This window comes from Callospermophilus lateralis, chromosome 11 (assembly GCF_048772815.1).
Source record: "Callospermophilus lateralis isolate mCalLat2 chromosome 11, mCalLat2.hap1, whole genome shotgun sequence".
In the NCBI taxonomy this organism is placed as follows: Eukaryota; Metazoa; Chordata; class Mammalia; order Rodentia; family Sciuridae; genus Callospermophilus; species Callospermophilus lateralis.
The window spans coordinates 73,073,287-73,145,375 of record NC_135315.1 but is presented as its reverse complement, the minus strand read 5'-3'; the positions used below and the strand labels follow the sequence as shown (position 1 = coordinate 73,145,375).

Genomic DNA, 72,089 nt, shown 5'->3' with positions numbered 1-72,089 from the left:
TATAGTGCTCAGCTAAAATTGAAATTATCTGTGTAAATTCATGAAATTGGAGAATATGTTTCTTAGCTCTATCTGCTAAAAAGACGTGGAGGCAATGGCAGCCCAATGGCCATGCTCAACCCGACTGCTCTGCCCACAGCTTACTCTAGATACTATCCCCTACAAAAAAACAGGGCTCCTTACAGAATCCACTGATTGTAATCTGGGATGGAGAAAAAAAGAGGTCCCATCTAAAACCCTCTGTGGCCACAGGCAGAAATGCAGTTGCTGTGCAGATGGCAACCACACTTCTCGGCAGCTCGCCTGAGCCACGGCTGCTTCTGTGGCTACAGCAGCTCCAGCCTTGCTGCACTGCCCTGGCCTCCTCCCACCCAGCGCCCAATAAAACAAACCCTCCATTTCCTCAACCTACCCCCAGTATCTCCCAACACACGTGAAATCCTTACAGTCAGGCTACAGGCCACTTGTTAACAGCATCACCCTACCACCCGCCTTGGTGTGTGGTCTCCCTTGCTGCACTGTCGAAAGCCCAAATGTGGTGGGCTGCAGGCTGTGCCACGCCTCCCCTCCCAGCCCTGGGAGACAGGGCATGTGGTGTGTGTACGTGCAGAAACACGTTCTGCTGATGATTGTGCTGAGACATGTTTCTAGACCCTTTTAGAATTACACCTCAGACGGTTATTTCAGAACCTCTGTGCCTCCCCACCCTGCTGCTGTTCCTAGAAACTGCCACTCTCAGATCTTTCAGGCTCACGCTGGGACTCCTTGATTCGCCTATTTATCTATTTTTGCTTGCCTTTCTTCAGCATATTATCTCCTTTGCATGAAAGAAAGAAAAATTTATTCAAATTCAGAGGAAGGCAAAAATGATGATTGCTTGATTGTTTTGAAACAAAACCATTTTCTCCCAAACTGTCTGGCCCTCATCTGACACTCAGGGAACACAACTTTACTTTGTTCACAAAATATCTGATTAACAATCTGCAGTGGCTGAAGGTATTTTCTTTGACACCAATCCGTATTCCCTCCTTCCTCTCCTCATCCTCCCAATACATGGGGGACACTGACATTCCAGGGTCAAAAGAAAATGTCAGTGTCTGAATGATTGTAGAAGTTATCATATAGCCTAAAGAGGAAACCTGAGTTCCTTGGGGAAGGAGCTGTTCAGATCTATGAGGCCATGAGACACTGGGCATGACAGAGGCAGAGGGTAGTGGGGAGGAGCCGTCAGGAATGAGACAAGTGTTCACAGGGACCCTGGGGCCTCCCCCAGGGAGGTAATAAATGAAGTCAGAAGCCCTAATATGGCACCTTGGGGAAAGTCCACAGAGAAACAAGAGCTGAAGAATACTGACAATAAAACTAAACCCCAAATAATACAAGCCAAACCTTAAACCTCAAGTTTCTAAAGCATCCTTGACAGTTCAGAAGTCAGACCTTATGGTAGGAACCAATTCTCAGAATTGACAAAGAGGCCACAGTTGTATGAAGTAAAAGTGAAACACCAGACGTGTCAGAAAGGTTTTCAGTTTAGCTATAATTCACACCAAGGAAGAATATTGCCCACTGTAGACAAGAGTGCCAACAAGTTATACTAAATAGGTTATGGAGGCTAAATGAAACCAAGTTAGCCATTCTAAAATGCTAGACTATTAGGGTTCCTTAAGACAGTCTCTCTCTCTCTCTCTCTCTCTCTCTCTCTCTCTCTCTCTCTCTCTCTCTCACACACACACACACACACACACACACTAAATTCAAATATATGAAACATGTTGCCTAATAAATCAAACCAAGGGGGAAAAAATTAGTGACTGTTGTCAGAGTACTTGGAAATTACAATTCCCCAAGTATGAAATAGAAATAGACTTGCAGGCATTTCTTATTAATTTAATAACTATATTAACTTGATCTATGCTCTTATCAGCTGGAAACAGGAGGGAGACAGACCTTTAAATTTCATGACACTGTAGAACAAGGAGACTGAACACAATTCAGATTTTCCAGTAAACGAGGTTAGTGATGAAATGTTTGGCATGCAACTGTCAATCAGCTTGAGCATCTCCTCACAATAAGAAACGCTCTACTTGGGAAGCCAGTGGATATCCACACTAGGGAGGAGCAGGGCATGGTAGAGCAAGGTGATGAGGTCCAAGTGAGGAAATCTGTAGGGGATATAGCCCTGCACATGACACGGGAGCCCCAGTCGGGTGTGGAGAGTTTCTGCAGAAAGGCAGAGGCAGCCAGCCCTGCGCAAGAGCCCAAGCCATGATGGAGCCTGTAAGAAACTGTTCATGTTACTGTGGGTCAACGTCTCTGTCCCTGGGTGTCTTCCCAAACCCTAACAACACACACCACCACCCATGGCTCTTTGTGTGCAACAAAAGCAAAAAGAGACAAGTGAGATTACATCCAGCTGGTAAGCTTCTGAACATGAAAGGAAATAATCAACAGAGGGAAAAGCAGCCAACAGAATGAGAGAAAGTATTTGTAAACCATGCATCTACTAGACACTTAATATCCAAAAGATAAAAAGTACTCTTACAACACAAAAGCAAAAAAAGAAACACCCCAATTAAAAAAGTGGCCAATGGCCTTAAATAGTTTTTTTTTTCTTCAAAAAGACATACAAATAACCAGCAGGAATAGGTACTCAATAGCACTAATCATCAAGGTAATTCAAATAAGAACCAATATGACCTCACATTTGTCAGGTGGCCAAAATCAAACAAGAGCAAGTGCTGGCAAAGATGAGGAAAAATGGAAACACCTGCGACCTGTTGAAATAAACATAAAATGATATGTTCACTATGGAAAACAGGATAGCTCTTCAAGAAATTGAAATAGAGCAACCATATGATCTAGCAATCCTAGTTTTGTGTATTTATCTAAATTCACTGAAATCAGAATCTCTAAGACATATTTGTACTCCCGTGTTCATTGAAGTATTATTTAGAATAGCTAAGATGTGGTAACAACCTGATTGTCCATTTACAGATAAATAGAGAAATTGTAGTACATACGTACAATGCAGTATTACTCAGCCTTAAAAAAAGAAGGCAACTTTGCAATACAAAACCACATGAATAGGTTGAGTTTTGTGGCACATGCCTGTAACCCCAGGGGCTTGGGAGGCTGAAGCAGGAGGATCCCAAATTCAAAGCCAGCCTCTGAAACTTAGTAAGGCCCTATGCAACTCAGTAAGACCCTGTCTCTAAATAAAATACAAAAAAGGGCTGGGGATGTGGCTCAGTTGTTAAGTGGCCTTAGTTCAATCCTTGGTACCAAACCAAACAAAACCAAACCATATAGATGAACCCGGAAGACATTATACCAAGTTAAATATGCTATTCACAGTAGGACTGATGCTGCAGATTCTACCTACATGAGGTGTATAAAGCAATCGGATGCATGAGAGTAGAAAGCAGAATGGTGGTAGCCATGGTCTAGGGAAGAGAGAAATGAAAATTGCTATTCAATGGGTATAATGTTTACTTATATAAAATGAAACAATTCTGGAGATCTTCTGTACAACATTATAATTAATGACACTATACTATACACTTAAAATTTAAAAGCATATAGATCTCAAATTATTTTTAACAAAATAAAAATATACTAAATCCACTAATACTATTGGATATTGTTATTGCTCATTCATTTTGACTGCTGCCTAATAATCTCCTGGGAAACTTAAATTGATCCTCCTAAGGACAGGTGTACGCCCAGGTTTTTATTATTTAAAGAGCTCTGCAGTTAGTCCTTTCTGCATGTCTCTGGATACCCATATTCAAGAGTATCCCAGAGGTACTCATGCAGGGGCAACCCTGCTAGGCATAGTGTATGCTAAGGTTCAACTCTAAGAATAAACACCAAATTTTGTAAACAAAGTAGTTGCAACTAGTCACATTCCCAACAGCAATGTGTAAAAGCTCCTACAGATTTACATTCTCTCCATTTGTTCCCATTAGATTTGTTACTTTTGGCCAATTGAATGAGTAACATGAAACTCAACTAGCATTGAACTCAAATGTCATGAAAATGACATTGGAGATCTTTTTATAATGTTTATTGCCCATTTCCTTACTTTGAAGTATCTGCTCATGATTCTAGCCTATTTTTCCAGTACATTATGTCCCATTTATTGATTCACAGAAGTTACCTATATAGTATACTATTGATATTAATCCATTATCAGTAACATACTATAAATATCTTCTACCAGTTTATAACTCATCCTTTCAATTTATTTATGTATTTAATTGTTACATATTGAAATGTGTTGATATTTTCTATTTTAATCAATTCTTTTTAAAAAAATCTTTCAAAAGAAATTTTTCCTAGCCTTAGGTTTAAAATACAGTAATATTTTCTACCAAGAATGCTAACGTTTTATTTTTGTCAAAAAAGTCCTTAAATAATTGGAATTGATTTTTGCATATGTTAAGAAGAAATCCAAATTCATCTTTTCCCACATGTATTTTTTTTTCTTTTTTGACCTTTAATTTTTTATTGGCTTATTACAATTATACATAATGGTGGGACTCATTGTGACATATTTATACATTCACATAACATAGTGTGGTCAATTTAATTCCCCAAAACCTCCCTTTCCCTCTCCTCCTCTCTCCCCCTGGTCTAATTTTCATAAGACTCCTTCTAGTTCCCCCCTTTTTTTCTAACTTCCATATATAAGAGAAAACATATGATCCTTGACTTTCTGAGTCTGGCTTATTTTGCTTCACAGGATACACTCCAGTTCCACCCACACACTTTCTCTTATTCTATCAATCAAGTGATCCCTCTCTATTCACCAGTCATGTTGCTGTGGTCATATGTCAGACTTCCATAACTAGTTTTGCTTATCCCTGAACCAACATCAGACTTCTGAAATCACCATATGTGGAATAAGTTCTGATGCTACTCCTTTAAAAAAAATCTCCTGTTTCCAAGTATTTATTCTATTAATTTCAGAACATAAAATCCTACATATTCATGTGGCATCTTTTTTACACTTTTGTTTTTTAAAATGTCTTCATGGGCTAGGGGTATAGGTCAGTGATAGAGTGTGCTTGCCTAGCATGCACAAAGCCTTGGGTTTTTCCCCTAACACAGAAAAAAGTAAATGAAATATGTCTTAATAAACACCAATAATTTCCTAGGTAGAGATCATCCATGTTTTTAGTTAGACTTATCATTTGGTACATCATATATCACCATTTGTCAATAATGTCTTCTCTTTAAATGATATCTCCTCTTTAAATAAATTTTCAAATTGCTTATAAAGAAATGTAACTGATTTGAATTTAGCCACCTACTAAACTCTGATTTTTAAAATAATTTATTTTATTAAATTATTTGAACTTTTTGTGTAAGTGATTATGTAATCTACAAATAATACTTTCATTTCTTCTAACTTCAAGGCTTCCAGTTGTATTTTCTTACTTACTGCATTGCCTAGGACTTCCAGTAAACTCTGAATAGACATAGTGATAGTGGGCCTCCTTGTGGTCATACTTCAAAGTGAATATTTCCGCTGCTTCCTGACTTAGAATGATACTGCTGAGATTTTATGCATATTCCCTATGAGTTAAAAATTCCTATAATTTTATCACTAACAATGACAGAGTACATCAAATACTTTTCCACATCTACTAAGATAAGCATGTGCTTTGGTAGTCTTTAATGCACTGTTCACTGAGGATTTTTGCCTTTTCATTCATGAGAAAAATAGAGCAGCACTTCTCCATCCCCATATGGTCTTGGTTTGCTTTTACAGTCAGTCTTCCACTGGCCTCCTAGAGTGGATTGGCATTATTTCCTCTTCTTACAATCACAAAGAGTTTGAATAAAACTGAGATAATCTGTTCTTTGAATGTTTATCAGAATTTGCTATAAAACTATCTGTCTTATATTTTCTTTGTGGAAAGATTATAACCACTGCTTCAATTTTTTTAATAGCTACAGGACTACTGAAGTTTATTATTTTTGAGGAAATTCCTAGTAAATTATATTTTCCTAAGGATTTGTGAGTACAAAAGTGTCAATAACATTCTGGTAGTATCTTTATTGTTTCTACTTTATCTATTTATATCCACCTTTATATTCCATGTATCTTGTGTCTTTTATCAGCTAAGCTTATCTTTTTTAAGGATAATTAATCTCTTTATTAATATTTTAAGTTCCATATTGCAAAGTCTTCCCTGATTTCTTTTTTTTAATTTTTTAAATTTATATATGACAGTGGAATGCATTACTATTCTTATTACACATAGAGTGCACAATTTTTCATATCTCCGGTTGTATACGAAGTATATTTACACCAGTTTGTGTCTTCATATATGTACATTGGATGATAACGTCCAACACATTCTACCATCATTTCTAATCCCATGCCCCCTCCCTTCCCCTCCCAGCCCTCTGCCCTATCTAGAGTTCGTCTATTCCTCCCATGTTCCCCCTTCCTACCACACTATGAATCAGCCTCCTTATATCAGAGAAAACATTTGGCATTTGTTTTTTTGGGATTGGATAACTTCACTTAGCATTATCTTCTCTAATGCCATCCATTTACCTGCAAATGCCATGATTTTATTCTCTTTTATTGCTGAGTAATATTCCACATTTTTATATTGTGCATATATGCCACATTTTTTATCCATTCATCTATTGAAGGGCACATAGGTTATTTCCACTTGCTCTTGGATAGGCAGAATTAATATTAACAAAATGACCATACTACCAAAAGCACTATACAGATTTAATGCAATTCCAACCAAAATCCCAATGACATTCCTCATAGAAATAGAAAAAGAAGTCATGAAGTCATCTGGAAAAATAAGAGACCCAGAATAGCTAAAGGCATCCTTAGCAGGAAGAGTGAAGCAGGTGGCATCACTATACCAGACCTTAAACTGTACTACAGAGTAGTAGTAACAAAAACAGCATGGTATTGGCATCAAAACAGACTGGTAGACCAATGGTACAGAATAGAGGACAGAGAGACTAACCCACAAAATTACAATTAGATAAATGTGCTAAAAACATGCATTGGAGCAAAAATAGCTTCTTCAACAAATGGTGCTGGGAAAATTGGAAATCCATATGCAACAAAATGAAATTAAACCACTCTCTCTTACCATGAACAAAACTCAAAATGGATCAAGGACCTAGGAATAAAACCAGAGACCCTGCGTCTAATAGAAGAAAAAGTAGGCCCTAATCTCCATCATGTGGGATTAGGCCCCAACTTCCTTAATAAGACTAATTTGGTGCAAGAATTAAAATCAAGCATCAATAAATGGGATGAACTCAAAACTAAAAAGTTTTTTCTCAGTAAAAGAAACAATCTGTGAGATAGAGAGCTAACATCTTGGGAGCAAATCTTTACCCCTTACACATCAGATAGAGCACTATTCTCTAAGGTATATAAAGAACTCAAAAAGGTAAGCAATAAAAAAAATAACCCAATCAATAAATGGGCCAAGAACCTGAAGAGACACTTCTCAGAAGATGATATACAATCAATCAACAAATATATGAAAAAATGTTCAACATCTCTAGAAATTAGAGAAATGCAAATCAAACTACTCCAAGATTTCATCTCACACCAGTCAAAATGGCAGCTGTTATGAAGACAAAAAACAATAAGTGTTGGTGAGGATGTGGAGAAAAAGGTACACTCATACATTGCTGGTGGGACTACAAACTGGTGCAGCCAATATGGAAAGCAGTATGGAGATTTCTTGGAAAATTATGAATGAAACCACCATTTGACCCAGCTATCCCTCTCCTCAGTCTATACCCAAAGGACTTAAAAACAGCATCCTACAGAGACACAGTCACATCAATGTTTATAGCAGCACCATTCATAATAGCTAAACTGATCTTTTTTTTAACAGAAAAATTTATCTACTGTTATTTATTCTCAGAATTACTTTTTTTTTGCTATGTTGGTTTTCTATATTATACCTTTCACTTTATTGGCTTATGTTCATTTTTTTCATGATCTCTTTTCAACTTCATTTGGGTTTATTATGTCATTATTTTAAAACAAACATTTCCATCACTGATTTTCAGGTTCTCTCTCTCTCTCTCTCTCTCTCTCTATATATATATATATATATATATATATATATATATAAAGCTAAAAATTTCTCTGGGAAATAAAGTGAGAGAACTTTCATTTCTGCTGCATCCCACAGGCCTTTTAAGAATACCATTTCCATTATCATTCAGTAAATTTCCATTGTGGTTTCAGATGTAATTTGGGGGTTATATAGAAGTGTCTTTCAATTTCTAAATGTATGAACATACTTTACTTATCTTTTGTTATTAATCTTTCTCTGGCAGCCTTTAAAATTCTATCCTTATTCTGTATGTTAGGTAATAATGTGCCTTAGTGTAGTTCTGTTGTAATTTTGATATTTGGGGTCCTATAACCCTCTTGTATTTGATTTTCCATTCCATTCTTTAGGTTTGGGAAATTTTCTCATATTATTTCATTGCAAAGATTGTGCATTCTGTTGGTTTGTATTTCAAAGCCTTCATTTATTCCAATAAATCTTAAATTTGGTCTTTTCAGGTTATCCCATATTTCTTGGAAGTTCTTCACGGTCTCTTAACATCTTTTCTCCATGGTCAATTTTACTTTTAAGATTACATATTTTGTCTTCATTGCCTGAAAATCTGTCTATCAAGTGATCTAGTCTGTTGATGATGCTTTCCACTGGATTTTTAATTTGGTTTATTGATTCCAACCTCCTAAGTTCCTGATCTGCTTTTGAGTGTCCAGTATAGTCATCCTCCTTTTTTTGTTCACCCACCTTGCTGAGAAGTTGCCTATTTGTTTTCTTGGTTTCAAGCCACAGAGCAGCAGGAAAGTGACTTCGCTAATCTACCATCTTGAAACTCTTGTTATGAATTTTTAAAAAATATTTTTAGATGTTGATAGATCTTTATTTTGTTCATTTATTTGTATGCAGTGCTGAGAATTGAATCCAGTGCCTCACACATGCTAGGCAAGTGTTCTAACACTGAGCCACAACCCCAGCCCCTTGTTACTAATTTTTGACTTAATCATGGAGTAGTAAGAGTTCTTGTTCTACATGCCCCTATTCTTTGAAACTTACTGAGGGTTTCTTTGATGCCTAATGCGTGACCAACTGCAAATGCTTTGTGTGGACTGAGAAGTGTGCTCTGCCTATTCTGGTAGCAGAACTCTATGCATCCATCAGGTCAAGGCACCCATGTATGTTTTTGGCTGCTTGACCTGTCAATGATCAAGAGTGTGCACTGAAACCTGCTCCTGCTGTGGCAAATTTGTCATTTTATTCTTGTAGTTCTATCACTTTTAGCTTCACTGATTTTGAGGTTATTTTATTAGAAATATGCGTTTTTAAAAACTGGCAGACTTTGAGTTGAATCTTTCATCATTATAGTGATCTTTTTCGTCTCTTAATTTTTTTGTCTTACAATTTTATTCTATATTTTTTAAGAGAGAGAGAGAAAGAGAGAGAGAGAGAGAGAGAGAGAGAGAGAGAGAGAGAGAGAGAGAGAGAGAGAATTTTTAAAAATATATTTTAGTTTTCGGTGGACAGAACATCTTTGTTTTGTATGTGGTGCTGAGGATTGAACCCTGTCCACACGCATGCCAGGCGATGGCACTACCGCTTGAGCCACGTTCACAGCCCTTTTATTCTGTATTAACATCAGTTAACAAGAACAACACTCTTAGCTGGCATGGTGGTGCATGTCTGTAACCTCAGCAGCTTGGGAGGCTGAGGGAGGAGTATTTTGAATTCAAAGCCAGACTCAGCAACTTAGCAAGGCCCTAAGCAACTCAGTGAGACTCTGTTTCTAATAAAATATAAAAAATGGCCATGGATGTGACTCAGTGATTAAGAGGCCCTGGGTTCAAACTCCAGTACCAAAATAAGAACAAAAACAAAAACCATCACTTTTATTTTTATTATATTTGTTTTCCTTTTATTATAGTCTTATAAACAAACAATATAAATTCATATTTTTAAATTTAGCCATTCAAATTTATCTTTCACTTAGAGATTTAGTCCATTTACTTTTGTGTTTAGTCGGTGGGGCGGGGGATTGAATCCAGGGCCTTCCACATTCTACACCAGTGCTCTACCAGTGAGCTACATCCCCAGGACAGCTAGCTAGCTATTTGTTTCTTTTTAACACAGGGCCTTGCTAAGTTTCCCAGGCTGGCCTGGAACTTGTGATCCTCCTGTTTCAGCCTCCTGAGTAGCTGAGATCACAGGTGTGTACCACTACCCTGGCCAGTCCATTTACTTTAAATATTCTGATATATTTTTGTTGTCTTTATTTTTTAATTTGCCTCTCTTTTTATTCTTCAGACTATCTTACTAAAAAAAACTTGTATCTACATCCCTCACTCTAATAACAATGCAGCATCTTCTCACGTCCTTTATTCTCTCCTGACTCACAGACATCATTTTGATGTTATTTAGAGTTAACTTTCTTTATGACTTATTAAATTAGAATATACGTGTAAATACATGTTCAATTTTAAGGCTTTTTTCTTATGTATACACCTGTTACCAGAACCTGGAACAAATTGTAGACTATTATAGATCAAAAGAGGACCCTGCTGTCACTGTGTCCTTTCTTGTGAACATCCCACCAATAATATATCATTATTATAACCTCTTTTTTTTACCAGGGATTACTTTTGCCCTTTATTGAAGTTGTAAAAGAGGAATCATCAGTATAAACTCTTTTTGGCCAGTCCTCTTTTGCTAAATGAATGTTTTTGGTATTTGCCCATGATATACCTACCAATACTTTGTTGTTTTCTATTATTGAGCAATATCTCATTGCTTGAACATACCACAGTTTATTCATCAATTCCTTTACTGACAGGCATTTTTTTATGCAGTACATGCTTAATTCTCAGAAGTTTCCTCCATCTTGTTTTCTAATTCACAAATTCATAACTTAGCTGTATCATCCTGCTCTTTGTTCCACCTATTGCAGACTTTCAACCTTTATATTTGTTGCACATGGTGTTGTTTTATTTATTTTTTGTTTGGGGTTTATATTTTTCATTTATTTCCTCATCTCTTTCAGTGACTGAGTTTAAGCTCTTGCTTCATCTATTCTAACATATCTATTTCTTTTGGAATATGCATCCCAGCATGTTGCTTTCCCCTTGAAATGCACTCCTCAGATGTCTTGTTATTTTGGCCAATGAGCTCATTGATCCTGAAGTATCCAGCAAATACTCTTGGCCTAGCTCACAGAAGCTACAGACAGACCAAGCAGCAGGAACTGGTGGTGAACAAGCCTACACTGACAGTTTATACACCAATCAATCAGCCAGGCACTTCCCATTTCAGAAGCATTGCCTTTCCCAGCCAGGCCTTAGTCTTAGCTCCCTTGGTGGGAAGCACTTGAAGTTGGGAACTGCAGAACCTGGACCTGGGACCCTTGGGAACTTTGCAGCCTGGGACCAGCGGTCTACATGCCAAGAGCAGAGGAGCCGGTAGAGACCAACGAGACTGTCCATGTTCTCAGCTCTTCACAAGCACAGGGCTCTGTGTTGGTGCAGAAGTCTGCTCCTGAGCATCCCTGGAACAGATCACAATTGCCAGTGGAAGGCACTGTTCTCCTGGGGCACTGGTGGAGAGAAGCAAGAGTAGACCCCTACCTGTCTTCCCTCACAGGGCCTTGCCTGGCTGTCTTGTGCTCCTGAACTTTGGAGGTCCTGGGATGGGAGTGAGTGTATCTCACATGCAAGAGAGATGGCAATCATACACCCCACATCCGCAACACACCAATTCCAACAGCTCCCCTGTGACTCGGGTGGTCTGTCACCATTCTCTCTTTCCATCTGTGGAAATATTAAACTCAAACAGATAAAGGCAAATTGAGGTAGCTAGGTGGCGAGGTCATGAGAGACCAGGCTTTAGTTACAACTACCTGCAAATAAGCTCCTGATCTCTGCAGCTGTATGTGGTGTTTCTAACACATACTAAAGCCCCTCCAGGGCAAAACTTGCTACATGCCATAGTTTACATGCTGAGACCTACAGTCTTCATTATGATGGAACCTTCCAATCCTATAGATAGCCACCAAGTAACCCCCTACCCCCTCAGCTCTCTTCCTTTCCCAAGAATTTGTGTGCTTTTATCTCTTCTCCCTCCCTTTCTGAGAACAGATTTATGTATATTCCTTAAGTTACCCAATGCTCTTCTTATAAACAGTGTGCTATTATGCCCGCACCCAAATAAATTCTTGACAAATGAATGATGTAACCCCCCCTCCCCACCACAGGCTTTAGCCTTTAAACTCGTTTGGAATCTATAAGGCCCTGAAGCACATGTTCAGCTTGCCTAAACTTTGTCTCCCAAGCTGCAACTCTGATCAGCCCCAATAAGCTCTCTTTGCTTCTTAATCAATTTCTACCTGAGTTTCTCTAAAGGACTGACACATTCTAGAAGTGAATTTTAGGAGAAGGATCAGCAGACCTGTTAGTTCCGTGTCTTGGTCGGTACTAGCCTGTTAGTATTCAATCACTGTGGCAAAATATCTGAGAAAATCGACTAAAGGAGGAAAGACTTATTTTAGTCCACAGTTTCAGAGTTTTGGTCTATGGCCATTTGGCCCCATTGCTCTGTGCCTCAGACAAGGCAGAACATCATGGCCCAGAGGGCACGGTGGAGCAGAGATGCTTAGATGCTTACCTCATGGCAGCCAGGAAGCAGGGGGCGGAGAGGAAGGGTGAGGAAAGAAGGGGCCAGAGACAAGGCATGTCCCCAGTGACCTACTACCTCCAAGCAGGCTTCGCCCTCCTAAAAAGTCTCCAGTGTCTTCCAACAAGCACTATCAGGTAGGAACCAAGCTTTCAGCACACAAGCCTCTGGGAAACATCCCAGAACCAAATGTAACCCAGCCCCAGACACTTAGGCACTTCACATCCTAAAATCATACACAGCTAATGCAGTGCAGGTGTGGATGTACTACCTGTGAACTAGCCTATGTACATTCAGAGAGCTTCCCCATTTGGGTCAAAAACTTGCCAAAAAGGAGAGAGAGAATCTTCCAGGTGGAGTTGTGTGTTATCAGTGTGTGCTAAGAAAGAAGAATGAAAAATTCGAAGTGATACAATTATAGACGTCATTCCCCCTACGAGGTACCAACAGAGTTTCACTAGTTTTCATTAAGTTGCACTATTAAGTTTTCTTTCAGTCTTGACCACTGCTTCCTTCTCTCTGTGCAAAGAAAACAGCCACATTTACTTATTCAAATTCATGTTCCTTGGGAGTCTCACTGCCAAGTGTGCACATTAAGAAGCAGGAGGCAGGAGACGACAACAGGTTCTATTCACTTTTGCTTTCCACTTAATTGGGTTACGCAAACTGGCTAATGCTTTTTCACTCTGCTGTAGTAGTAGCTAACACATTTTTCAGAATTCGCCATTCAAGCTTTAAAAGCACATACCAACACTCTTCTTCAAAAAGCTTAGATTGGCATATCAGCTTCTTGTTGGTGCTGATTATAAATCATAGCTAAAATATCAAGCTTTATTGTTCTCTTTCTCTAGAGAATAACAACTTAAAAAAACATTAAAATTCAAGTGATTTTATTAAACAGGACTCCCCCTTTTAGAATGTAACAAAAAATCTATTCCAAATCTACAAAAGAAACAATTATGGTTCTGTATATTTTGACAAATTCAATAAAGTTTTGAGTCTAACTTACATTATGAAATTGTATAGCTTTTACTAATAAAGTATTTTTCACATTCATTCAAATCAACATATGAGCATGTGCTCTGTGCAGGGCCTGAGAGGCAGGAAGCTCCAAACTCTATCTAATGTCACACCTTTAGGAGATGTGGGAAGAGTGACTGTATCCAGATCAACATGACACAGGAGAAAAAGGCTAAGTGACATGAGAGTTAAAAACAAAGCAGCCAATAACCGAAAGAGCAAAGACAGCAAAAAAGAGCCTCCTTGCTGGGAAATCCCAAGTAGCTTCCTGGACGAGGTCACCTTTCACGGGCCTTTTACAATAGGCAGAAATGAAAATGTGGAGGAGGGTGGGGAAATAAGGTGAATGAAGTCAAGAGGTCTGAGGAGAAGAGGCCTGGATAAGCAGGCTGAAGAACTTGAGAGGGCATTAGCATAAAAGGTGAATTCAGAATAACCTCTGGCAGGCACACATTTTCTCAGACAATCTTTGTTCTAATCAGAGAGAGCCTGGCAGGGAAAACCACAGAAAGAAGCAAAAGACAGGACACTCAAGAAAACTTGAAAGCTCATACAGCAAGCAGTGTAGCCTCTCCTGACTGATGACTGTCATAGGATGGATTTGTTAGGACTAGACAATTCTTTGCCTTCTCTGTTAGAAAATATAATGGCCAATGCCAGAGCACATGGACGTGGGAACGTGGAGAGCTGGATTCAGGGACCACCGGCCTTCTGCTAGGTGAGCTTCATGTCTACCAAGCCTTGGCTGAACGTGCTCCTTAATCACTTATACTACTTAGACCTGCTACTGCAATGACAGACTGGTTAAATATTAATGACAGCGTGAGATGAAAAGTAATGGTTTCTGTAAGAATAAAGTTGAATGTTTGGCAAAGAATGGGTAATAAGGTGTCACTTACAAATAAATGGGATTTGGTGTAGAGAGGTAATTACCAAAAAAAAAAAAAAAAGATAAAAAATGGCAGAGATCTGGGAGATTTTCTAGAGAAAATGGTGAGGAAAAAAAAGAAAATCTGGAAGATTTTACTTTGGATTGCTTAGTAAGTGCATTGGTTTTGCTCTACCAGAAACTGAAACTGGAAAAAATCATTTAGTGTGATTTATGACACTTCCCCACAAAATGAAATGCATTCAAGAAGGCCTCAGCCCTTAATCAAGAGATTGGAGAATGACTACACATTTACATATTTAAAAGAAAATACTAGATATGCATATTTCTAAAATTTTGAAGCAATTTTGTTTTTAATCAATCAATTTTAAATTTCTATCTTTGAGAATGCTGGGAGTTTTTTCAGACTGACTACTCTTGTCTGCTCAGCCTCATTTCTTCATGACGTAAGTAGACCCCTACCGCTGGTGCTTCCACTTCACAGGGATAAACCTCACATAGGGTATTGGGGAAAAGTCATTGAAAAGTCACCTTGCTGGACAATCTCATAGTAACTAACATCAATCTCATACTAACATTTGTTGCTCTGGAACTGGAAGTAATCACAAAGTCTAAATACAGGTTGGATAGACTGAATAAATGTCTAACCTTTCTTATTTTTTCTTTAGGAGGATGACACCTTTGCCCCTAATAACATCATGTCTTTCTTTCAAACTAAATCAGAGCATTCACCTGCATGGCTGAATCTGGTGGGTGCTTAACCAAACCCCAGCACACCTTCTCTACTAGCAGAGACCTGTGCTACTGGATGCGACAGTGTGCCTAGGTAAGTGACTACAATTCTTAGCCTTGCAACAGTCAATGACCATGTGCTACGTTCTGTCCAACAAAATGTGTGTGCAAGCTGTTGAGATGGTCTTTTGGGAAGGCTCCTTAAAAAGATAACACACAGCCAGGGGATCCTTTCTGCTTCCTAATTCTCATGAGGTACCTTACTGAAGGAAGTGTATAAATATGAGAAAGTAGATAGATAGATAGATAGGCAGGCACTGGGGTCCCTGAGGACACTTAGCTATGGACAAACCACCTATGAGTTTCCAGGATGTAGAAAACCACCATTGCTACCACAACCATCCAAAAAGCAAAGCAAAACAAAAACAAAAAAGGAAATCCTCTCCTACTGAAAGTATTATTATTTTGGACTCTCAACTCCATGAAATCATGGCTTTTTCTAACAGACATCAAAGGCAGCTTTAAACCAGGTATCACGACCATCAATTAGTTCTTCCCAATGGATTTTTTAAGATTGTGACCAAAAAATAGTAATAAGTCTCCATTTTACAATCTTTCTGTAGTAAGCCAAAGGAAGAATGTTCTAATAAAGAATTTAAATAAATAATGTATTCAAAATCTACACCAAATTGCAAGCAATCTGCTGCCAGAATGCTGAGGCTCACTGCCCAGATGAATCTAAATGGGACTCACACTCCAAAATCATGCCCACTGGCAGAGAGAAATCAGGTAAAGGAGTTATTGAAAAAGAAGAAATGCACGAAAATTCTTGACCTTGGACTTATGTTACACACTTCCCCCCGACCTTCCCAAATTTTTTTTTCACTTGGCTTTCAAGCAAAATTAAAAAGAAATTCACTGAATGTTACCATAAGGATGTTTTGTGAACACTGTTCTAAAACAGCAGATTTTCTTTTTTCAGAAACAGATTTTCAGTTGCAGAAGGAGCAAATGAAACGCAAAGATAAATGTTGTTGGGGACATTTAAAACAGGATCACACTGAGCTGCTTGCAAATGTGGCTGCCAAACCTCAGAATTCCTGGGGTGTTGGCAGAGTCTTCTGTACATCCTGAGCCTCAAGGCTCAGCACACTCACTCAGTCCCACATGATTTATCACTTCAATTGTAAGAGAAATTTCCTAGGAGAGATAACTTTTAGGAAGAACAAACTGAATTCCTCTATACCAAGTTTCATTAATTCACAGAAACACTAGTAGCTTATGACTGAATCCCCATACTCTTTGGATCACAGTACAATAGGTGGAAAGAAGAAAGTGGCTTCTCTAAGATTTTTCTCTTGAATGTTCCATTTTTATAAATCAAATGAAGAAAGCAATATTTCATCAACTGAAATACAATCAAAACAACCCGACAAACAGAATGAAACACATCAAATCACCGAAGCATATTTAATGCATGGAAGCAAAGCCTTGTAAGATGCAGGTTCTCAATGACTTGCTGTGTGGCTACAGAACCATGTACCTCCAATAGAAACTATCAATCTCTGGAAGGTTGGAAAGTAGTTTGACAGCATGAGTTACTTCTCAGCATACTCGGCTCCTCAAAAGGAGAGAAAGTTTGCAAGGAATGAACATTTAATTCTTTAAGATACATAATTGTTTGAAAATTTTATAATAATTAATCACTGGTAACATCTAAGGGATAATCAACCACATACTAGGCACTGTACTAAGCACTCTGTCTTCTTCACCAACTTTACAGGTTAAGTATCCTTTTCTGAAAAAACACTCAAGCATACTCAACCCCAGAGGTTGCAGTGGTGGGGCCAGAGATAATCATAGCTCCACACAACTCCAGAGCCCTCTGCTGTTAACCATTCTCTCAAGCTGTCTCACTTATTGATAAAACTACAAGAAGAGATGGCCATAGCCAGGGATGGTAATCATTACTTAACCATTATTCTGCCAAATCTGAAGAATATATCATCATGGGTCAAGAAGCAGATTTGAAAAAATAAAATACCTAGGAATAAATCTAACCAAGAAGGTAAAAGACCTCTACAATAAAAATTACAGAACACTGAAAAAAAATTGAAAATGACAGAAGATGGAAAGATTACTATGTTCATGGATAGGCAGAATTAATAATATGGTTACCATATTATTAAATACCCCATCAAAATACCAATGACATTCCTCACAGAACCAGAAAAAGCAGTCCTAAAAATCATATGGAAAAATTAAAAAGTCAAATAGCCAATTCTAAAAATAAAATTCTAAGAAAACAAAACAAAACCAGTGTTGGAGGCATCACAATACCTACCTTCAAAATATGCTACAGCATCAAAAACTGCATGGCACTGGTATAAAAACAGACACATTGACCAATGAGACACAAAAGAAGACACAGACAAATCCATGTAGATACAGCCATCTGATCTTATCAATGGTGCCAAAAACATATTGGAGAAAAGATAGTCATTTTAACAAATGGTGCTATGTGTCATATATGTAAAAGATTGAAACTATGCAAATCAAAACTACACTGAGATTTCATTTCCAGTTAGAATGGCAGCCACCAAAAATACAAATAATAAAAAATGATAGAGATTGGTGTAACTGTAAATCTGAACCACCACTATGAAACAGTATGGAGGTTCCTCAAAAGACTAGGAATGGAACTACTATGTGACATAGTTAAACCACTCCTCAGTGTTTATCCTAAAGAATTAAAATCAGTATACTACAATAATATGTGTATAGCCCATTTTTGTAGCAGCACAATTCACAATAGCCAAACTATGGGACCAGTCTAGGTATCCATTGACTGATGTAAGGATAAAGAAAATGTGGCACTGGGAGGTCATAATCCACTTGAATCAAATGTATGAAATATGATATGTCAAGAGCTTTGTAATGTTTTGAACAACAATAAAAAAATAACAAAAAATAAATAAAAAATTAAAAAAGAAAGAAAATGTGGCATAGACATACAATAGTTTTACTCAGATATAAAGAATAAAATGATGTCATTTGCAGGAAAAGAATAGTACTTGAGAGCATTATGTTAAGTTAAATAAATCAGACTCAAAAAGTCAAGGGTCATATGCTTTCTCTCATATGTGGAAGCCAGAGAGAAAAAAGTAAAAAACAGGGGGGCAGATTCATGAAAAGAGAAGAGAAGCCAGTAGATTAGAGCAATAAGACCAGTGAAAGGGAGGAGGGAAAAGAAAGGGGTGATACTGAGGAATGAAACTGACCAAATTATATTGTTTTATTGTATGCATGTGCAAGTAAGTAATAATGAATCCCATTATTGTGTATATTATGCACCTATGAAAATTAAAATTAAAAAAAACCAGAATAATAAAGAAGCAGCTTTGGGACTTGAGCAACTTCAGGAATTGGGCTGTTTTATTAATGGTCTACCCAAAGAGTATTAAAAAATACAATTCCATAATGGATATCGTTAACTATAATCCTAGATGAAAGCCATTACTTTTTTAAAAATATATTGTCTCCCCTAAAGCATAAACTTTAATGTAACCCAATTATTTGTTTTCTTCAGAAATTCATGGGCATAGCTAGAAAGGAAACAAAACTGCTCCCCTTATTTTAAAAAGAATCAGACTATATAAAAACACAGATTAATAGCCCACAGACTACTACAGTACAGGAAAGACATAGCTCGGTTGTTCTGAAATGTGTTCAGAGGATAAAACTGGTGTCACTTAAAATGAGTAACGTGCTTTGAAAAGAAAACTCTCTCCTAACATGCAGATCACAGGGCAACATGGATACGGGGTCAATGAAATCTATTCTCAAAAGATTGCAATTCAAATTGGTGATCTTAAATCAAAGCTTCCTGTTCAAGGTCAGTTCTAATTAGGCCCAGTTCTTATCACCTAAGAGCACACTTCAGCCCAGCAGCAGCCACTGGCAAAGAAAATTAGTACCAGGAAAAAACTGACTTGGAGAAAGATCACAGACACATTTTAAGAAATTATTATATCTTAAACCTTCATCTATTAGGATGTTTTACTATTTTAAAAAATGTTACAATGAAAGTCTAACTAAATATTGACACATATAATGCTTTTGACAAAAAATAGCTCTGCAAAATTTAGTAATGGTGTAGAAAACTATTGTTTTACTATGGCTTGTCTAAATATTTCAGTATCCTGACAACTAATTTAGTGGTTTCCAAGTTTAACTATAAAACTTACCTTTCTTTGCTAAGGAATATGCTTCATCTACTTTTCTTTTTATCGATGGGTTTTTCAAAGTTGTTTTGGCCTGGAGATAATATAGACCAACCCATGAATTAGACTTATTCCCATATGTCAAGAATTAGGATAATACAATACTAATTCTGTCCACTGCTAACTACAGTGTTAAACAGGTACCATAAAATACAATAAGGTAACTACAGAATTATACAGTTAGTGTTTCCTACTGTGGTAATCCCCCGACACCTTCGTCCTCCTCCTACCTCACCTAACCATTATCTGCTGTCCAATTACTCTTTTTACCTTCTCCTTTTGTCCTTCTCCCCTAATCTCAATTTGTTTTTTTAAACCAGTTAACCTTTAGTTTCAGTATTCATATTCCCTCAAATATCAGATTTTAGATGGAAGTAGTTCAAAAAAACATTTACTGGTGGTTACAAAGTGTCAAATCCTGTGTGCAGCCCAGGGGACAACAGGTGGGAGGGAGAGCAAGGTCAGGGGACCTTGGTGAGGGGGGGTGCTGGAGGCAGGGTGGAACACGGCACAGTCGGGGACACTGGGCTGAGAGAACACCATTCTGGGAAGGCTGTCTAAAGGCACAGAGTTGTCTGGCTACTATTTTACCACTAGATACTCACAGGTATTTTAGGAGTGAGATGTCTGCAATAAAAGAGAAGACCAAATGCCAGAGAATGGGAAGCTAGAGGGCCTACTGTGCTGTGCATCTCTCTGGGCAGGCCTTCTACTGGCCTTTTAAGAATTGAACTAATTTTTAAAATTCAGCAATGATAAATACAATAAACAACTGAATCATATATTTGGATAAAACTTATTTGGTCTCGTATCAATGCATTTTTCCTTGACACATCTTTTTGAAGAAATAATCTATATTAAAATTATAACACAATGGCAAATCAATTTAAATTAATAGGGAAATTCACTTAAAAGATACTCTTCTGAATTGGGGCCTCCTGATGATTAAATGATATAGATTTCAACTGATGGATTACTAACTGAATGAGTGAACAAAGAAAAGATGGGTCTTTGCCTTCATTTCTTTTTCTTTTTTCTTTTCTAATACTCCTCTGATATCCTTGGATGCACCCTCACAGGCCTGGCTGTTTGCCCCCAATTCATAAGATGATTTTTAAAACTGACCTTCTGGTAATTATATGTCAAAGCCCAAAGTGCAGCTGCTGCAATCCTCTGAGCATTTTGATTCTTACTTTCCAGACAGGCAGCTAGTATGGTAATGACTTTTTCTAAAAACAAACACATTTAAAAAATAAAGTTTAGTCTCAGATATTAAATGCACTCTTATTTTGGATTAATCAGATACCCCTTTCTCCAAGTTGGTATCACAGCACTGTGGCAACTTTTGCTCTATGGAAAAAAAAAAAAAAACTCAAAAACAGTTATTTTCATGATAGGCACAAATCTCTTGGCCCAAGCTCAACAGAGGCACATTCACTTAAGGACAACAGTAGTGCAAATAAGTACATAATGAATTATATTAATGAGTTATTCAATGATAGCTAATATTTGAGTATGCAGGAAAATAGATTTGTCATCATCAAAATTTATAAAGACCAATACACAACACATCATATCATGGGTTAAAGGTAAAATAGTTGAGAAATACTACACTGATTACAATTTTCAAAAAAAAACTAAACATTTTAAAGGAATTTTATGTGTGTATATCAGAGGAAAAATTGATTTAACCTGCATACTAATACACAAGATATGTCCACTTTACAAAGCCAGCTTGAGCAAAAATGGAGCCTTACTAATTATGTACCAGTCTATTCATTTCAAATGATGATTCAGAAGTCCCCTTCTAAGGTAATTGTCAAGGTATTTCAGAACAATATTTGAACTTACTTTATTATTTATTTTTATATATCACCAAACTGTATCACATTATTTACCATCTAAATTGTATGATTTTAGCATGTTGCATTTTTAAGGCCAAGGTACTTGCTACTGGAAATTCTCTACATTATGTGAATATTAACCAATCCCTGCCCACCAGGAATGTAACTAATTAAAATAACCCTGTTCAATGGTAAGGTTTGTGTCTGCTCATTGACATGTACTCCAACCACATGTACTAGTGCCTTACAGAGGCTACCTGAATAAAATATTTCATAATTAAACAAAAATTTTAAGTGCTTCTACTTGATTTTTTTTTTAATTTTAAGAAATTTTAAATCTTTCACAGGTAAAAAGGAAAGAGGGAGGGAAGGAGTGGGGGAGGGAGCAAGGGAAGGAAGGAAGGAAGGAAGGAAGGAAGGAAGGAAGGAAAGAAGGAAGGAGCAAGAGAGCTACCTGTTCCATCCAGGACTCAAATTGTATAGGGAGAAGGTGATGTGGGAGGTACATGTGGAACAGCAATTTCCTGCCACACTGACCCCTACTGCCTGCATACCTCATCTGTAATATCTAGCTCCCTTTAGTTTTCCTGTATCATGGCCTATTCATACCTAGTCACATAAACAATTATCAGGCATAACTTATCATGTGAAGCTATGGCTGATATTTCTTACTCAGCAAGGACAATGTCAGATGGGAGGGTGATTTTCTTGTGTTCTAGATGAGTAGCAGCAATCAATATTTTTACATATTAAACCAAACATTCAGAACACAGACCCCTGTTATCTAACTTTATATCATAACTCCTTCAACTAGTTACTGTCTCTTAAAATGTCTGAAGTACATACATAGGTCAATTAATGTGGTAAATTAATATGGCCCTTTCTGATAGTAGGTCAGCTTTTTTTAAAACCACATTTTAAAGCACATATATATAGGCTGAGGTTGTGGCTCAGTGGTAGAGTGCTTGCCTAGCACATGTGAGGCACTGGGTTCAATCCTCAGTACCACATACAAATAAATAAATAAAGAGATTGTGTCCATCTACAACTAAAAATATTAAAAATAAATAAATAAAACATGTATAAGAAAAAAGCTCATAATACATTTTTAAGTTTAATAAATCAGTATAAATTCCCTTTTTTCCTCCCTTTCCCATTTAAATATATAAATAACCTCTGGAGTATAATACTCAAATATGAGTTAATTGTGAAATGATGAGTTTTAAATACTTATTACTTTTCTTCATAAATTGACTTCATGATTCTAAGTTTAGAGTTGTCATGTTGGTAGCCTCAAATCAGTGACAGTGAGATATTTATACCATGAAAGTCAACAAATGCTATAATCAAGAGTGAATTACTGGTAAAACTAATTGGTTTCAGTTTTATGAGTATATTCTGCACAGGGGTAATAAGTAATTATAGCAGTATATTATTAGCAGATTAAATGATACTAAATTTATGGGGAAAAGAGCAAATTAGGAGGCAGTTTTATTTGTTAAATCATGACAATGTTTACCTTAAATCGGCCATGGATACAAAAGTTCAGGAAAAAACAATGAAAGTATTCTGTGAGAATCAACTGGTCATACAGAATTCACTATAAGGAGTATTACCTTTTTAGTTATTCTCTGGGTATGCTATCTATCCTTTTTGCCAGTCAAATTTATACACTTATACATGTTTAATAAAATTATATATATTCAATATATATTGACACCTTTCACCCTCCAAGAGCTAAAATATTTACCAGAATATCTGTGCCCTTGTCAGATTATGCCAACAAGGTTATGGGAACTTCACAAAATTAACAATTATTTCCTCTTTTTCTACTCTGAAAGAGACTGCATATGTTTGGAATTATTTTTACTTTGATCTTCAGGAGAACTTACTAGTGAAGCTAGCTGCATCTAGAATTTTTTTTTCTTTTTCAGTACCAGAGATCAGTGAACTATGTCCCCAGCCTTTGTATATTTTTATTTTGAGACAGGATTTCACTAAGTTGCCTATGCTGACCTTGAACTTGGGATCCTCCCCAGTAGTTTCAATCACAGGAGTTTGATGCCATGCTTAGTTAGATCTAGGATTCTCTATAATTAGATTTGGATTTTATATGGTTAGATTTTTTTACCAATTCAATATCTCTTACCATTATTGGACTTTCTGGTTTTCTAGAATAAATTTTTCTAAAGTTACTTTTTTCAAAGAAAATATCAATTTCACCATTTTTGGTTTTTTGCACATTGGCTCTGATGTGTCTAGGAAAAAATTATTTTTACTCATCTGCTTGGATATATCTGGATCTCTTGAATCTGTTTTGTAGTGTCTTAGAATAGTTTTTAATTTTTATCATTACCTCTAGGTATTTCCTTCTCCCATCTTTTTGCTACCCCTAGGACTTCAATAAACATGTAGTTAAGACTTTCATGTAATTGTCACTTACCTTTTATTCTTTTAATGCTTTCTCACCTTCTCAGATTTCCACTGCTACATTCTAGATACTATTTTTCTGATATACTTTCTAATTCCTAAATTTTCTTCTCTGCTATATCTAACTTGTATATATTATCAATACCAGATGTGCATATTAATTTTAAAATTTTGGCTATTAAAATTCTAGAATAATGCTGTCTGACACAACTTCCTACAATATTTATAACAATCAGTGCTGCTTAATAAGATAGTTACTAGCCCTGTAGCTACTGTGACTGACAACCCTAATATTTAATTTTGATTTATTTAAGTTTAAATTTGAAGTAGCTACATGTGGCTCACAGGTTATCATACTGTTCAGTGAAGGTCTAGAAATTCTACTTAGTTCTTGTTTCAAATCTCTTATTTTTCAGTTTCCCAGTCCCTGAAGGCATTTTCAAGCTTGTCATTTACTTATCTAAATATGGTATTATTAAAGTTATTTTTTTAAAACTATATTTTATACTCCTAGTATCTGAAGTCAGGCAGAGAAGTTGGCACGTTTTCCTCTGTTGGTTCTAGCTCCTGTTGCCAAGTTTCCTAATGTACCTGATTAACTTTGTACTGGTTCATGCTTTGAAAAATTATTTGTAGAAGTTTCTTGAGGTCTAGTATAAACTTGTTCTGCTATTCCTAAGCACTCAGGGACCACCTTAAAACAAGTTCTCAGCCCACTCACACCAAGAATTCCTGGGTACAGAGCTGTGGGAGGGAATTTGTGTTGCTCAGGCTGACATTCATTTTATTTTTTTTTCACCTTTCTTTACTGTCATCTGGATGAGAATTAGAGGAGGAAATCAATTCTAATTTTCTCTTCTCCTAAGAGAATGGTTCTCCTGAGTTCTAGCTTCATTCAGGAGAGTGCCACCTTAGAGGGTCTTGACATCTGTTCTATCATTTCTTAGCAATTGTCCTTGGGCAAAAGAATTTCTATACACTTCTTACTTCTCTGGGTATTAGATTTTGATCAAAATTGGCCTGAAGTTTCCCACTATCTCTTCAGCTATTTTTTTGTGGTTAATTTTAATAAAGCTTATCTAGCATGTTTTTATTATTTTTAAAGGACGCTTAGCCTGACATTACCAGAAACAAAAAATGCCATGAATCTATCTTTAACAGCAAGCCCAAGCCCCAATGCACATTTCACTCCTAACCATCTACACCAGATGTCTGAGTTCTACTGATCAGAGGCATGTCTGCTTTCCTGGTAGATTTTTAAGTTAGATGATCCTGCTAAGACCTCCACCCTGGATCCCCATGAGGAAAAAGGGGGCAAAGCCTGTGATACGCCTTAAACAGTTCCACACAGAACCTGCACAGCTATTGTCTCCCATGTTAACATTGCCTTGAAAGCCCAGTGAGATCAAGTCTTTGGGATATGGGGAGGCTCCTTTTAACTAAAAGTGTATTCATCTGCTTTAACCTAATGAAGGATGGAAAGCACTGCTGACTCCAAGAAAATACTGACAATAAATCCAGAGACATGGAGAAGTAGAAAATGCAGACTTCTCCTTCAGCTCCCTAAAGCCTTTCCTTTTCCCTACTCTCTTAATAATAAAGTGTAATAAGTAGTTACCAAAGACAAAATTCCTTATGAGAAAGGTGAATAAAGAATAAGATCCAAAAGAATGGGATCCTAATTAAGAGTAAATTATACTCCATGTATGTGTAATATGTCCAAATACACTCTACTCTTATGTATATGTAAAAAGAACAAATAAAACAAATAATAAAATCCCCCAAAAGAATAAGAGATGCTGCTGAGTAGCTCCAGTGGCTCAAGAATGGCCACAGATGTTTCCTGGGTCATCTCGTTGCTCAGAGGTAGGGCTGGTTATCCTCATTTTACAAACATGAGGACTGAAGCAGGTACGGCAGAACAGAATGAAAACAACCTCCGATGTACACTCCCCATCGACGAAGAGCACAGTGTCAGTGGAGAAGCAATGAGAATCAAGAGTAGTTAATGAGGGGAGTTAAAAGCTGACTGAACTTTAAAAATGCTTCTATACATTTCCTGAAATTTAATAATTATTATCAGGAAAACAGAATCATTACTGTACACACAGCAGAGCATAGGCAGAATTATTTCCATTCACTTGGAAAAATGTGTGTCATGGAAAAAAAGCCTTTGATAAAAGATTACATGAAACACATGGAAGGAAAAAAAGACTAGACTCTACAAGATGCAGGTTCTGGGGGTCGGGGGGAGTCCAGGAATAAACAGATATACATTGAAATGCAGAGTGTATCCTAGTGTTGATGCAATGGAGAAATAAAACAAAGGGAAAGGGGAAGAGAGTGGTGGGGAGGGAACAGGGGGCAGGGAGGGTCCAACTTTAACTGATGGGTCTGCAAAGTCTTCCCTGACACAGCTGTATTTGCTCAAAGACAGAGAGGCGATTGCAGGGGACTTGCAGCAAGAACAAGGAGAGCCAAGGTCAGCAAGCACCCCTACACACAGTTTGTCCTCCTGTATCCAGTTTGTCCATGGGGATAACATGATTTATTAACATCCAGAGACTCCAGGCAGCTCAAAGAAGGCAAAGCCTTGCCTGACTCATTCCCCCAGCCCCTGCAACATAAATACCTGGCAAATTATAAAATTATTTTGTGTTTTAACAGCCTATGAATTACCACATATATAAAAGCACGTTTGTGTGTGTGGTATATAATATGAATACTTACCATTAGCCAGAATCTTGGGCTTATTTGCAGGACTGAAGCACATATTATGAAAAATAAGAAGTGGTATGTAAGGGCTGCTCTTATGCTTGTATTTGCTTATCTCAGTAAGTAAGTCTAAACAGCCATCAAGCCTCAGGATCATTTGCTGCCCATCTTCTCCAAAAGATATATTCAAGAGTAACTTCAACCAAAGAATGGTCAGATTACTGAGATGTTTATTTCCTCCTTTTGGCAATGTTAGAGACAGAAAGTTCTGTAAGAAGTTACTCTGTGGGTAAATAGAGAGAATATTATTTTCTTTTTGGGTCTTTGTCATTATTTCCCTAGTCCCTTTGTGACCAATTAGCTAGCATTATGGTATCCTCTTTTCTAACCTAAATTTCTCTTTCCTCCCAATACTGTCTAAATACTTCATCTATATCATTCCCAAGTATTAGTGAAAAGGGTAAGAGGAACAAAATAGTGCTCAAATTTTAATTTCAGCTCATTTTTTTTCTCCTGATGATGGAATTCAGTAAGCTATAGTCAACTCAATTATTCAGGATTGATAATCCAGTTTGGGGATTACTTTAGGCCTCTTGAATTTTCTCTTTCTGTCTGCCTTCTGGCAATTTTGCTACTCATTAAAAAATTTCCTATGGAGAGGAAAAAGAAACAAAACCCCAGTCAGGAAAACTAGTTAACAACTCTGGTAATAGTGGGGTATTTTGCAACAACTCTGGTAATAGGGGGGTATTTTGCAACAACTCTGGTAATAGAGGGGTATTTTGCAACAACTCTGGTAACAAGGGGGGTATTTTGCAACAACTCTGGTAATAGGGGGGTATTTTGCAACAACTCTGGTAATAGGGGGGTATTTTGCAACAACTCTGGTAATAGGGGGGTATTTTGCAACAACTCTGGTAATAGGGGGGTATTTTGTAACAACTCTGGTAATAGGGGGGTATTTTGCAACAACTCTGGTAATAGGGGGGTATTTTGCAACAACTCTGGTAATAGGGGGGTATTTTGCAACAACTCTGGTAATAGGGGGTATTTTGCAACAACTCTGGTAATAGGGGGTATTTTGCAACAACTCTGGTAATAGGGGGTATTTTGTAACAACTCTGGTAATAGGGGGTATTTTGTAACAACTCTGGTAATAGGGGAGTATTTTGCAACAACTCTGGTAATAGGGGGGTATTTTGCAACAACTCTGGTAATAGGGGGTATTTTGTAACAACTCTGGTAATAGGGGGGTATTTTGCAACAACTCTGGTAATAGGGGGGTATTTTGCAACAACTCTGGTAATAGGGGGTATTTTGCAACAACTCTGGTAATAGGGGGGTATTTTGTACCATAATAGCTACAAGTGTTTGTTTTTTTTTCTTTCAGTCTATACTTCCATTCTATATTCCCTTTATCCCACTTGCTTATCATTATAGAAATTAATTTCTCATGGCTATGTGTCATTCTATTAAACTTACAGATGAGAAAGATCTATTACTTGAACTATAAGAGTTATATCAACCTTCAAATAAAGTTCCTTCCACAAAACCCTACCAAGCTCTGAACTATTTGAAAGATAACATATTATTGTCTAAAGTCAGCTATATGCAAACAAAATATAAAAATTACTATATCAAACTGAAATCCACGATGGCAATATGGAAACCAGAAGTGGTTGGACATTTTAGAAGTGAAATGCACTCATTCAACTTTTATAACTGCACAGAGTAACTCATCTCTCCCTGTTTAATCTACTCCAGCTTGTCTCTTGGGTTCTCCTATTCCTAAATCAAGACATTAGCTTTAATTTATAAAATTAATCTTAAGACTTTTACAAAAAGAATCCTGATTATACACATAAAATGGGCTGCAAAAATATTAGCAATATTTTCCAAGCAACAAATACACTATAAAATGACATGCCCATTTTAAATAACATTTGCCATCACTCATGCCTATTTCTCATTTCTCAGCCCAGAATGATGCTCTTAGATTTACACCCTATCTTTCCTATTCAGCTAGATTCTATCATGATATCGGAGATTAAAGGATGACCACAGCAATAAAATATATGTCAGTGCTTTAAAATGCACACATCCTATGGACATCCCTCCTCTTTGTTAGATCTAAAGATAATTTTAAACGATTTTATGCACCAGTTAGAAAGTGCAGAAACCTCATGGCAGAAAGAGCAGACATTTTACAACTGAATTGAATAACAGCTCTGGCTGCATTTTCTAATCCCTACTGATGAATAACGGAAAGGTGGAACACTAGCATCCTCATGTCCACTGATGAGTGACAGAGAGGAGGAACTCGGGTGTTCAGGCTCATTATTGCTATTAAGTCATTGGAATTTCCTCACTGGAACTGAAGAAAGTGACTTGACCATTATGCTCTGAATGTGATTACAGTTGATCACAATGTTCTTCAGTATAGCACCAGAATCACAGAGTGAAAGGTGAAGATACCTTAGAGATCATTTTGTTTAACCTAATTATTATAAAAATAATTTTTTAAAAAAAATGAGGCATAAAGAGAGTCACTCAGAGTCACACAGTGAGTCACACAGTGAGAACAGTGAGACTTGGCTCTGAGGTTCCCCCAGAGGTCTGCTCTGCTTTCTGTTAGCATGTTCTCTAAGCCTAGTTCTGTGTTCCCAGCTCTGTTCTCACTACATGCTTTCTCATTCTGCAGGATGGTAATCACACACATTTAGTTCAAGAAGACTTCTCCTGTGACAAGTGACATATACAAATATTTGAATACATATATGAAATTTATTCACATACACCAACACAACTTATAATCTCTCTCTCTCATACACACACACACACACACACACACACACACACACATAAATGACATGCATGTAACATACATATGAAGAAGCCACCCAGGCATATGCTGGTAAATAATAAACTGGTTCCATTCCCTGAATGTTTTTGCCGAATTATAAAGTGTGAATAATCCCACCATGGCTGATTTCAAGATCACATGATATTGACAAGCTTGAACTTTTCTGAAACTCCCAAGAGCCAGTGGGAGGTCACTTCAGCACACCTCTGAAAACATTTTCATTGTAAGAATGACAATTCCATTTCCTAGTAAGACAGATATTTTTTTCTATTTGTTTGGTGATTACCTCAAATTATCATTTGGGGCTTCAAAGAGATGAAACAGTAGAGGAAAAGGAGACTCAGTTCTTCACAGATACTATCAACCTTTGCAATTTATCTTGTTCTTCAAGCAAAACAAACAGTAGCAATCAAATTACTATTTCATGTTAACAATAGTAATAGATAATCTGATTACATTCAAGTTTTAAGGAATTTATCCAACTAGGAACTTTATTTACATACATTAAAACACAGATCTTGACTGCACATGTATATGAGAATTTGTTTAACTAGTTCCCTCCCTTTTAAAGTACCCAAAGTTAAATCAGTGTTAAGAGTAAAGTTCTGGAACAGAAATCCCAGAGAACTCATAAAATTGCCTATTAGGTCATAAAGAAGTTAAAGTCTAACTGGGTGAAAGAGGGCTGTGATTTCATAAACCATTTGTCAATGTAAATTGAACTGAGATTGTTACTGCTCAATTTGGTCTGTTTAAAGACCATATATATTACTTTTATGATATTCAATAAATGTAAGACAGCTGTCTTTCTAACATCACCATTTATGAGAGTAGTAAAACAAAATCTCAAAACTAATAAGGATAAACTAAAAGGAAAAGGCAAGATCATAGCCTAGCTTCTGTCACTTTTTATCAACAGTGAACCTCTTAATCTTCTTAAAATCCTTTTAAAAAAACTCTCAAAATTATAATAAATTTATCCTAGAAATTGAGCCCTGAACTTTTGACTGGAAGTATTATTTAATGGAGTATCTCCTTTATGATAGGCAGGACAATTTAAGTACTTACCTTTTGAATTACTCCCTTACAGTCATGAGACAAGGCCAGATTTGAAAGAAACAGAAAAACCGTCTGCTGGATGTTGGTGTTCTCGAGAGGCATCTGAGAGGCCAATTTTAGGATACACAGCATCAGAGAGCTGCTGGAGGCTCCTCTGTGTGCAGCGTGAACGGGATATTGTCCATAACTTGACCAGCAAAGAGAACTGCAACCTTCAAAACAGCAGCCAATCATGTTATCTTCTTGGCTCCACTGTTTAGTGTTAAAAACACCATCTAGTAAAGCATATCTGCCTTTCAAAGTGACTTAGCCAACTAACCTGTGAATTGCAAATCAGCACTGAATGCTAATGCAGATGTCTACTTTCAATCTAACAGATTTACTGTATTCACTGAAGACCTAACAAACACAGTATTTTAAAATACCAGTTTTTTCCTTTTAAAAAAGAATAAAACCAGCATAATAGGTTTTTTTTTAATATTTCCTAGAGAAAACATCTGAATAAAAGCCTGAATGGAAGAACAGAATTTTAGAAATATGAGGTAACTTGGTCTAATGCCTTCATTTTACAGAAGAGACAAATGAAGAACACAGGTGTCTGGGACAGTGGGTAGTGCAATGCTGTTCTCCATGGTAGACAAGTAAAGACACCGTGCAGAAAAGCCAGTGATTGTTCAAGCTCACACAGCTGATAGGCAGAGACAGCCAGCAGTGGCATGTAACTGGCTTTCTAGAGCTTAGTGATTTTCAGTAAGTAACCATGTGAGATGTACCAAGGAAGAAAGATAATCAGAAAAGAATTAGAAATACAGTTTAATGCTTAATTAGTAAGACTGTACTGTAACAAAACCCTAAGGTGGAATCAACCTGTGAAAGCAGCTACAAGGAGGTAGGCTTGTACATAATCACACCAGAATCAAGACATTATGTAAAATAATTCATAAGAGATGAGTAAACACAAAAAATACAGCAAACTTTCCTGTATTAATAACCTTAGAGCTGTATTAAAATACCACTGTTACCACTAACTGTTACATGAAACTGTCATTACACAATAGAGTTTTGCTCGGAAACAAACCAGACTGAAAAGTAAAATGTTTCTTTTTTAGGTGTAACCTAACCACTTCTAATATTTATTTCAATTTTAAGTATAAAAATGACAAATTATAATTTCAGAAGATTTGTACTGAAGCACAAATTTCTTTTGTTTAACATTTAGCAACTGACTCTTTACTCCTCCTTACTTCCCTAAACCCTAAATTAAAGAGCAAAGGTAAGGTCAAGGAGAACAACCTACAGACCAAAGCTGCCCTTAGAGAGGAGCTGATCTGGCCAGGAGGATGCTGAGCTGGAAGATGCACTGAGAGGAGACTCTCGAGCAGAACAAGGGATGAAGAAAGTGAGCGGCAGCAGAAGGAAGACAAGGACAGTCCTGTACTAGACTCAAATATATAAATGGCAATTCAAGGTTCAAGAGCCTGGAGGCCTGTTTCTACTTGTTCCCACTGGCTGGGCTTCTGAGGCATGGTACTCTAGAGGTGTCAGACCAGTCAAAGGAATAAGCTATCAAGGCATGTAGAAGTGAAAAGATGGGTTCCCACTTGTCCCGCCCCTTCCTGGACAGCCCACGTATTTCGAAACTCCTGAAGGAGGAGTTACATGCTGCCAGATGAAAGCACACACACTTGCCGACCAGACAAACCTCACGTTTCTGACCATAAGCTGTCAGTGGTGCTTCACAGCAAGCTGCCCTGCTTCACTCTCTACAATGTCTGCTTGCCCTCCCTGCTCAAAGTAGCCTTCTCAAAACCTCTTGTCTTTGTTCCCTCTCATAAATAATGAAGAAAGGAAAAATATGGTGAGAAAATCAGAACTACCCACCTAAACCACACCCAGATTCCTGACTCACAGAAGCCAAGAGATAATTACATGACTGTGTGGCACAGGTGCTCGATTTGGGGGTAATTTGATCAGCAGCAATACATAACTAATAAAACTCCCAACATTATTTTTTATCTCCAATGAATTCAACTTCGCCTTAGTTTTTTTACTTGCTTGAATACAGATACCTCAGACTTAACATGACCAAACAGTACTCTTGATTCCTACTTTAAATCCAAGTCAAATCCAGAGCTTTATCATTTTAATAAATGGTACTACTATGCACTCAGGTTCATTTCCCCAAATGAGGCTCAGCCTGGATACCTTTCTTTCCTTTCTACCTTCCACCAGCACATTCTCTTGACTCTTCCTAAACTGTCCAATGACTCTCCCCTGGCGACAAACATATTCCTAAAATATCTGTCTGCTCTACTATAATACCTACAAGCAATCTTGTCTTTGACTAAAAATATATCCTTTATAAGTAGAAGAAATACTTCAAAATATATGTTTTTCCTGTCCACCTTAACATTGATGTAAAGTTAACAACCACAGTAACCAGTATGAAAGCAAGTACTCTATAGTTTATTATCAAAAGGCAACATTGGGTTCTAGTTACCATTTGGAAAATTTGCAGTATAGACATAAAGCAACTGCAAGGCATTCTGCATCAGTGAATCATCCATCAAAAGCCAAGGCCAGAGAGAGTGCAAGACAGGGACAAGATGAGCTTCAAGAGCCACTTCCTGTTGTGGAAAGAAAGTAAGGACAGCCATGAGTCTAAATATACGAAAATACAAAATTAAATTCAAATTCAAAACACTGTCACTAACATAAGATAAAAAATTGAAATCGAATTGGGAATTAGCTCAGTAGGTAGAGTGCTTGCCTTGCATGCACAAGGCCCTGGGTTCAATTTCCAGCACCACACACACAAAAAAAGTTGAATTCATCTTCATTCTCAATAATGAGGAGGGCATAGTGGGTCACACCTGTAATCCCAGTAACTTGGGAGGCTGACAAAGGAGGAGTGTAGCCTCAGCAACTTAGTGAGGCCCTAAGCAACTAAGTGACATTGAATCAAAATAAAAAATAAAAAAAGGGCCGGGGATGTGACTCAGTAACCCTGTGTTTAATTCACAATACCAAAAATAAAAAAAAGGATCCAGCAGACAATCTTGCCATAGAGCTACAGGGCTCTACACATGGCTGCCCTGAGCACAGCCTGGCCTTCAACACCAGGGTGGCCAGGATATGCTAGTCAGAGAAGAAAAGCAGAAAACAGCTTCTATAACATATAAATCATGCAAGAGAGTGGTATGTTCCAACAAGGGGTAACTAACTTAGGTGGTCAATAAATGGTAATTTCTTGTTAAGTAAACATTCTCATCAACTCTGCCCAGTCTCTGTCTTGTCTCTCTCCCTCCATGGTGTGAGTGTGTGTATGTGTGTAATTACTATTTTTGAGCAATTTAAATATGATACAATTCATTCTAAATATTGTTGTGTGAACAAATCTTACATAACACACAGTTTTTACTTCAAAAGTCAATGACCACTGACAGCCTTATAAACACAACCACTTGCACTATATTCTGCCATCTTCTTTACTTATTGATGTCCCATCATAAACATAGATAGCTATAAAAACTTATACAATTTCATAAGACTCCTATAAAATGGCTAAACTTAAGTTTTTATAGGTGTCCTATATGTAAGACTGTGAGACATAATGAATTAAACAGGAATTTGTACTGCCATGTGCACTTATGAGCACATTTTCATAAACATACACACCCTACACAATTTTATGCAGCATCAAATAGACTAGAAGTTATTCCCAGTGTTCAAAGCATAAGCTTTGCAGTTATTCCCAATATTCTTGCCCATGTTTAGAGCTCTCTGTAAGTGTAATACTTTATTCCCATCAGACTACTTCAAAATATAAATTGTTAGTCCTGTCTTATTTAACATAGGTTAAGGAATACATGATCAATGTTAATTTTCTAGATAATGTTTTAATTATCTAGAAAATAAAAACATTTATCTATTTAACTGTTTAATACCAATTCTGCTACCAACATTTTGAAAAGGATCTCTACTTACTTTACATTCTTCATTTTGATAAAGGCAGTTTCTTAGGAGCTGCATGGCAATGCTCAACTCTTTAATAAAACCATCTTCCTGTTTAAACAAGAAGGTAAAAACTGTGAACATAGGAGCATGCTCCACTTTTCATATATAGTAACTCACTCCCTTGTGGATCACAGCACAATGCAGCTGTGCTCTAGTCTTGCCAGACCACCATAACTTTGAGGGGACTGACAAGCTAACGATCTCTGAAAGATGACCACATCTCAAGAAATGCACCCACCACAGAAAAGCTATTTCTGTTCTATCAAGCATGAAGGAACTGGGATGTATAATAGCCTCTATGTTTCATCTCAATAAAGTGAGTCAGGTTCTGACTGATTTTCAATCATATCAGGTGTGGGCTGACTCTCTCAGTGATGGAGTAAGGGCTTTTTGCTAGTGAGGAAAGAGGAAAAGACATAAGAACAGAAAGCGACAAACATGAATCAATCCCCTGCATTCACCAAATTATTAAGTAAAGTTTTGCCTTATTTTCTTACTAGTTATTTCATAGAGGGCTGCTACTATGGTCTTACACACACACACACACACACAGGTATATTTGTACATTTATATATTGATACATATATACATTCATTTTGTGAGTAAGTCTGTGGAACAGATCTTACTGATCATGATTATTATTAACCATAGTTCTTATATAATAATTATGTTATTCTATGTTCACATGAAAATGTAAATTAAACATGAATTAAGCAGACTCAATGCCAGATGAGACATTCAGAAGTCACAGAAGGAGTTAAACAGAGATTAAGAATAGCAGCTTTGCAACCTCTCAGATGTGGAGACAAATTCTGGTCTCATCAACTGCCAGCATGAAGAGTCTGTGCTCATGAGTGTTTGTCTATGAGATAACAAATATAAAATATCTGATAGTGCCTGACATATTGTAAACACTTATTAAATTACATCTATTATAGATCTCACTTAGAGAACTTAGGCTTGCTTTTAAAGACTTTAAGTATTAAAAACCTATCTAGTATAGTATCCTAGTATCATGCAGATGTAGATATCACAAAATACATATTTTATATGTGTAATGTATTATATACATTTTATATATACAATAAGTGTGTATAAATATATATATCCAGAGAGAGCGAGCGAGCACAAAGCTTTACCTAAAGACCTTCAAGTAAGAATTAAGGGAGAAAAAAATGCCCACAATCTCCTAATGTAGAAATGCCATTAATTTACCAGACTGCATTTTTCTTCTAAATCAGACATGCGTTTCAACCTTGCACTCATTTATAGGCATAAGGACACTGCAGAGACGGTCACCGTGTGCATTCATTCCTTTATCCCAGGAGTTTAGGATGCAAAGTCACCTTTTTTTTCAGTACTGCTTTCCCAGGCTGCAGAGAATCGAGGTTCAGTTGTGCATTAATGTGCTTCATCTGCTCCATGCACTTGTCTATGAGATCAGCTGAAAGACAAAATTTGTTAAGTCAAAATATTTCATTTCTAAATAAGTTAAAACCACATATAATCAGAATCTCCAAAACAATTATATTTCTGACCCACTTATTCTAGTGTTTTCAGCAAGAGATAAATAAATATGGGAAAATAGTGGGGGGTGGTGGTAAAAAAACTAAACCTGGAATCCACTTAGTTTTAGTCCTTAGTAAGATAGTCCTCAAACATAATTTATGCTTGAGACTTAAATAATTTGTTTTAGTAGTAAACTGCAATTGACATTAATGAACTTTGTGTTGCTGTTATTCTCTTTCAAATTTTCAACTTTCTTTTCCCTGATTTTCAAATGAGAATTTTCAACTTTAGAGGGGGAAATTTATACAAAAAATACTGGATCCTCTGATGCTCTTTATCATCAAAACAATGGGGGTTTTTTATTTGTTTGTTTTGGGTTTTATTTAGGTACACAGAATGTTTTTATGTACAAACTAATATTTAATTACTATGAAACTGAGTGTTACTTTCATTAGCTTCTCTATTATTTAGATAAATGTTCTAGAGTAAGAATAATTACATATTAAATAAAAATAATTGCATGAAAAATCTTTTTTGTTTTAAAGTAATAATGTTTCCTAGATATCTGTATGGAAGAAACCTAAAAGAAGTGAATGTTTACTGGGTTTGTTTGTGGAAAAAAATCTGGTTTTGTTTTGTATTTTAATGACATTGATATATTATACTATAGAGTACTTCATAGTTTGAATTCAAAGAAAATTAAACTGAGCAAGCAGCAAACCACACAAGTTGGCAGCATGCCACATGAACAGCTGATCTGCCATGTAGATCACCTTTCAGAGCATGTTTCTGGGCTCTTCTGCTGACAGCCAGGAGTGACAGCAACGCATTTGCAGCCACTCTTTTCAGGGTATCTCTGGAGGACTTTCCTTCATAGCACTGCAGAGAATAGAGATCAAAATGGTTTGAAGAAAAATTTAATTTGGAGTAAAACTGTTGTGAATAAAAGGCATTGCCAGGATTCAACTACCGTGTAAACCACTGAAATCTGATGAATCAGTAATATTAGAGAATGCTTGAGAAGGCTGCATAAGTTATTTATAATAGGAAAAGACCAACACTCACTCTCAAAGATTCACCATCTATGGAAAAAAATTTTATTTATTATTAACATATAGCATGGTACTTACTTAAAACACACCAGGGTGTACACATGTGAGCGTGTACTCACACATGCACCACACACATATGGAAACAAGTCCTTGGAAAAGTATTCATCAGTAGAACTGCCATCCAATTCCAATCTTTCTTCTTTTGGGGATACATCCCCTCCTTTCATTCCTATTGGACATATATTTGTATCCTGTGTGATTTGGTTCCTCTGATCTTCCATTTTTATAGTAATATGTACTTGTTTTTAAAAAATCACATAATGTGAGTTTTTTAAAAATTTTGTTTTCAGTTGTCGATGGACCTTTATTTTATTTATTTATATGGGGTGCTGAGTATTGAACATAGTGCCTTGCCCATGCTAGGCAAGTGCTCTACCAATGAGCCACAACCCCAGCCCAATGTGTTTTTTTTTTTAATTTTTAATTTTTTAAGCTTCTACAGAAATGGAAAATCATTTATTATTTTGAAAATGCTAATACTAACATTTTGGTATATATGTCCTTTATACATCTGAATTAGAAAAAAATTCATAACAAAAAATTTCTAACATATACATAAGTAGAGAAACATAATAACAATGCCCCATCCTTTAAAAAAATTTTTTTTTGGCTAAGGATTGTTAAGTAAGTATTAGTATAGCATGTCATCTAATATACAAAACCGATTCTAATGTCTAACACAATTAACAACAATTTCTTGGCATCAACTAATACCCAGATCAAATTTACCTTTTCTCTTTTGTCTTTAAAGTGTCTTTTTGAGCCCTGGCATCATATCTGCAGTCATTTCCTACCTGGAGAGCCTGGCCACCCATTCCCAAGAGTGCCACAGGTGCCCTGCAGTTGCTGCTGTCCCCTCGGATCATTGCACCCCTGCCAAGACCTGATCAGTCGTCCTGCACATGCCCTATACTGAAGACCTGTCTGTTGGTTTCCCTGCAATGACGATTAACTTGCTTTTTCTCCTCTGTATTTTCCATCTGCTGGATGTTTAGCTTTTGAGGCTTGACTAGATTCAGGTTCAACTTTTAGAGGTAAGATCTCACCTGGATATGTATGATCAGGTTTTAAAGGGGTTCATAAATCCAGTTTAAAACTCTAGAAGTTCCTCATTTGCTTTATAAATATTACATATAATTCAAATTCATAATTCTTATATCAATAATTTCTGAAATGATTCAGCATTATAATATCACTAAAATCAAGCTTAAAATTATATGATTTCACATGAAATACAGTACAGTACACTTACAATTCCTGATGAGCCTGTGCTTGGAGACCTAACATGGAGAAACCTGTGCAGTGCCCCCCCCCACCCCCTACCCCCCCCACCCCCAGATCCCCTGCCCCCAGCTTTACCACCAGGGCTAACAAATCCATCTTAAGAACTCCCTTAGGCAGCTGCTTCCAACCAGACAGGTCTCTATGCGATTGATCATTTAAATTTTAAATACCCACACCCAGGGATGCTTGGTAATGACCATTACAAGGGAAAGAAAGTAACCTTAAAAACAAAGGAAAACAAAACAAAAAAACAGGTAGAGAAGTATTATAGGATGATGAATATATGTGGAGTAGGATCATTAGGTTACCTGTGAGAATACTAATTTGTCTATAAAGGTAAATTTCACCTTTAATAGAAAAATTGCACTAAAATACTCATCTTAAATGCATTTATTAGTAATTTCAGAAAAGCCAAATTGATCCCCCCAAATTACTAAACATCAACATATCAAGTAGTTAGGAAAAGAAAAAAAAACAAAACTTTTGAGTGGAATAGTTGTGGGTTTCCACTCCCCCTTAAAACCCTCATTAAAAATGACAATATGGGGATTACACACATGGACTCTTGTGTGGGCCTCAAAAGTCCAGAAATTAGAAAGCAGCAGGATGAATAGAAGTGGGGTGAGACTCAAAAATCCTGAATTGTAAGTGGTGAATGGGCAAGCTGAGTACTGCCCAGTCCAACACTGAATTACTGATGGCAGAGGAAATTTAGCACCAGTCTCCAGGGGAAGTGAAGGAGGTGGAGGAGGATTGTTGGAAAAGTCTCTATGCAGGAGCTCCATTCTCAGGCCCTGCCCACTGCCAACCAATTTCTGTACAGCCAAGCCACTCCTCTTCCTTCGCTCTTGCAAAATCCTGCAGGTTCAGGATTTTCTGGGGAGGATAATTAGAAGCATTCTGCCCTGGCAGAGTAGGTACCTTAGTGGGTTAGGGTATTCCACTGAAACAGGAAGGACCTAGTGAAACTGTACAAATTAAATTCTGAGTCCCCTGCACTTTTCACCACTTTCCTACAAAACACTTAGCAGTTAACTGGGTTTTCACCTCCAGGCAAGAGATCAAAACACTGCTCTAGGAAATGTGATGAGGTCCAGAAGACAACCACAGCATGACCCCTGCGAGTCCCCTTGGACAGTGGAACCTTGACTGACGAGCTCCACTCAGAGGCTCAGGGCTGTCTACACTATATAATCTCCCAGTCTTCAATGGAGCAGATAACCAAGGTAACCAACATCTGGGAAAGCCCCGCACCAGAAAATACAGAGCAAAATAAACAAAGAAAAGGCCAGAAAAGAGAGATTATGTAGGAAGAAGAACACTTAATAGGAGTTCCAAACAAAGTAGAAGAAATGTCAATAAAGAAATTTTTAAAAATATGAATTTATAGATGGAAAGAACCCCCAAGAGAACCTAGCACAGTGGAGAGCAGACCCACTTTATCAGAAAATTGAAGAATACTAGAGAAAAAGAAAGATTCTAACTTCTAGGAAGTGAAACAAGAATCATAATGGCTTCAGAATTGTATACAGCAACACTGAGAGTTAAAGGAAATAAATCATGGCTTTTAAATTCTGAAGTAAATCATTTCTAACTCATAACTCTTACTAGTCAAGCTACACATCAGATATAAGGGTAAAATAAAGACTTTCAGACAGCTACAACTTAAGAAAGACCTCTGCATGCTTTCTCTAGAAGATACAAGTGAACAGAATTTATATAAAAAGGAATGAACCGACCAGGCGAGGACAGAGGGGACAGTACACTGGATGCACTAAACAGGATGCAGAAGACTGCACAAGCAAAGGAATAAAAAACTCCCAGGAACAAGGTGAATGGAGATCCCAGGAAGACCCTGGGCACCAAGCAGGTCCAAAGGATATGGCAGAGATTTCTTCCAGAGGTGAATTCCAAACACACCAAAAGGACATTTGACTGCTGGCAAAGAAGCTTATTAGAAATAGAAAAGCCAACAAGTTGAAATACATACATACATACACACACACACACACACACACACACACACACACACACACACCAGTTATCTTTAAGGAGAACAAAAGCTACGCAATAAAAGAAATACTGTTTTCAGCTTGGTTCAACTGTGTACGAGGTTTGCACAGATGTGATACTGTACCTGCATCTATTCTCTAATGGAGGTTTGGATGTCATTACCAGGGGACTGAGAGGGGAGTCCACTTTGGCTAGGTAGATGAAGAGGGTGTGAAAAGACAGCTTAAGATTCTCCCCTATGATAGGAATTCAGTAGACAAGATCACTCTAAACCTGAGTGATCCAAATAGAGGAACAAATGCATACTGGAGACCCTGAAGGGAAACTACAAAATGATCAGCTAAATGAGGTATAAGTGGTGAACTCTCAGAAAAGGAAAAACAGGCAGGAAGGTAGAAGTCATTTACTCTAGGTTAAAACCTGTGGAACTATTTGGTGCTCTAAAATGCGTACTTGGTAAAAACCAACATGAAAGCAAAAAACCAAAACAACCAAACAGGACTGATCTACAGTAAATCTATCTACTTTTCAACATATGCTAAAAAAAAAAGATAAAAGGAAATTATTTAAATAATGTTGTTTTTCATGCTGAAAAGCAGTCTAAGCATGTGCATATGACACAGCTGGATGTGAGAAACGACAGGCAGGAAAGCTGAGGACAAGCCCCAGTGATAGGCATTGGCTACTGCACTATTGGGATGCCCAAAAAGAAGAAAGCTAAACCAAGGAAATTCAGAATAAGAAATAATTCATCTTTTTATCAATCACTGGAAGAATGAAAATAAAAAGACTCAATGACTTTTTTTTAAGTTTATGTTTTTATATTAATCCCTTCTGTGCATTAAGTGATCTAGAATATTATAGATCAAGTGTTATCTTTATTTCTTTTCTTGTGTCTTTCTTTCTTTCTGAAAGATACTTAACATAAAGAACAGACTTTTTTTTGGGGGGGTGGTGCTGGGAATTGAACCCAGGGCCTTGTTCACATAAGGCAAGCACTCTACCAACTAAGCTATATCACTGGCCCACAAACAGACTTTTTAATTGTAGTGAACATTAACACAGAAGTATCCCAACTATATAAGCCAACTCTTCAGCAGATTTACTCTTGAAATTCACCATTCACTAAACACAAGTACGATAAATATTTCTTAAAATGTGACATGAGAATTCATTGTTTCCTGGCTTTACTATACTTAGATATCAGATTAATAAAATAAGCAAAATTAATTCAATATATCCATCACAGGCAAAACCTGTGAGATTGTAATTAATCTTTATTATCTACAGGTATTTCCAAATGAAACCTATTGAGAATCTCTATAGAGAAGGTCAAACTCCATTATTTCAAATGTGTTTAATATTTAATGGGCCAAAGACAGCTAATAACATAATTGAAAAAATTCAAATTCTGAAACCACCTCAAAATAGAGTTATGAAAAAATAAATACAAAATTATGATCTAAGTGTGCATAATTTCAATATAAATCAATTATGGTACTTTGCTGTAAAGCAGTCTTTTAAAAGCTATTCTGCTAAGATATTTTAATTAAACCTCAAAACTAATTTATTAGGAGGATGCAGAATTTTAGAGGCAGCTGAAATTTAACCAGTTTTGTAGTACAATCCTCTTATTTTGCATTTGAAGAACCAAATCACAAGATGTTGCCTAAGGTTCACTCTAATATTTTTTTTGAGCATGTCTTTATATAAAATTTAAATCTATCTTTGAAGAATATCAATTTTAGAATACTATTTCTTCAGATAATTTAAAGAGTACAGTTTGCTTTGCTACATCTAATACCTGGCACAACTCATAACCTACATAAGCACAGTATGATACATGCTTTACTTATGATAATATGCTAATGTTTAATGTATTCTGATAATATTTTAATTCACTTATCATTGTTCTATAGGGCAAAGAAAACACAGTGGTTATAGCTTAATAGGACCATTAATAACTTCCTGCCTTACATTAAGCACACATTTTCTCAATAGTGTATCATAGGTACAATTCCTCTCTTCACGCTGTCTTAATTTATCTGTGCCTTTCCATCTAACTGATGCTATGGGTTCATATTTACTTTTTTTTTTAAAGAGTGAAACAAGTAGGATTTATTTAAGTATGAAGGAAAAAACAGAACTCTTACAGGGCAAAGCAGACCCAATAACAGATTGTCCCATATTTACACAAAAAAAGAAGGGTATGATTTACCAGGAAATACGTTTTAAACAAATTGCTATTGTATCTATATTGGCACAGAATGCTGTGTATCTTCTGTGACTTAGAAGAAACTGAAAGGAAAATGAGCTAACCATAGGAAAATCAAGATATCCTATAGCTATAGAGTATCTCATTTTCTTCGGCCAAGAAAGATAACAACGTAAGATTATAAACAATAATTTTTTATGATAAATAATATTACAGAACAGGAGGGAAGAATAAGGGCAAAGCAAATTTCACAAATGCCTCTGGCACCAAGTGTTTCTTAGGTACCCTATTGTTACAAGCTGGCCCATCATCCTATATGGAACCATATATAACATGAGTCTCCTTGAAACATGGTGCCACTAACAATAGAAAATAGTTAAGAAATAAATTATCCCTGGCTTAAAGTCTTGAAATTTCTCCACGCCCAGCAGGACTGGTTGCAAGAGCCAGACAGTATGAGGAACAGCTTCCGGAGCTATTTGGTATGTTGGCGTAGGCAGTGAAGGGAGAGGCCAAGCACACTGTTCTCACAGCACTCTTCTCTGAGGGAAGTCATTTAAATTCCCTGAGGAAGAAAGCATGTTGACAAGAGCAAGGGCCATTCTGCAAGAAAAAAGTGGTGTTCCAGAGCCAAATTAGAAAATTAATAACTAGACTGGATTGCGGGTTAGGGTGAGAAACTTGAGAAGGTGTGAATCTGAGTTTTCTTATAATATTTTTTAAAAATGCAGACTCCAACTCAGTTAATCAAGTCTGTTCTGACAGGGAATGAGATAACTGGAATAACTGGGACCACATCCAGTTTTTGTTCTCAACCAAGAAAAGCTGAGAGGGATAACAGGGAGGTGGTGGTCGCAGGGAAGCTGTTGTCTCCCAGGAGCTTTTTTAAAGAATGCCGCGAGGACCCTTCCCCAGAGATCAGGCTTGTAGAGGAACTGCTGGAGGCAGATGAGAAAATGGGGAAGACTCCTTTTCAGGCTTCTGGTCTATGCTGGAAAGCAAAGAGGACTTTATGAGGCAGGGGAAACTAAGTCCTCTGAGAAGCCCTGTGATACCCTAATAGGATAATCCTAGCTGAACCAGGGAGTCTTCTCCCTTTCTAGCACTTCAACTGAATTTAACATAATCAGGGCTGGTGCTCAAAATGTACAAGTAGCCATGACATAAATATCTTCATGGCCACAACTCTCAGAGGCTGATAAGGATGGAAAATTTCCAAATTCTAAGCAGCAAAGAAACTGCAACAAATTGGCAGACAGAGCAAGCTTTGAGGCTAGATGATGGGGAAACTGAGGCAAATCCTTCAATACACAATTCTACTACCTTTCCACCTTTCAATGAGAAGGAAAAAATCATAAAATCATATAACTATTTAAAAGGAAGATTCTTAATATTAAAAACTCTAGTAATAGTCCTACTTTGAAAAGCAATGAGCAATTTTAAATTAGGATCAATTTTACTTTTGTACTAGACAGTCATAATAAGCTTTAATACTTTAATTCAAATAATTGAAAAAAATTTTTAACAAGACCCAGAGAGATAGTCAATTCATTTAAACACTAAATACACTTTAAGAAAAATCAAGAAGTCACACACCTGAAGAATTACTTCATTAAGTCTATCTGGAGACTTCTGGTTGTCCTGAGTTTCATCAAGAAGAGATGTGATGGTTGGAGGAGACAATGAACTTGCTTTGTCTTTGTCCTGGCAGTGCCTTCTTGCCTCCTCAGTCAAGAGAACAGACAGGAAGTGCAAACTGGACGTGTACAGGGCAGGGCATCTGCTGGACAAGCCTACACACTCGCAGAACACATCTAAGAGGGAAAATGATTTTAGATGTAAATATTCAGAATTGGAAAGGAAATAAACCAAATTGATCTGAACAATTAAGTTTATAGCTTTCTTATTTTTAATGATTTAAGGTTATCGATAGCTCAAGTATACCAAGAACTATAATGTTTCAATAGTTAGTATGAAAACATATATAGAATCAAGGAATCTATTCTATTTTTCAGTGTTTGGGTTTTTTATTTACATGAAAAGTGCATGTGTGTATGTGTGGGGTGTGTATCTACAAATGCACATATAGACCATATTTGCTAAGACTCCAAATAAGAGGACTGTATGTACATGAGTATTGAGCCTTTGAACACTATATATATGCAAAGTCTTGAGAAATTTTGAATTTTGATTTCACTACTAAGTTAAAAAAGAATTAGCCTAATTATACTGTGAATAATTTAGAATACCACCTTATAAGTAAGAACGTATTTTTCTGCTTTCAATCAATTTGTTGCCAAAAGACACTTACAAAGAAGATAGTATGCAGTGTCATTATGATGTACAATCACAATAGCAGACGTTAAATAATACTACAGACTCATAGTAATAAAATAGCATGGTATTGGCACCAAAAAAAAATATGAAGACCAATGAAACAGAATAGAAGACAGAGACAAACCCCCTGAATGCAGTTATCTCACACTAGACAAAGATGCTGTAAACATATATTGGAGAAAAGATAGCTTCTTCAACAAATGGTGCTGCGAAAACTAGAAATCTCTATGTATCAGAATGAAATTTAAGCCCTCTCTCTCACCTTGCACAAAACTCAACTCAAAGTGCATCAAGGACCTAGGCATTAGAGACTCTGCACCTACTACAAGAAAATGAAGACCCAACTCCCCATCAGGTAGGCTTAAAAACTGAATTTTTCAAAAAGACTTCTACAGCACAATAAGTACAGTCAAGAATCAATAAATGGGATGATATCAAACTAAAAAAGCTTGTTTACAGCAAAGAAAACAATCAAGAATGTGAAAAGAAAGCCTACAGAATGGGAGAAAATCTTTGTCACCTGCATCTCAGAGCATTAATCTCCAGAATATATAAAGAACTCAAAAAGCTTAATACCAAAAAAGGAAATAACCCAATCAATAGATGCACAAAGAAACTGAACAGACACTTCACAGAAGATATGGTCGGTCAACAAATAAGTGAAAAAAAATTCACCACCTCTAGCAATTAGAGAAATGCAAATTAAAATACATTGAGAATCTACCTCATTGTAGTCTGCATGTCAATTAACAAGAATACAAGTAACAATAAATGCTGGCAAGGATGTGGGGGGAAAAGGTACTCTCATGCATTGTTATTGGGACTACAAATTGGCGCAACCACTCTGGAAAGCAGTAAGGAGAGTTCTCAAAAAACGTGTAGTGGAACTACCATTTGATCCAGTTATCCCACTCCTGGGCATATGCCCAAAAGACTTAAAATCAGCCTACTACAGGGATGCAGCCACATCAATGCTTATAGCAGCTCAGCTATGGAACCAAACTAGGTGCCCTAAAACAGATGACTGGAAAAAGAAAATGTGGTGTATATACACAATGAGATTTTATGAAGTCATAAAAAAGGATGAAATTATGGCATTTGCAAATAAATGGATGGAACTGGAGACTATCATGCTAAGAGAAATAAGCCAATCTAAAAAGACCAAAGGCCAAATGTTCTCTCTGATATGTGGATGCTAACACACAATAAGAGGGGGAGGGCAGAATAGAAGTTCACTGGATTAGAGAAAAGGGAATGAAGGAAAGAGGTGGGCATGGGAGTACAAAAGAGAGTAGAATGAATCGGACATAACTCTCCTATATTCGTATATGAACACACGACCAGTGTATCTCCATATCATGTACAACCACAAGAATGGGATCTAATTAAAGTAAGTTATACTCCATGTATGTGTAATATGTTATAATACCCTTTAGTGTCATGTATATCTAAAAAGAACAAACTTAAAAAGTGAAAAAAATATGACGTGCAAAGGTCTCATAGTATGTCACAAAGAACATGAGTGGTTATGAACTGTTTTGGAAAGAATAAGTAAGCTAAACTCAGAATCAACATTCAAATTAGTAGTCATATTAGATTCTTTTGAGTACTGATTTAGTGTAATCAAAATAACATTGTTGTTTTACAGTAACTTTGTTAATTTGAAAAGTATGAACTTATAATTTTATGATTCATTTTTAGGTTATTTTATATTTATGTCTATGTAAGAATTATAGCCATCAGATTTTCTACCAGTCTGTGTCACACACTTAAGTTTACACAAAATAGAAATCTTTTGAATTTAATGTTTTGATTTTATTACTCCAAAAATAGTGTCAAATAAATAGGGTTAAGTTAAGGGTTAGCAATTTTTTTCTGTAAAGGGCTAGACAGTAAATCTTTTATGCTTTGCAACTCAATATTTTTGTCTCAACTTTTTATTTCAACTACTGAAGCATGAAAAGTGGTCTATGCAATATATAAGTGAACAAATGTGGCTATATTCCAATAAGACTTTATTTTACCAAAATAGGTAGCAGGATAGATTTGGCTAATGGGCTTCCGTACCTGATGTGAGCAGCACTTTGCTTCACAGTGTTGGTGATTCAGGTGGGTAAATTAATTCCCCCTAACAGATGCAAGAGGAGAATCTCAATCTCCAAGTGAAGCAATCTCTTTCAATTTTCATCTCAATAAAACAATTTACAACATCGAGAGCATGGGATGTACCATAAAGGGTACATTATGGTAGACTCAGAACTCCTATATCTAGAAAACTAATAATTCTGTTTCTTACCAAACATATATTTCCTCATAATTCTTACTTCAAAACTACCATTTTCTGTCATTATAATAAAGTTTATAGAATGAACAAATAATAAATGTTTAAAAATCACTCAAATAAATTAGTGACTAACTTTGAAACTTAGAAATCCATTTTAATACCTTTAAATAAGTCATTAAAAAGGTTAACATAAATGTTAGTTATAATCATTTCTTAAGAAATAATAAGATTAGTTATTTAAAAATAAGTATTTGTTTATATTAGTTGGCAACTTTTATATGGAAAACATCTTAAAAAATAATTATACTGTACTCTTGGCATTTTTTGCCATAAAAATAATCCTGATGTTTTGGGAAAAGACAATATTTTTATTGTAACTTCCCAAGTTATCATATGTACAGGATGATATGTGTGAGATTTACCCATATATATATATATATATATATATATATATATATATATATATATATATATATATTGTACTTATGTCAGAAGAGACTGATTTCTATTCAAAAGAAAATCTTATTGTTTTATTTTAATGTTATCATAAGTATCTTCATGAAATCATAGGCTCTTCCTGCTTATTTTTATCCATTTTGAAAAGTGTTTCAGTTTTTCAAAAGTACATTTTTGGAGGGCTCCTCAAGAACACTGCAAATTCCTCAAACCAAGTGCCCTGGTTTCTCTTTCATGGGCCATGCCAAAGTTACTTAATTTTAGAGAATTTACATATCTAATTTGGAGTAAGGATTATCTTCATTTTATTAGCAGAAAGACCCCATGCCTGCAAGAGCCTTTCTTACCCATCATTGCTGCCCAGTGCCTGGCCAGAGCCGAGGTGATAGATGGGTGTGAGACAGCACCAGCTTTCCTCAGGAGTGCAGCCAGAAGGTCAAATAAGTGTGTCCAGGTGTGATAAAAAGCCGACATTAACTCTACATCTACAAAATTAATCAAAACATTTCAAGTTACTAACACAAAGAAGAATAAGAACCTTTCAAAATACAAACTCTCCACACTTTATCACACTTAAAATAAGAGGTAAGTACTTGTCAAGTGAAAATCAATGCAGTTCAGCATTCAGCATTGCCCAGTCCCTTCCCCTCTCTACTGCCTCCTCATGACATCTCCCTTTGCCTTCCTACATCCAAAGACACACTCAACAAGCCCTCTTCTCATTAAAGTACACTAAACAAGATAGGAAGTATGACAAATGGAACATGTCATAATTTTAGAACTACATTTTGGGCACATTATACAAACAAGTCATTGTGGTACTTCTGTAAAAGTCAAGTTTTCTCCTATTTTCTTCATCCTCTCTAGTAGCTTTGTGCAGGTGTGAAAAGGAAAACATAATGTGCCAAAGTCAACACAGAAAAGAAGAATTTCTCTGAAGATTCATGAAGAGTATTATTACCCCATGAAGAAAGCTATAATACAAAAGGCGATTGTGCAGCTTTGCCTGTGGCTAACAATACAGCAATCAACCTTCTAGGTAAGGACACGTTTTCCCATCTCTGCACCTGGGTACATAGAAACTGGACAACAGTGGCTACCTTAGGACTCTGTGCTGTGCCATCAGCAGTATCAGTCACCCTTTCTCAAATTTCACTATAAAACAAACTAAGGACTTATATCTAGGTGTTTTTCATCATCCATGAAATTATCTGGAAATAGCACTTTCCAAGGAGTTAGGTTTAGAGTAACCCCTGGTGTTTCACAACTGTCTTCTCATTGCTAGCTCTCATTACCATTCGAACAAAATATTAATTTCTCATTGTCATTCCAACAAAATATTAATTACACAGATATGCTGTAAATCTGTTTGGGTACTATATGTTTATCTGTACTTTATACCTACAAAGACTTTAAAGTTACAGGTCTTAAGAATGGCAAAATATTTAAGTTTAAAGTTAAGTCAAACAGTAAAAAGCTATTAAGAAAAAAAAAGAAAATTCAGAGGGAATAAAAAGCTATTCTTTTTATTAATTTTATTACTATACATGCTAAATAACTTTTAATGTAATTTATTTACTTATATGAGTTATAACATCTCAAATTATATAAATTAGCAATTCAAATAAGTTTTTATAAATCATTCAAAACTGTGATTTTACCATAAAAATTTAAACACTTAATTTCTTATAGAAAAACATTTTAGTTTTTTTTTTTTTTTACCTTTTGCTAGATACTAAAAAATAATTTAACCAACTACTACTTGTAAACCCAGATAATGTCAGCATTTCTCCTTTCAGAACTTGATATAATTAAATAATAAAATACATATTACTTTTATTTAACTTCCAAAGACCAAGCCACATACAAAAGAGGAACAACAAAAAGCATCTACGAGGCAGCCAATGGCAGTGAAGATGCTCAAACTATCTCTTGCCATGTGACTTTGAGATCAAGCAATCCATCAAAAGTTCTCCAATCAGAGCCATCCATTCGCCACAGCTTTGTAGCTAATTTTGCATACTTCTTGTGCATCTTCCATGAACATCAAGTCAATGCTTCTCAAGAGATATGCAAGAAAATCCAACAAGAGATATTAAATGTAAAATAACAAGATTTTATCAGTAGAGGTGAGCTTTGGCAGTCCACAGTCCACTGTAATATCTAAGATTTTCTTTGTTTCATATCCTTCTCCTAAAAAATCAACCTTAACCCCGTAGGGGTGAGATAATAGCACCTTCTTGAGATTGCATAGTCTAACCTAATAAGCTAAGTTAGGCAATCAACTGGAGCCTGTGAAATTTCAAAGTATGTAGTTACTGCTCCTCAAGCTCTAGGATACTTTTAACACAGATGAGCTGCTGGCTCTGCTGAGTACACTTTCCAGACCTGAAACCAAGCAAATCCACACAATTCAAAGGACTAAATAAGAATGAATTAAATGGCAAGAATAATTATCAAATGATCAATTCTTCATTATACCCTAATATTTAAATATTTTAAATGTTTACTTTGCTAAAGAGCCTACACTGTTAATTTTCTCTATTACTAACCATCACATTCAATTTTTTATCACAGAATATTTTCCAATAATTTAAGAGCTTAGGAAATTTTTTATATTATAAATGCTAAATTGGCTTACATCAGTCATTGCAAATGACTTATTAGTAGGGTATTTGGCTTCAGCCACAGTTTATAAGTGTAATGGTCAACGTGAATTGTCAACTTGACTGGATTAAGAGATGCTAAAGATTAAGAGACTCCTGAGTGCGTCTATGAGGGTGTGCTTAGGAATGACTGGCATGTGGGATAGCGAACTAAAGTAGAGATCTTCCCTAAATGTAGGCAGTAGCATCCAATAGGATGGTGGCTTGGATGGAATAAAAGTAGGAAGAACAAGGAAGCAGCAGAAGAATTGAGCAAACCTCGATTCTTCTTACAAGGGGTTCTTGATTGGTGATGGGATCACCTGAAGACATAAGGCTCTTGCTCCTTCACTCTTCCAAAGTGGACTCTCCCAATGATTCTCTGGGAAGTTTCCAGAAGCCTCTGGTCTCAGAATCATTCATTCCTCTTGTTCTGAGGCTTCAGCCTCTTGGACTGCCTAGCTACTGGTTCCTCCAGCTCTCTAGCCTCCAGATGGACATTGTAGACTTTTCTGCTTCTGGTCATGTAAGGCAATCTAATAAATTTCCTTTTTATAATCATATCTCCTGTTTGTTCTGTTCCTCTAGAGAACCCTGACTAATACAGTAAGCATAATTAATACCCAGTCCTCAATGTACCTTCTATCATGACAGATTAGAGAGCTTCTCCTCATTTCAGTTGACATCACAGGGATGATCCTTTACTGAATTATACACCTGCCTCAAGTGGTCTCCTGGAACCACTTAAAACTGTCCAAATGCCAGGCATAATGGCACATGCCTATAATCCCAGCAACTCAGGAGGCTAAGCCAGGAGTATTGAGATTTCAAAGTCAGCCTCAGCAACTTAGAAAGATCCTGTCTGTAAATAAAATATGAAAAAAATTTCTGGGGATGCAGCTCAGTGTTTAAGTGCCCTGGGTTCAATTCCTGGTAACAAAAAAACAAAATCATCCAAACTACAAACCAAATTATCCAAGCCTTCCAAAATACTAAACACAAACCAAAAAGTAACCTTGAAGAGGATATCTGGAGCATACTAAGATTTTTTTTCCTCAATACAATTCACTTCCAACCTAAACTAAATACAAATAAATTAATAAATCTTACCTAATGCATTGTTGATGCATACAGTGAGAACTCTAATGATATTATTAATAAGAGGTTTCAGAAGATCATCTTGTGTCACGAGGTTAGGTTCCACTAATAAACAGGACTTCAGAAGCCTGGACAAAGAGGATAGGTATTCCAAGAAAAAGGAAACCTGTTTGTAAAAGGAAATAAAATACAATGAAACATGTCATGTGAAAAGTACACCTCAAAATCTTTGCTACCTGAATCTTAGAGCATTAATCTCCAGGATATATAAAGAATTCAAAAGCTTAATACCGGACTGGGGTTGTAGCTCAGTGGTAGAGTGCTTGCCTAGCATGTGTGAGGCATTGGGTTCAATTCTCAGCACCACATATAAATAAAGGTCCATTGACAACTAAAAAAATATTTTAAAATATATATATATATATTTTAAAAAAAAGCTTAACACTAAAACACCAAATAACCCAATCAATAAATAGGCAAAGGAATTGAACAGACACTTCACAGAAGAAAAGATATGGTCAGTTAACAAATATACAAAAAAATGTTCACCATCTCTAGCAGTTAGACAAATACAAATTAAAACTGCACTGAGGGGCTGGGGTTGTAGCTAAGCAGCAGAGCACTTGCCTAGCATGTGTGAGACACTAGATTCAATTGTTAGTGCCATATAAAAATAAAATAAGAGAATAAATAAAAAATAAATGCTGACAAGGGTGTGGGGGAGCAGGTACTCTCATTCATTGCTGTTGGGACTACAAATTGATGCAACCACTCCAGAAAGCAGTAAAGAGAGTCCTCAAAAAACTTGACCCAGTTATCTTACTCCACAGCATATACCCAAAAGACTTAAAATCAGGATACTACAGTGATGCAGCCACATCAATGTTTATAGCTATGGAACCAAACTAGGTGCCCTTTAACAGATGACTAGATAAAAAAAAAATTGTGGTATATATAGACACAATGGAGTTTTACTCAGCCATAAAGAAGGATGAAATTATGGCATTTGCAAATAAACAGATAGAACTGGAAACTATCATGCTAAGAGAAATAAGCCAATCTAAAAAAAACCCAAAGGCCAAATGTCCTCTCTGCTATGTGGATGCTAACACACAATAAGAGGGGAAGGGCAGAATGGAAGTTCACTGGATTAGAGAAAAGGGAATGAAGGAAAGAGGTGGGCATGGGAGTAGGAAAGACAGTAGAATGAAGCGGACATAACTCTCCTATGTCGTATATGAACACACGACCAGTGTATTTCCACATCACGTACAACCACAAGATGGGATCTAATTAAAGTAAGTTATATTCCATGTATATATAATTTATGTCAAAATACACTCAACACATATGTATATATAAAAAGAATTTAGAAAGTGAGCAAAAAAAAAAAGCCCATCAATCTCAGCCACACAGTATTTTACTTTCCTATGCAGTATGTTATTTCAGTATGTTATTGTAAGATAAATCAATAAAACACTAATAAAATATTAATCATAATTCTTGTAACTGAAATTAATTCATAGCAAGCAAAGATTAATTTTTGCATAAGCATGTCATTAATGGCCACATTAGAATTGTCAGCTGTCATCACCAAATAAAGGGGTATTTTCAAAGTCAAATTTTGTATTTAACCAGAGGAAATTTTAATGTTTTAAGAGTAGTTAATGGAGAGGCATTTGCCTCTATGGAACAGAGTCTCAGACTACGACACAATAATTGTTCTGTCGTACTTCTCCTTTATCTAATTTTCTGACTTATTTTATATAAATGTGTGGGTGGCTCTATACCTCACAATTTCCTGAAACGGTTTGTAAAATTTAATTTGTTATTACTGTGAAGTCTGTTTTGATCCCTTCATACTCTCCACTATTTAAATTATACCAAATCTGGTCTCTGGACCTATGAAGTATCATCACAAATGTGTGATTTAATGTGAGAGACAAAAAGAAGTGTTACAGAGAAAAGCGGATTTGCTAACAAGTCTTTTGTAAATTAGCATAAATAGGATTAAATAAAATACTGATATAATAGTTCAAAAGTATTTTTTTCTATGTTCAAAAAATTCCTACCAACAGGCACCTCCAATACACCTGCACCTTTACAGACTGTAAGCCTGGTACTGGAGCTCTGGCTCTAGTCCTGCCCTAGACAGTCATAGCTGGTTTCCTCACCTCTATGGGATCTTTTCTGACAACTCTACCTAAAAACTTCAAGCTCCAGCCTTTTTCCCATCCTCATTTTGGTTTTTTCCCATACCATTTGTCTCCATCTGGCACAATACTTTACATTTTATTTACTTGCTTACTGTCTGTCTCCTGCAACAAGGACATAGACTGCACGTGGGCAGAAATGTTTGTTTGCTTTGTTCACAGATGTTTGCTAGCACCTAGAACAGAATTTAGCATAGAGGAGGCTGAAGAATATCTGGAATGAGTTGAAGCTCTTATATATGCCCCCAAAGCCAACAGCACTTAACCTACATAAGGCAGCCAGCACACTGGTCAGGAGTATGGGCTTGGAACCAACCTTCATGGGCTAGAATCCTTGCTCTTCCCCCTACTGAGTGAGAGCCCTGCAACAAGTTGCTCACATTGGAAGGCATTAATGATACCTCATATGACTGTAATTAGGATTACATAAATTAGCTGAACAAAGACCCCTAAATGTTTGTTACTGCTACTACATATTCACTATATAACTCGCTAGTGAGCACCTGCCATGGGACAGGCACTATGCTAGACAGTCAGGACACAACAGCGTACAGGCAGAGGCTGTCTTCCTCTTGCTGAGTGTGCTCCTCAGGCTGCATCTGCCCCTCACAAATTCAGCTTCAGCCCCTCCAACTTCGTTCTGTATTTTGCATACATCAAGTGTGCCTGGATAACAGGGATCTTGCCATGTCCGTAGCATCTTCACTCACTTTTGGTTATCAGTTACTGTCTGAATGGCCCTCTCTAGATATCTCATGTAGAACAGGTCTCCTCTCCTCACTCCGACATCACTTCCAATCCCCAACTTTAGGTTTTCTTCTCAGATGTCTGTAATCATCAGATATACACAGATGTGCTTGTTATCTGCTCTCCCTGCATGAGATGCTGGTATATAGCAGCACTCCATAGTGATGTGCTGACAGACAATGGAAGAGACAATCATTATGCAAACAAGCAGAGTCAAAGGAAACCACAATGCTGAACTGCTTCAGAGATGATGTGCACTGTGTTCCCAAGGGTCTTCAACAGGGTCTGCCAAATTCAGACAACTCAAAGAACACACCTTAAAGTTAAAGTTCCTTATCTAGTTCATCTTTCTTTCATTAAAAAATTCTTGGGAGTCCATATTAAAATTAGATTTGAGATAAAATTTGTATTAGTAACAACTACACAAAAATTTGTTAAGCATATTTTACATATAGAATCTAACTAAAGGTAAGAACTTGAAACAGTATATATCTATGAAGGAAAAAATATAAATTTATTTCTAACAGATTAGATTAAGAAAATATACATAATTTAACCACCAGGTATTTTAACAACTTCAACTTGGGTGAAATAATAGATACATAAGAGATGGCCTAAAATCATAAAAGGGGTAGATGGGCTATGCCAATGCTCCCTGTTAAGTGATGCTCAACAATACCCAGACACTTGACTAAACCTTTGCAGCTGGTTAATGATGGAGTCAGGAACGCTACCTAGGCCTTCAGACCTACTACTCTCTTCTACCATCCAAGGAAACCTCTTTCAAATAATCTCACCAACCATATACATCCTGAGAGATTTTCATCCTCTCTTGTGGTTTAGATCTCCTCAGCAGAACTTACTTTTTTGGCACTAAAGGCAAAGGAATTCACAGACATGAGATAAGAGGCAGACAGGAAACACTGACCTGAGCCTGGACATGTTCACCTGGGGGTGATGAAGGCAGTGGGGTCCTGAGTTCCTGAACACATGCCTCAATAAAGGTGGCATCCACAATGCTGGAAAGAACAGAAAAAGAAAACTCTACAAATGGTTAGCATGCTTCTTATTAAACGTTAATAAATCAGAATTTAATGCTTGAAGATAAACATGAATTCAAATCAAGAAAAATGATTTTTATAAGAAAATGTTTATAAAAGATTTTCCAGAGTATTTGAGAAAATAGGATAAATGTGAGAAGCAAGATAAATTTATCTTGTTAGATAAATCTGAGAAGCAAAGAATTCTGCAGAAAAGAATATCTAAGGAACCTTTATTAGAAGCAGAATAAAATATAATGCAAGCCCACTCCGAAGGAAAGCAAACAAAAGTAAAACCTGGGTAGTGCTTTTCCCGTTCAAAACAGCAAACACACAGGCTAGGAAATATGTTCATATTTGGAAAGTAAAAACAAAATAAAACCAACAAAATTATTTTTTAAGTCATAAAAAAAGAAAAACAGGTATGGAAACATGATAAGCCTGTTCCAGAAAGAGCCTTTTACATGGCTGTGGCCTCAAGGCCACATCACCCCCTCAGCTGACTCCTAAGATGCAGGATGTTCCTAGAGCTCCATGTGGTCATTCTTGAGGCAGCAGCGGGCAGGAAAGAGAAGCCAACCAACTAACAGTTTTCCAACCCTAACAGGCATCACAGCAGAAAAACTAACAAATATTAAAAACAGAAGTTATAGGGCATTGCCAGTTATAAATGTTAACGGAGTAACTGCAACTGAGTGAAGTAGAACAAAGAATATTTCTTTGCTTTCAGCTATTTCATACCTAAAAGAAAGAGAAGGTATTATGATTTGTTGAAGAAAAGAAAGACACATCAGATAGTAAATGTTCAAAGGTAGAGAGGCAGAGGGATGTGTGGTTAAAGGAGATGGGTACACTTGGCTAGAACAAGACTAGATGTCAGGAAGAAAAGACACATACATTCAGTGCACACAGAGTAGCAGCCTGGATTCCACCACTTTTAATCCTCTTATGGCCTCCATTCAATGGTTTCATTTATGTCATTTATTTATTTTTGGTACCAGGATTGAACCTAGGTGTGCTTAACCACTGAGTCACATTACTTGGCCTTTTCATTTTTTATTTTGAGACCGTGTGTCACTGGTTGTTGTGACTGGCTTTGAACTTGAAATCCTCCTGCCTCAGCCTCCTGAGGTGTACACCAACAGTGCACCACTGTACCTGGCTTCAACAGTATCATCAATCATAATCTAGACATTAAAATAATTTCCCAAGGCTGTGACATGATTGCATGAAAAAATCGTAAGATCAGATGGGCCTGAATTTAATATCTAGGCCTTTTCTACTACACTTAATAAGAAAAATCAGGACAAAATTATATCAGAGGTTCATTAATATTAGGCAACTGAATATAAAAATTTGAAGAATCAAATCCTGATACCCCTGAACATTTATAGTTGGTTAATAATGAAATATTGTCTGCTAAAAAGTTTAGTTTCCCATAGCAACATAACTCCAAATGAAGTTAAACAATAGCTTTTCAACTCAGGGATATTATTCTGATATGATTACTTAGGAGATGGATCCTCAAACTCCTTCACATACAATTAATAATCAACAAGGGAATTATACCATATTCCTTGAATGTGCTAGAGGACAAATAAGGTTGAGAAAACTGAATTAAAAACATTTTTTTTCTTTTGGCCTTAAAAATTAACAAGCTTTAATAGACCTTAAAAAAAAAACTGTTGAGACAATTGTGGCAAACACAAAACCCCGGAATTGAAGGAGCTGAGCTGCCAGAACACGCGAAGTCTCACATCATTTCAGGCATACCCTACGTCAATTCACCTTGAGCCATGCCTGCCTTGCAGCATTCATCTCTTACCCACAGAGAAGCTCTATGAGATGAGCTTTCCCAAAAGCATTCACAGTGTCTCTTGGAGCAATCACCAAGAGGTTGTCCAAGAGGCTGCAGATGGCTGAAAGAAGAGACGCAGTAACAAAAACACACTGTTGGGGTAGTGGAGCAGACAGGGGCGAATGAGGAGGAGGCCGTGATGATGTAGGTTCCTGTTCACCTATTATTGAAAATGAACACAAAATTATTACTTAATTTATCTGTGGTTATACATAATATTCCCAAGTTCTTATAATCAAAGGAAAAGTACTAAAAATTATTAAACAGATGGTTGGCTAATTCTCCTAGTTGTTGGACTCAACCCTTTGGCTGGGGAATCAGGCTGCTCCTTGCATTCCCTACCTCCATGCTCTACTGTTTGTGTGCATGTACATGTATGTACACAGGTGTACGTGGATGCTCTCTAAGAACACTAATAGCCAAGGCAGGAACAACAGAACATGACCCTGTGCCCCACGTGTTCAGACATTGCGGAACCAACAGACAGTCCTCAATCCTTTTTCTGAAAACTTTCTAGGGTCCAAATTCAAAATACTTTTGGATTTTACAGAAGCAGTAAGGCACAGGTAGTACACATTAACACCTCCAATGGGATCTCAGATAACATCCCATATAAATATTCCTATAGTAGAGCAGATGTGCACTTACAACTGGGTAAATAAAGGAGTAAATAGAACCTCCAATCAGCACTGGTCATTTAAAGCCAAATGTATTTGGGTGTGGCCAAATTTAGCTATTAATTGAGTTAACAGCTGAAGAAACTGAGAAAACAGGTTTGAGGGATTGCAGGTTTTAGATTTGAAGATATTGGGATTGTGGATCTTTCCTAGCAGACTAATCTGCTTCAACACTTTCCATGATTACCTTCACTGTTTATTTCTTTTTAAAAGAAAACATTATACCTTAAATAAATTCAGACTTACAGAAAAACATAAGTACAAGGAATTCTCCAAAACCTATAATCGTTACATTATTTTGCCATATTTTATTTATGTACCTGTCAACCCACCTCTCATTTTATGAACTGCTAATATAATGCTTCTTTAATCCTAAATTAACTTCCTTCCTAAAAACAGGGACATTGTCTTAAAACCAGGAAATTAACCCTGATGCACTGGCCTATCTAACCACTTTAGCAATTGTTTCACAAATGTTTGATACATTTTATAGATTTGTATAAAAAATATTTTCCTCTTTGGACCTAATTTGGGACACTATTTTGAATTTAGTTGTTAGGTGTCTTCTTTCCAAACTGGAAGAGTTCTTCAATCTTGCTTAGTCTTACATGACCCTGACACTTTGTGAAGAATGCAAGTCAGTTTTGTGCAGAATGCCTACGGCTTCCTCACAATACAGACTTTCAGTGAACTTATCAGGGGAAATACAATTCGTTTTCTCCCATTATTGGAGGCCTTAATTTTAACCATTTGATTAAGGGAGTGTCTACTAAATTTCTTCTTTGTAAAATTATGTTTCCCTTTGTGCAAAAGCAATTGTCAAACAGTGATTTTTCTAATTCTATCATATTGTGTGTTTTTTTTTAACAATTTTAGTTTACTTTGTACTATCTAGAGGAACATTCCCTTCCCCTCATTCATCCATGTCAGTATGACTCAAGGATTCTTAATTCTGTATTATAATCTCCTAACGTTATTTATTTTGATATTCAAATTATCCCAGGAATTGGCCCCTTCAATATGATTCCTAAATCCTTTTACCATTTACCAAATTAACATTAGAGAATCTTATTTTCTAGCACAGTAAGATGCTCCAAGTTCATATTGTTCTTTCCCAGCACAAAAAGCCTTTATTCCTTGAAGGGGAAAATGGAATTCAAAGAAAAGATCTGGGTCCTGAAGTACATATACTGCTCTAGTGTGTGACTATTTCTGAGTTGGAAACATGTGCCTGTGTGTGTGTGTGTGTGTAAGACGAATGCATTCATGCACATGCACAAGTACACACGCCTCTTTACCTCTTAATTAAAAACACTAATTCATGCAGAAATCTCCAAATCTAACCTAACCCTGTATGGTCTATTGGATATCTTTCCCCCCACATACTATAATTCATTTATATGAAAGGAAGAAACCTGGCTTTCATCATTCACAGTACATTTACCTATCTACCCAGCAATAGACACATATTAAGTAGTTTCAGACTTGTTAACTCATACTACTGCAAAAAGTAAAACTAGTAAAAAGAACCCAATGCTTGCTTACAGTTCTCTTCAGTGTTAGTCTTAGGACAAGAGCCTTAAATATGCTCAAGAGTTAACTTTGGCCAGATGCAGTGGTGCATGCTTGTAATTCCAGCAGCTTAGGAGGCTGAGGCAGGAGGACCTTGAACTCAAAGCCAGCCTCAGCAATGACAAGGCACTAAGAAACTCAGTGAGACCCTGTCTCTAAATAAAATACAAAATAGGGCTGGGGATGAGGCTCAGGGGCCATGTGCTCCTTAGTTCAATCTCCAATGCCAAAAAAAAAAAAAAAGGAGTTAACTTGGGTTAGTTCCTGACTCGCTTCAATTGTTATTCATGTGGAATGTAGCTAGATTAATTTGTTTGTGTTCCATGTTGTTTCCCCATTTTTTATTTTATTTTTATTCACATCAAATGAAATATTCACTGTTATGAAAGTCAAGCTACACAAAAAGGCATATGCAGAGAAAAGCCACTATCTCCACTTCTAGCTCTTCAGCCCTGTTCCCATGTGCTGGCATTTCCTGCCTAACTGCCATCCACCCTCATAACTAAGCTCCTTAGTTTCCTGTTAATTCTCTATTTATATCTTTTTACATAAATGAGGAGATAAATGAATTTTTAAAATTTTTTCTCTTACACAAACAATAGAAAATTATTACACTCTTTTGCAGTGTGCCTTCTTAATATTTCTTGAAAAATCACTACATATTATTTTGAAGACATAATCCTTGTTCTTCTTAATAGCTGTATAGTTAGTTCTTCATTGGGTAGATGTTTATTTAAAAGCCACTCTCCCAATGATGGGAATTCAGGTTGTTTCCATTATTTTTCCTTCCACACAACACTGCATGAAATAACGACATGCATATATACTTTCATTGTTGGTGAGGAGCCAAAGGGAATTCCTACCTATAATTTACATAATGTAAATACACATGCACAGTTATTAGATACTACCACATTTGCTTCCAGAAATATTATGCCCAGTGCATCTCCTCCATCAAAGTATAAGAGTGGCCATTTTCCACAGCCTTTCCAACAGAATCCACTGCCAATGCTTTATAATTGTTGAATCTCAGTGGGGTATAAATTAGTACTAACCAAGGTTAAGTTATTTTTATGTGTTTTGTGAATTCCCTCCTCATGTCTTCTACTTGCTTTCACAGGAGGCTTAGGGTCCATTTCCTCCTCAAATGTTAAGAACGCTTTATGTTACATGTTTAAATATCTCCATCTATGAGTAATGTTGCAAATCATTTTGCTGATTTGTCTTTTGACTTTGATTCTGGAATTTTCTGCCCTGCAAAACTTATTTTTAATTACAGTAAAATTTGTCTGTCTTTCCTCATTCTATCTGGATTTTGAGACATAATCGGATAATCTTTCCCTATGCTGAGTTTATGAGGAATCTTTGTATGTTTACTTCTGGTATGCCCATGATTTTGATTTGAGGACCCAGGTGTTTCTCATGTTGACCTGAAGTACATAGACCTCTTCTGTCTCACTGCAACTAGGTACACAGTTTCCCGCCTCTCTGTCAAGAGATCCATGTGCCATCCATAGATTTAGGATGAAAATTGAACCATCTAGGATACATTTTCAATTCTATTTATTTTTCATGTGACAGTAACATAAATACTGATTTAAGTATTCTTCTTAGTCTGATTTAATGTTCAGAAGGGATATTCCCCTTTTTGAATATTTTCCTGACTACTTTTGAACCCTCATTCTTCCACATGAATAAAATTTTGTTCACCCTAAAAAAGTCTGTTGATATTTTTATTAGGACAATATTAAACATAGAGATTAATTTAGGAAGAACTGATATCTTTCTGATGTTGGATCATCCCACCTGAAAATAAAGAAAGTCTTTCCATTTGCTTACATTTACTTTTCTGTTTGTTTTCCATTTTTTCTCATTAAGTTTATTCCTATTATTTTATCTTCTTTTTACTACTGTTAACTGTGGTTTTCCATAACATTACCCTTTCTAATTGTTTATGTGCATATATTAAATTTATTAAATTTTATTTTCATTTTATGTCATGCTATTTTACGAAACTCTTTTGCTGTTCAAATTAGCCTTATTATTAATTCTCTAAAGATTTCAAAAAAATCAAATTATACAGAAAATCAAATGAACATTTTCTAAATTAAACACTTTCATATTCTGTTAACATGAATTACTAAAAATAAAAATGACATACTAGGAAATTACTAGAACAAACACTGGAATGAATATGCAAAGTTTTAATTAAGCAAGTATTTCTAAAAGGACTTCCTGTGTATATGCTATACTTCAGTGTTTAAACTTATTCTCATTTTAGAATCCATATTCCTTTTAGGTCAGGAATATAAACTTACTGAATAACGTTAATATACTTCTAGAAAATTAAAAAAAGCTACATTGTAGTCTTCAAAATAAAATTTAAATAAAACAGAATTGAAAGTAATAAAATTAATATATTGCCATGAATAAAGTAAATCCCAGGTTGTTCATCATGTATTTCTAACAGATTTTCTTTGTTTCAAATGGAAGCACTGCCTTAGAAAATATTTATGATTAGAATCTCTTTACTTTCAAGTAGACAACTATGGTAAAGTGTTTTCCCAAAAAAGGTAGCTAAAAAAAAAAAAGAATTAACTAAAATTCACTGGTTTCTGGACTCAAATACTAAATATCTATACTTAACCAATAAGGAACCTTATTACAATCAGATTATTTATATGATAGCCAAACTCTTACTTACTAGTTAAGAGCACTTGTTTTATTAATTTCTGAAATATTTATTCCATCATATTCTGTGACTTATTCCATTAACATTTTGTTCTTTAAAAATATATGCCTAGATCAACTTATCATTTTTCTTTTTGAAAGCAGAATGTCTTTCTAGAAGGATACCTTGAGCCGTTGGCTGCTCACGTGAGGCTTCAGGCAGTAGCACCATTGACTGCACAAGTGGCTGGATTTCAGCACTGCCCACTGAGGCTGCCACCTATGGGTGAGGAAGGAAGAATATCTTACTAACATAGCTGAGAAAAGGAAACACATGCAGCATGAACACAAGACAAACTTAAGCAGGAAGGTTTGGAACAGAATCATAACAGTTGGCTCAACTAGAGAACACTCCATATCTTGACAGATATAGCAGGTTTTTCGACAGCTTTTTCAACTACTTATAAGAACTGTTATAGTTGACATAAATCTGTAACTCAAAGAAGCAGTTTGGATATAAAGCTAAGTTTCCTAAGTCTACTTCCTCATTGCCCAAATGTTGAAAGGCTAAAATAAACTATTTTACCTAAAATTCTTTAGATTCTTGAGATATTTTGTACTTCTGGATTTATAATAAGTGTTTTTTAATGTTTTGAATAGCACACACTACTTCAATAATGCATATAAAAATTAGCAGAAGTATTAAAAGATTTTTCTTTACCTTGTCTCATACCAGAAAAAGAATTCTTTAAGAATTCAACATTTTGATACTGTGCTTCAGAATACAGCATGTTTTAAAATTTTAAACAGCAAATGCTCTGGAAAGCAAATGCAATTTCACCCCAAAGGCTTAGAGATGAGCAGACTGTGTAGCCTCCTACAACTAAAAGCACCCAGGTTGATATGTTTGGCACCTCCTACATAAAAACATCATATCCAGCAAGGTCAGATAACTCTGACTTTCTTACCATTGATTTCTTCTCTGGAAGAGGGTGTGAGGTGCTCACACCAAGGAAGTCTCTGGGATAGTGCAAGCACAGGGCAACTGATATCAACAGAACTTATAAATCAATGCTAGTGCAGACTCAGGTACTATGTGATGTGTAACATTCATATGATGATTGTGTACAGACCTAACATTTAAAGTGTTGTACCTTAGGGTTACTATGATCAATGAAAGCAAAACCTAAGGCTACTTAGTTCAGTCTAAATAAATCACTCATAAACAGGCATTAAGTCTCGTACTTTATATTAGATTCAAATAATAGGGAAAACATTTTGTTCATTTAAAAAAATGTATTTGCTCAGGTTGGAATGAGAGGTGTGTACAATATGTTCCTGTTAACAGACATTAAGATAAGTTTTCAGTTCTGGGAAGAAAACAAACATAAATACTGATATCATAGACTATGCAGGAGTGGGTTAATCTATCTGGCTCCTACTATAAACTCCTTTGGCTATGTGAGAAAGTTAAGGGGACAAATGATGGTGGAACCCTTTTATCATTCCACTGAACATTCTTTCAAGAGCCAACTCAAGAAGCCCTTATCATTACTGATACAAACAGAGGCAGGGAACTGGTTTGTAGTTTTAGCATTCCAGGTAAGAAAGCAAAGTTTATAAGAGCTCACTAAATATCTGGCTCTTATGAAGAACACAAAGGAGTCAAAGGTGAGGCATTAATAAACGTCATAAATTTCCTCAATAAAGCCCGGGGAAAAGACACCAATTTAGAAATGATGCTCTCAAAAAGTACCAATATTATAACTTACTCCATGTTGTGAGAAACACACAAGGACTTCTTTATATGGTAATACATTATCAGTTGATTTGGGATTATATATATTTCTACTATCCTTTTTGAAATTTGTATTACCTTTTTGAAATTTGTATTAAAACAAAAAAGTCTTAAGCTGAATTGCTATGCTCAAATTTGTGCTTGTTTGTAAATAATCACCAATATTAATTTGATTATATTTGATAATACGCTTGGTATGCAAATCTGTTACTTTTACTTGGAGCCTTGGTAGTCACACATTAACTACTGAAGGTGCAGTTTCATCCTTCCTTAGAGATGAGGACTACGAAGTTAAGGGATTTGCCCAGCTCAGATCATCAATTTGGATCCTCAGTTCAGCATCATATGTATGACAAGAAAGTACTTGGGCTGGAGCACACTGAGGTTTGTAAACTCCTCTTCCTTCTTCATAACACAGAATTCTCATTCTCTCTGCTCTCTAACCCATTTTAAGTAGGAAGCCCCAAGTGGGGGCTTAGGGTTGCCCTCTTGTCCCAGTCATTCTATCTGATTTTTGTAATCATCACTTTCTAGACTCACTAAAATGGCTTCAGTGTAAAATTATAACTTTGTCCATCTGTCATAGGACATAAGTGAAAATTCAATCGAGCTGCCTCCTTTAGTCATGTACATATAAAGGTAGCAGGTAGTTCAGTAGGCTGAATATTCCATGCTGCTACACTGGAATTCCATTATATATATATATATATATATATATATATATATATATATATATATATATATATTCCAAGAGAGATAACATATGTATATATATATAGTGTTTTCCAAAAGACATATATGTATGTCTTATCTTTAGATGATTCAACCTGAAAATGAGACCTCTGGAGGTAAATAATAAACTTTTTACAAATGAAGACAGGTGAACAAATAAGTATTAAAAGGAAAGATATGAGAGATACTGTAGTTGGTACTACATGCTGGTGAGGTATACATCATTGCAGATGTTGTTACAGCCCCAGTCAGATACCTGGCCAATGGACCCATCCCCCTCCATGCTGTGAGTGTTGACTCTAACAACTCATAGTTGTGTCTGTTCTTGGGAGAACTGCCCTTAAATGCCAGGAACTGTTTCATATTTGAGGTTATGTGTCTTATTCCAATATTCCAATCACTGATACAGAAATATAAAAGGCTAGCCTCCTTGTTTCAAAGAAAGATAATTCTATTATGTTATTTATGCTCTGTAACTTTACTCTTCCACCAAACCCAACCCCCAAGATTTCCTACTGAGGAGGATCAAGTAAAAGATACACTTTATCCAAGGTCATATCTTTGCTCCATCCACCCCACTTCCCTAACCAGCTTCCCCTTCTTTATTTGGGTTATTCCTCAATAATTTTTGCTCAATAAATCATTTTCATAACAAATCCCGGTTTGGGAATCTACTCTTAGATTACCTAATTTAAAACACATATAAAATCAGAAAGCTAAAATAGAACATGGAACATAATATTATACAGAGAAAGATTCATGTTATGGGATCCCTATAGAAGCAGGGGATAGGGTTTGGGCTTCATGCCAGACAGGGAGGCAAAATTGAAATAGCTATACAAAGTCAGGATGCTTTAAAGGCTGCATCTTCAAATAACAGGTATGCTAGAAAAAAACCTACCCATAAACAGAGAGAGGTAACAGGAAGCCTGGACTTTGGGTATAATTACAAAAAAAAAAAAAGTCTCTACTGATAAATCAAACCCCACTAGAACTTTACCTAACAAGAATGTAGAGTCTCAATTTATATTTCCTGTATGGCCCAGGGACATATCAGCTGTTCTGGAGGTAAATGTAAATGCATGGTAGATGTAAATGCATATAGCTCTCTGAGGGACTTTTCCCATAGTGTTTCTACAGAAGAAAATGAGCCCAAATAACAATGCATTCATAATTAAATGATGAAGAATAAGAGAAGAGAATTGCTTCATTGAATATCCAGACTTATAAAGGTATTTTTATAAAAATTTGTATTTTTTAGCATTGGCCCTCGGACAGGAAAACTAGAACAAAGTGGCATCTGAATAAGCCAAGAAACAGATCTAAGAATTCTGGTTCTTGGCCAAAATTCCTATGTGTGATTTTTCAAGCCTGGCCATCAGCAGTTCTAAAGGATTAACCTGATAGCCTCACACGCAAAAGCTGCCCTCCCTAAACCAGGCTTGGTGCACAGCCAAGCATTGCAGTCTCTGAAGGGATTTGCAATCAAGGATTCAGGACCCCACTGGCTGGCCACAATCTTATATATACTATATTCTTAGCCTAGATACATGCATTTGGAAACCTCTTTATTAAGGTTTTCAGCAGAGACATTCTACAGGAGCCTTTACCAACACTTCCTTATGGTGGTGGTCATGGCTTTTCTTCATTCTGACTTAATCTTCAGTATTTTCCATTCCTTAGCCCCTTTCCTCTTGCCCTAGAAAACTGCAGGTGCCTTTTGTTCAGGACTTCCTTGAGAGTGAGAGTAGCCCTATGTCTTAACAATCGGACTGATCTTTGACCAGCATGCCAACCCAAGAGGAAAAAATAGAACAGGTGCCTCTGGTTTAGCCTCCCTTTAATACTTATCAAGTAATTTATTATAAATCTTGATTGTTATATTTAATTTTGGTTTGGTGTTTTAATTGGCTATTTCAACACCTAGCAACTTAGTTCTCTCCAGCTCAGCTTCGGTTCCAGCAGAAGTCCTGACAAGACAAGGTCCATATATAACACATATTTTGCTGTGTAACCCAAGTGGTATTACAACTCTGTGAATAAAGAATGAATTATTCACCAAGTAATGCTCTGATGATTGGTTCTCCATATGGGAAATAATTCAAAATTAGATTCCTATTTCAAGAGGGGTAGTAGAAGTGTTTAATAACCACCTCTCTAGAGTAGGGGGAATGAAAGCCTTATTTGTAGCACTTGCCCACTTCTGTGGTGTAAAGACTCAATTCCATCACAGGGAATTGAGCTACATATATGATGTCACAGAATGCAGAGTTGGAAGATAGGTACCCAATCATCTCTAGCAAGCTGATTCCAGTATGACACTGCTACTCCACTTGCTATGGTTTGGATGGTCCCCTAAATTCATATATTACAAGCTTGATCCTCAATGAAGCTGTATTGCAAGTCTCACTCTAATGACAGGAGATTGGGTTGTGAGGGTGGAGGCCTTGGAAATGCACAAATGTCATTACATTGGGAATGGTTTAGTTATTAGAAGAAACTGTTATAAAGCAACCCCGGCTCCTAGTACCTTCTCTCTCTTGCACAGCTACATTGTCCTCCTAACATGTCATGATACAGCACCATGGCCATCATAACACACCTGAGCCAGGCTTTGGACTTCTAACTTCCAAAATTATAAACCAAATAAACTTCTATTGCTCACAAACCTCCCAGTATTCTGTTATACTAGCAGAAAACTAAGACTGCAAAATGCGTGAACATTAATTAGAGATAGACGGTAGATATAAATGTGAAAAGCTAAATTTTAAGAAAATAACAGATTGTATGACAACTGGATAAGGAAGAGATTCATGCTAACACATAAATATAAATTTTTTTTCACACTATTAGTACTCATTGATAATAGCCAAAATTTACTTGTGTTTTCCAACTTAAGTGTTCTATATTATTTTAGATAGTCAAAGGAAAATCCTAGCATTTAAAATTATATGATGACAAAAATGACAAGAACACAGTTTTAGTTTCACACTTATAACAGATTGGTATATGCTAGTGTATAGACAATAATCTTCAAAAGTCAAGACAAACACCTCACTGATAAAAGCCTTACTCCTGCTGCATTTCATTCAATATACATTTATTTCCCCAAGCTTATTTCTCACTTTATTCTCAGCTGTAATTCATGCCCATCCTGCAATCAGCAAATGTCTTTTATAATTTCAAGGAGTGGAGGAAATTGGTAGAAGAGACTGCAAAGAAGACCAATTTCTGTAACTAATGAAATGATAATGTTCAGCGCAGGGTGATAATAATGTTTTAAGAATTATTTTAACAATTAGCAAATTTTACACATTTAAAAAGAAATGTTATGCATTAAATATACTTTATTATCACCTTAGGTGACTTTAATTAATAACTAAAACAAAGAATGAGCTGCATTGATAATTAATTAAATATGAGCACTGATCATAATAAATAACACACATAACTGAAGTAGCTGATAAACATAATCCCTATGAACAAAATAGTCAAGTTCCAAACTGCTTCAAAAGGTTCCCTCTTTTACCTTACTTACCATAAGCAATTATACATTATTTAATTATACAATTATTACCAAACAAAGTATTTCATGGTGAGTCAGCTAGTAGTATTGAGAATAAGTAATGGAAAATAAGAAGAGTTGAGATGCTATAAGGGAAAATTATAAATAAGGCCACAACTTTAGATCTACCCTCTTTTTTTGGTTTTGCTAGATTCTCCCCTTAGCCATACAAAGCAGAGCCATTAGGAAAAGAAACCACTTTATCCCATCTCTCCACTCTTGATTGGAGAAGAAAATCATTGAAATTGAGTCAGCACCTTTTGCAAGTTCACCAGCTAGTACATTTTCCTTCCCTTTTTCAGGCACATAGTAAATGGATTAATAGAATTCCAGGGTCAATACAGAATTCACTGCCATGGGTCACAAATCTATCATAAATATCTGGGCTGCTTGTTTAAAATACAGGTACCTGGGCCTCACACAAGTGATGTCAATTCAAAATACAGTATCCAGAAATCTGTATTTTTCAGTAGATGGCACCATAAAAAATTATTCTGATTCAGTCCATTTGGAAACCATTGCAAGAGTTTCCTGGGCAATATGTGCCCTTTGGATAGGGGAGCAAGCCTTGTTAATGCCCTCCTGCATCCCCATCCCTATTTTTATGGTGAATGTACTTATTCTTCATGTTAAGTTTTTACATATGCATTAATAGCTACATATTTTATATTTTAAAACTACTAGAGGAAAAGCCAAAATTTGTAATCATTTTATGTACATGAGGGATTGATAAGTAAAAATTTCAGAGAAAATGGAGACTATTCAAAAACATGCACTCATTGCTAATGCTCAATTACTCATGTTCCAAACTCCACTCAAAGGACAGGTTCCCATAGTACTAAAGTCAAAGAAAAAAAAATCTCAACTGGAATAACCTGTCATCTTGTATACAGTGGAGCATGAGTATAATCCCAGCAGCTGAGGCTGAAGCAGGAGGATTATGAGTTCAAAGCCAGCCTCAGCAACTTAGGCACTAAGCAACTCAGTGAGATCCTGTCTCTAAATAAAACATAAAAAAGGGCTGGAGATGTGGCTAAGTGATTAAGTGCCCTGAGTCAATCCACAGTACCCCCCAAAAAAAACCCACAATGTGAAAAACTAAATTACAGAATATTTCATGTTAGTGCATCTACAAAATAATAATGCAGAGAATAATACAAAGTTCTACCCCAAAAGTAAATATCCACCTCTAGGGTATTTTTTTTATCACAAGACTTTTTTTGAGGGGGGTGGGGGGCAGAAAAATAATACCATATTAACAAGTGATTTTTTTCTCCTTCATTGGCTCAGTGTAGGTTAGACATCTATCTCAGACAGTTCGAAATCTGGGGGAGTTGATTTTGCTAGTCCATCTGTTCAAGTAGAAAATTTCTACAAAGCTATTTTTAAATAAAAGCAAACTAAAATATGATTTGTACCTATATTAAAACAGAAAACCTCAACACCCAATACAAATATATTGACATCATTTAAACTACAATGAAAAGAAAATAAAAGAACCATAATAACCATTGTTGAAAATTATAATCACCACATTGAAATACTGTGCTGGCTAGGTGGTTGATCCTGAGCATCAATCAGAAATTGATCTGCTATTCCTCAAATCAGAGAAAGTACCTGGAAACCAGGAGATTTTTTTATTGTTCCTCTTTGTACCTCCATGCCCAGTGATTGAAGTTCATAGAAGATGAATAAAACCCAGTTATTAACACCACTACTCAGAACTGAGACTCTTCAGGAATAAAGTTGTTGCTTACCACACCAGCATAATAACCATGGCAAATGAACAAGAAATTGTAAAGAAAGGAAGTTCTAAATTACAACTAGGAATTGCAGAAATGAGGACTGCAGTAGATATATTCTCATTCTTGCTTCCTTTGTATATATTTATATAACAGGCAAATAACTTTTGTGGGGAAGCTCTTTCCTTTTCCTCTTATATGAGGAAGTATTAGTGGTTGTTAATCTTATAGTTTAGTCTTTAGGCTACAGGATATAAAAAGTGGCACATGGTTAAACTAGAAGAGGAATTAACATCCTCCAGAGATAGATAGTGACTGATAGGATTTGGAGTCTCCATTTATTTTGATGAAAGACAGACACAATAGATTTTCACTATTGTTGCAGAAGTTCGCATGTGATCTTGGCATCTTCTCTGCCAGGCAAGTACTTAAAGTGAGTATATGAATTCTTCTTGCCAAAGGAAAAGATTGATGAATATGGCATGCTGACCTTTGCCAACTTCTGCCTTACCTTCTATGGCCTCCACTCCACTGTAAACCATATAAATGCTGGAACTACATTCCCCAGATTACCAAATCTCTACCATTTTATGTACATATTTTATAACTGAGGTTTTCACTTAAATTTTGGAAAAAGAGAAGCAAAAGCTATCTCTTTTATCTGAAAGGTGTGCAGGCAGATAATTGGGCTTCCCAGGTCTGAATTTTGGAAGACATTTCTATGTTCTCCTGCTGTTCACCCATCTGTGGGACTGAAGAGGAGCTGTGAAATCATCAGAAGATTCCTTCCATTTCCCAATTCTTCTTGGTAGCAACTCATATTCTCTGGAGGAATAAGCCTGAAAGTCAGTGGTGCCACCCCTGATACTCATACTCACTACTCCACCCTTCCAATAAGTTTGTAAGTACTTAAATTACCTTTATTAAATCTTTCTGCTTGAAATAAGTAGTATGAGTTTCTGTTTTCCAGACTGAATCCAGATTAATTATAATTTCAAGACCCCCCCCTATTTTTGGAACAAGTAAGAGTTAGACAAAATAACACTTTACAAATAGATGTTGAAAACACATTTTAAGAAAGTATAATGTAACATCTTAATAGATTGTTTATGGATTTATCAACAAGAAAGCACAAAATAACAGCCAGAGTCTGACATTATCAATGTCACCAACCTAATGAAAAGTGAATGATGAAAGTAGCAAAGAAGAAATTAAAACATATTTTTGGTGAAAATAGTCAATTAAATTATGATAGAACTTTTTGGTTCCATAATAACCTCATAAGTGAAAAAGAGTCAGTACCAAGAAAATCTACTTTTTCCACTGTGGATTTCTCAAAGCCATATAATGACCATGTACAACCAATATCTTTAATATATGAGTTTCTTCCTTCCTTTGCTGTATTTGAATTCACATTATGAACCTGTACATAGTCCTCTTGGGTCCCAAGTTCTTTATTTCTCAATGTTAAGAAAGCTCATCAACCTTTGGGGTGCTTGAAGGATACTGGACAGTTAGTGGTGGCATTGAAAAAAGTTAAAAATAATTCAGAAGCATTTCATTAAGCATAATATTCTTTAATTCTCATTAAAGGAATTTTCAAATTACCAGGTAGAGATAAAAAGTTATTGTAGCATAATATTTCTTTTCTCTAACACCACATTTCTATTTAATCATTTAATTTTGTAATTAAGGTTCTCAGAGGTATAATTTATGGTGAATGATAGTTATACTATGCGATAGGTGAGAACAAATCTGAATGTATAACTTTATCTGAAATCTTTAGGCTCTTGTACTGATGCTAAAATAACACTGTTATTTAATTGATCATTTCACTATCCATAGTTTTATCACTTCATTAAAAGTGAGTAATGTTGTACATTATCAAAACTACACATAATATACAGTTCTGACTTTCTCTCTTACTTTCTTCTTTATA

General features: G+C 36.2%; 1 protein-coding gene across 1 annotated transcript; it reads right to left on the bottom strand.

Moving 5' to 3' along the window:
* Nucleotides 1-18,897: 18,897 nt before the first annotated feature.
* On the bottom strand, nt 18,898-64,090 carry LOC143410600 (rotatin-like). The gene is made up of 16 exons (XM_076871440.2): nt 64,086-64,090; nt 63,282-63,333; nt 62,500-62,593; nt 57,362-57,554; nt 55,425-55,515; nt 51,549-51,702; nt 48,141-48,278; nt 44,313-44,530; nt 36,866-36,971; nt 35,930-36,027; nt 34,554-34,631; nt 33,067-33,193; nt 30,576-30,778; nt 26,660-26,927; nt 20,781-20,884; nt 18,898-19,689 (listed from the first exon to the last, which is right to left on the bottom strand). Exons 1-16 carry the CDS (start codon nt 64,088-64,090, stop codon nt 19,603-19,605), a joined length of 2,016 nt encoding a protein of 671 aa, XP_076727555.1. The 3' UTR covers nt 18,898-19,602.
* Between the last annotated feature and the right edge of the window lie 7,999 nt (nt 64,091-72,089).

Excerpts from the sequence above, each read along its gene's own strand:
- LOC143410600 (XM_076871440.2), bottom strand. Across the intron at positions 36,028-36,865 it reads CCAGAAACATGCTCTGAAAG|CTGATCTCATAGACAAGTGC; the intron begins GTGATCTACATG and ends TTTGTCTTTCAG. Across the intron at positions 33,194-34,553 it reads ATCAAAATGAAGAATGTAAA|GAAGTGGCTCTTGAAGCTCA; the intron begins GTAAGTAGAGAT and ends TTTCCACAACAG.